At 40.7% G+C, this 55,693-nt stretch overlaps 2 protein-coding genes and 1 long non-coding RNA gene across 6 annotated transcripts; 1 reads left to right on the top strand and 2 right to left on the bottom strand.

Annotated features, from left to right (window-relative positions):
- The first annotated feature begins 1,340 nt into the window (after positions 1-1,340).
- Positions 1,341-30,049, top strand: LOC105841245 (putative fatty acyl-CoA reductase CG5065). Of its 4 annotated transcripts, none has more exons than XM_062675425.1 (11): positions 1,341-1,621; positions 14,790-14,966; positions 16,953-17,043; positions 18,813-18,935; positions 19,263-19,387; positions 19,573-19,731; positions 19,868-19,977; positions 21,324-21,391; positions 24,112-24,304; positions 26,053-26,251; positions 27,312-30,049. In XM_062675425.1, the coding sequence occupies exons 2-11, from the start codon at positions 14,797-14,799 to the stop codon at positions 27,397-27,399; spliced, it is 1,326 nt and encodes a 441-aa protein (XP_062531409.1). In that variant the 5' UTR covers positions 1,341-1,621; positions 14,790-14,796; the 3' UTR covers positions 27,400-30,049. The 4 variants fall into 4 exon arrangements, with proteins under 4 accessions (XP_062531409.1, XP_062531410.1, XP_062531408.1 ...); XM_062675426.1 differs by lacking the exon at positions 1,341-1,621 and adding an exon at positions 10,153-10,290; XM_062675424.1 differs by lacking the exon at positions 1,341-1,621 and having other exon boundaries at positions 14,285-14,966.
- A 4,518-nt stretch (positions 30,050-34,567) lies between these two features.
- LOC134201154 (uncharacterized) lies at positions 34,568-35,596 on the bottom strand. Its single transcript, XR_009976372.1, has 2 exons — positions 35,091-35,596; positions 34,568-35,006 (listed from the first exon to the last, which is right to left on the bottom strand). It is a non-coding gene; the product is annotated as an uncharacterized LOC134201154 (long non-coding RNA).
- Positions 35,597-38,043: 2,447 nt separating this feature from the next.
- LOC134198690 (fatty acyl-CoA reductase wat-like) lies at positions 38,044-52,187 on the bottom strand. The gene is made up of 10 exons (XM_062675422.1): positions 51,518-52,187; positions 50,348-50,438; positions 48,889-49,011; positions 46,953-47,077; positions 46,314-46,472; positions 46,074-46,183; positions 45,869-45,936; positions 44,603-44,795; positions 40,100-40,298; positions 38,044-39,161 (listed from the first exon to the last, which is right to left on the bottom strand). Exons 1-10 carry the CDS (start codon positions 51,685-51,687, stop codon positions 38,807-38,809), a joined length of 1,593 nt encoding a protein of 530 aa, XP_062531406.1. The 5' UTR covers positions 51,688-52,187; the 3' UTR covers positions 38,044-38,806.
- Between the last annotated feature and the right edge of the window lie 3,506 nt (positions 52,188-55,693).

The following is a 55,693-nucleotide window of genomic DNA, read 5'->3' as shown; positions in this document are numbered from 1 at the left end:
TAAGCATTTCTTTAGCTACATTGAATATAGCATATAGCATAGAATTTAGCTTTGATGCTGACGGCGCCGTGGTTACTGCGATACTGTGGATTTCGCGACACTAATTTTTTGACGAAATTACTTTCGCATATATCGAAACTACTTTCGTGAAACTGAGCTCAACATGCATGACACTAATTTCGTAATGTAAACTCGGCATAAGTGTTCATTTCACATTATTTTGAAATCACTGTGTTTTTGGCGGTAATTTTAATAATGTGTGACATTATTAAAATTACCGCCAAAAACACTTTCACATTGTTTATTTAAGCACAGTTTTCAAATTAGTATTTATAATATGACTGAGTTCCTCACCGGATCTTCTTAGAGGGTCGCGTTTCCGGTCCATTGGTAGATTCTGCGAAGCACTGCTCTAACTAGAGCCAGTGTTAGCAACACCTCTGGCTTGAGCCCCGTGAGCTCACCTACACGTCAAGGAGAAGCTGAAATAGCATCTCAAAACTATCATCATAGGTTGGGGGAAAAAAAGAAGATGGCGTTACAAAGCATAGCAGTATTTAAATGTTAGACGTAGCTCCACACCGTAATGAGGGATAATTTGCGCTCACAAACTAAAAGGAGATATAGGAGAACTTCTTATTGAGAAATTAAAATTATTTGATCTGAAAGGGCATAAAGAGCAAGACGTCCAGTGTACTGTATCGAGCGGTGCGGCTATGCTTTTAGATTCCAGCAGTTTTTCGAATGGAATCTATGATTTGCGTAACTTCTGCTGGAAGAGCGTCTTGGACAGCTGCACGGGTAGTTAACAATATGACCATAGCTGCCGGAAGCAGTTTTGGTTTGAAGGGTGAGACAGTTTTAATTTTTTTTGTATTGTACATTGAATTTGAAACTTAGACCTCGTGTCTATGTTTGGGTGGCGACATTGAAGTTCTGATGATCACACTACAACTATATTCTCTAACGAAACAATATTGTTATTATTATATATTATTATTGCACTGTAAATCATCACCTATAAAGTTACCGTTTTACGATACTGGCCATTTGAAACTTAATTAATATATATATGGCTGGCAATAAATTCCAAATTTAAAAGGAATTATATTAAAAAATATGGAATTTTAAATATTATGTATTTGTTCCGTCCCGTAACAGTTTGTTCTAAAATACATATTTATATTATTATTATTTTTTTATTGTGAATAATTACTTTTCTTTTTTTTATTCTTTGAGTACGTAACGCGACACAATTTGGGTTTATATGTATTATTCATTTCTTGTTTTTTCTTGTACTGGGTCTGCGACCTATTGTGTGTATCGGAATGCACCATTTCCGTGGGAAATGATTCTTCGGCGCGACACTAGCGCCACCACTTGCCTGCCTGTTAGTGCGGCAAAACAACAAAAACAGAGTTTGTCACGCGAAGCCGCTGTAGCCGCATCGGCACGCGCATTATATTTAAATAGTGTGTAAAGTTTCCCCTTTCATATAAAAAACTGGAAAATAGTGACAGTGACCTATGACTTTCTACATGTGAAGGATAGATGAACTGATTCTGTCGGCAATACTCATCCTCGACCAGGACCTTCGGACGTGGTTGCGGGACGATTCACGGTAAGTCGTCAGACCTAGGCCATATCCTAAACATAAATTTGGTTCATTCGAATCGGATACATATTTTCCAGTTTGTGTCGTGTTATTTAGCAGTATTTACGTATTCATTTTCAAATTGTAAAATCACGCGTTCGATTCTTAGCGTCCCCCGCCATCTTTTGTTTCGCAAAATGTCGGAAGGTGAAGAATTATCGCCGTGTGAACAAGATATTTTCGAAAGGGATTTAATTCTTGATGAACTCAAACGTATCATTCTACTCGCGAAGACGAACGAACAACAATTTCGCTCGCGTACTAGCGGCTCACCAAAGAAAGTTTACAAAGGTTCAGACTAAAATTGAAAAGCTGCTCATCAGATCCAAATAATTTAACAAAGATGATAACATAAAGATTCGTAATGATTTTAATGACTTGTACTACGACATTGTCGGTCACTTAAACTCGTTAAAGTCGATGGATGAGCGTCAGCGCCGTTTCAATCGGTCAAGTAATTTTTCTTTTGATGCGATAGGTAACGATAAAAGAAATTTACCTACTTTACCTTTACCTGAATTCAAAGGCGATCCTACGGATTGGCCATCATTTTATGATTTATTCAAATCGTTAGTACATAGCAACAATGCCTACTCTAAAGCAGAGAAACTTAGATATCTTCTACTTGCAGTTAAAAACGAACCGTATAACCTGATCAAATCCATACCTATCACGGAAGATAACTACCAGATCGCGTTAGAAATATTGTTAACCCGCTACGAAAATAAAAGAGTAATTGCGTCGAAACATCTAGATCGAATTTTAGACATAGAATCGTGTTCAGATAGATCTCCGTATAGTGTACGAAAATTGTTAAATGTCTATCAGGAAAACATGAAGGCGTTAGAGGTCATGGACTTTCCGACTCATGAGTGGAGTTTCGTTCTCCTACAAATTTTACTACGTAAAATTCCGAGTAGTATGAGAAAGGGATTCGAACGTTTATTGGCCAAGCCATCCGATATTCCAGAAGTAGACACATTGGTTTCATATTTACAACATGAAATCGCCGCGGAAGAAATTGTATCTCCTAGCTCCTCAAATACCTCCGCACAGCACGCTAACAAACAGATATCGCGGGTAGGTAATCCGCTGCCATTACAGCCGCGTAGCTACAATGTAAGTCCGAACAGTTTTGCGCCGGTAAAGCGATCGTTTGCCGCGAACGTCTTATCAGACCAAACTCGACCTACGGTCAATAGTAATAAGGTTCGAACTTGCTTGAAGTGTAACGGTTCACACATTTTGACAAAATGTGCCGAGTTTTTAAAAATCTTTCCCCGCAGGATAGATATTCCCTTGTACAAAACAAAAGTGTTTGTTATAACTTTGAACGTCGGTCACGACGTAAAAAATTGCATTTCAAATTTTGTGTGTAGAACGTGTCATAAACGACATCATAGTTTATTACATTTTACGAATCAACCGGCTCAAGCGCTATCGTTTGCAAGCGAAACCAAACAACCTATTGTTGTTCCGCTCACTCCTATGCAGGAGAAGCCGACTCCGATCGCGGTACACGGAAATTGCGCATCTTACTTACCTCTCGCTCACACTGGAACAGTGTTGTTATCGACAGCACTAGTGGATATTATCATAGGTAATAACACGGAATAGATAAATAAGGTTGGAATGGTAATGTAGGCGGGGCAAGCGTGACACAGTTATGATTCTACAAACATAACTCGACCGATTCTTTCATTCACCGCGTTTAGTGCGCTTCGGACTACTTTAGCCAACAGATCTGCGCTTTATAGTGCCGTGTTGTGCAATTATAACTTGTAAAACAAAAAATCAGACCTCAAGTATAGAGCGAGGAGGTATATCTTTCGATCGGTAAGTCGAAATTACCATTTAATTACAATATTATTTGTCTAAAACATAAAAATATACTGAGCATTATGAAATTCCAAACATTAACAATATTATTGCAGCAAGTTATAAATAGCATACATTGCGCGATGTGTACTCGCCCAATGAACGCAATGATCAAGTCAGCTTCCAATGTACTACATGCATTGTGTTCTCTACACTTCAATCTTTGAAAGGACAAACCCGAAATCCATACAAACTTGGGCCTGGCGTTACAGTGCTAGAATTTGGGCATAAGTTACAATACCTAAGAAGGTTTCATGAGCCCAATTTTCAGGTCTCCCAGCAATGGCCAAATTGGTAAAATCAGACAATGTTTACATTTTAGGTTATGTTTATTGTTCGAGATAGTTTAATAAAAACGATATTTTTAGGCTGTTTCCTACTAAAGATGAGTAATTTTTTACGAAACCTGTTGCAGCAACAGGTTGCTTTAAAATAAAAATGGAACCTGTTACGAGAAATCGCGCGTTAGGTTGTTTACGAAAACGAACGAAAGCCAAAAATTAAAAACAACGTAATGCGAAACGCGCTGCGCACGAAATGATTTTTTTAAGGGATTTTATGAGCTGGTCCATTTCATTTTATTTCATGCCTTTTTTATTTTTATTTTTTATTGCTTAGATACCCATCGACGAGCTCACAGCCCACCTGATGTTAAGTGGTTACTGGAGCTCATAGACATCTACGACGTAAATGCGCCACCCACCTTGAGATATAAGGTCTCAGTATAGTTACAACGGCTGCCCCGCCCTTCAAACCGAAACGCATTACTGCTTTACGGCAAAAATAGGCGGGCGGGATGCGCGGACTCACAAGAGATCCTACCACCAGTAAAATTATTAACGTAACTACACCATAGAAAACCCAAAGTACCAAATCGACTTTTTCATATTATATTTAGGATTGCCAGTTGAAAATATTTTGAATTGCCGCAGTTGCCGATATGATTTCGTGTCATAACTAAATGGCACAGTTATTTATTTCTTTTAATGATTTTTGTTAGTAGATTTTGGTTCTTTACGTTACGTTATTCAATGAGATTAAGTTTATAGTCTGGCCAGCGAATCATGGCACAACTAAATAGCGGCAATCCAAAATGTCTTCAGTTGGCAACATTATAGATAACATAACACGATTTGATACATTTGTGTTTTTCTATGGCATAGTCACATTAATATAAAAATGCAAAACTACCCTTTCATGCTATATTTAATGTTGTCAGTTGTAGATATTTTGAATTGCCGCCATTGTAAGTAGTTGCGTCACGATTCGATGGCCATACTCTATTTACATTGATTAAAATACCTATAAAAACAGTCATTTTATTTTATCCTAAAGCAAAAGAGTATTAATTATTTTTTACACTCGATTTCCACTAAATCGATCCTATTTTATGGATGCTCTAATTCTAATCCGCACGTTTGTGGAGCTAGTTACGTATATTGAAATAAGTGTTGCAGATGTTTACAAAATATATTGTTTAAAACAAAAAATTTAATTCAACTTATTTTCTACACTTGGCCATTGTCAATGAAGCTAAGATTTCAATAGGTTAATCAAGCAAAATAGACGAATTTTTTGGTACATATCTCATTCGTGTAACGCTTAGGCCCAAAATGGGGTTTCTCCTTTCGGCCTTTGCCCTGATTGGCCGTGGTGCAGTTTGTCGATAGTGAGGTGACCATATGGTGAAATAAAATCATCGACAGAATTCTCGACTATATTTACATTTGACATGGATAATTTTTGCATTATTTTATATTTAATTAATGATACCTAGTATATTCTTAGTGAGACGTATTTTGAGTAAAATAAATATGTATTATTGTTATTGAATTATTATCATTGAATTAATGTGAAGGTATAATATAAAGGGACATGTAGACCTCTCATTTACGGGTATTTACTATATTGTCTAAGACGTATTAAAATCTAAGTGAAATGCTATTTGACTTATGCAGTAAATTAAAAATTTTAGGTTTCCTAAAAAACCTAACGCCAGGGAACAATGGATTGACGTGACAGGTAGAGGAAACTGGAAACAAAGACGAGTACTATTTGCTCTAAACATTTTACTGAAAATGATTTTACCATAAAAAAATCAGAATACACTTAGTTTTGAAAAATTCATTCGCAATTAATAGCAAGCGCCAACTGCTTAACAAATACGTTTTATTCCAGGGACAGCAACTATTTGTAATTAATAAAAGTAAAATAGTTTTCTTTTTCAATATTTATTTCATGTTTCATTTTCTCCATTCATTCATCAGATAATTTATCGATAAAGAATATCGATTTTATCAAGCACTAGCGTGTATGAACATTTTTATTGCCTTTTTGCGCGTGTGTGTGTGTGTATGCCTACGGGTGTTTTGTGCTAGTTTGCGAACGAATATCTGTCCTGAGATTTATGTGTGGGTGTTTTTGTTGTGTGCGAAATACTTGTAATCACAGTATGTGTATGTGTAGAAAATTAAAATAGTGGGGATGAAGCTGCGACACTGGTTCTAATACAAAATTAGAGCAAAGGCCTTTCCAACCTTATTTATCTATTCCGTGGGTAATAATACCAAGATTTCCACTGTTAGATGCATGGTAGACACGGGGAGCCAGGCATCGTTTATTACCGAAGCTTGTATGCAGCGCTTAGGTCTAGCGCGCCGGCATAGCAACGTGCCGGTGTTCGGTATTGGTGACACCGGACCCGTGCATCCAAAAGGTTTAGTTTCGTGTTCCATTGCGCCTAAACGTCAACAACAACCTGTCATTCCGGTAAATGCGTTAATTTTGCCCGAATTAATTCCAAAAATGCCAGGTGTACCTTTACCGCATACCGGGTGGTCACATTTGAAAAATCTGAAGTTAGCTGATCCGGACTTTCATACGCCCCAGCCTGTTGAAATGTTACTAGGAGCGGATATGCTATCCCACGTGTTACTAGGCAACATTATCGTAGGCCCGCCGGGCACGCCGATCGCTATGAATAGTGTGTTCGGTTATTTACTTTTAGGCAAATTAGATTTAGATTCTTCTGTTCCAACTTCATTTCAAGTGTGTTTTAGCTCGTTTGACAACGACAACCTTCAGAGATTTTGGGAGCTGGAATCAATACCAGAGAAACAGAGTTACACTCCAGATGAGGAGTTGTGCGAATCCTTTTTTCAAAAGACGCACACTCGTAATGCGGACGGGCGATACGTGGTCGCCCTCCCGTTTATGCCCGACGCACCGCCTCTCGGCGAGTCGCAGTCCATTGCGCTAGCTCGGTTTCATAAACTAGAATATCGGTTAGAACACAACCTCAAGTTGAAGGCTGATTACCACGCTTGTCTCCAGGAATACGTAGACCTCAACCACATGAAGCTCGTCGATGATCAACCTTCAGTTAGTGAAAGTTATTACATTCCGCACCACTGCGTGGTCAAAGAATCGAGTGAGTCGACGCCTACACGTGTGGTGTACGACGCCGGTTGTCGCTCAACTAGTGGGTATTCGCTCAATGACGTTTTACTAACGGGCCCTAAGCTTCACATGGACATAGTGGACGTCCTTCTTAAATTTCGTGTCCATTCAATCGCGCTTACTGCCGACATAAAAACAAATGTATCGTAATATACTTGTTCGTGAAAGTGACAAAGATTTTCAGTGTATTGTGTGGCGCACATCACCAGAGCAAACTATTCGTGACTACCGTTTGCGTACAGTCACATTCGGTGTGAAATGGTCACCTTACCTCGCTCTGCGTACAATAAAACAACTCGCTCAAGATGAGGCCGAGCGGTTCAAACTCGCGTCGCCCGTTTTACTTAACGATGTTTTCGTCGACGACGTCGTATCTGGCGAGGACTCTGAAGTCAGCGCACTCGCGCTACAACAAGAGCTGATAGGTATTTGTGGGGCGGCTGGGTTTGAATTGCGCAAATGGCACAGCAACTCGCCAGCGTTACTCGCTGCGGTGCTGCCATCAGAGTCTCATGGTGAGCGGCCGGAGAACGTTCTCTTCGCTGAAATGGAGATCGACAAAAAGGTTAAGGTTCTGGGCTTACAGTGGAACCCTAAATCTGATTCATTCAATTTTAAAGTCCAAGTTTCATCGTTTAAGTGTACAAAGCGTGTCATTCTTTCAGAAATAGCAAAAATATACGACCCCCTCGGGCTATTATCACCGGTCACATTGTTTGCCAAACATTTGATTCAACTCTTATGGATAGCCAAAGTCGATTGGGATGAGACGCCGCCTGTTGACATAGTAAATTCGTGGTCTTCTTTCGTTGACGAGCTCCCACTCATCTCACAAATCTCATTTCCGCGTTACTTATATATTTAACAATAACAATTCCGAACCGATACAAATTCACGGTTTTGCTGACGCTTCCGAGAAGGGTTTCGGAGCATGTGTATATATTCGTTACAAAGATCAAGAAGATTTCATTCAAACTCACCTGATTATAGCCAAAACTCGCGTCGCACCGTTGAGTGTGCGTCTCACTATTCCTCGCCTCGAACTAATGGCGGCAGTCCTCTTATCTAAATTAATTGAAAAGGTAATGCTCACTTACAGTGGTCGTGTTCGCTTCGACCAGGTCTACGCTTGGTCCGACGCATCCATCGTGCTAGCATGGCTACACTAATCTCCGCACGAATGGAAAACCTTCGTTTCGAACCGTGTCAGTGAGATTTTGCGCCGCGTACCCGCGGACCGCTGGCGTCACGTCCCGTCGGCCGACAATCCCGCCGACGCTGCGTCTCGTGGCCTTTTGCCCACCGCGCTCGTACAGCATGACTTATGGTACCACGGACCCTCGTGGCTCCATCTTAGTCAGAAGTCCTGGCCGATTCAAAATCCCGTAAGAGACACGTGCGAAGAAAAACGCAACGTATCGGTGTGTTCCAGCGCGTCAACGGCGCCGCCTATACAGGATGTTGATTTTATTACGCGATTTTCGTCGCTCGGGAAACTTGTTCGTGTCACCGCACTCATCTTTCGGTTTTTCGACCATTAATTTTACCTAAAAAACACCCTTTAACTAATCTTATTATTGACGATGCACACTTATGTAATTTACATGCCGTACCGCAGTCCGTTCGCTACGCGCTTTTACAACGCTATTGGATTTTGTCAAGCCGTAACATTGTGCTGCAGCGCATACATCGCTGCGTGCAGTGCTTCCGCGCGCGCCCGACGCACAATCAACCGCGCATGGGACCACTCCCAGCAGTTCGTGTTCGCCCCGCGCGACCGTTTCTAAAGACCGCGGTAGATTTTGCGGGTCCATTTTACGTGCGTGCCAATAAGGTGCGTAATGCAAAAATTATAAAATGTTACGTGTCAGTTTTCGTGTGTATGAGCGTTAAAGCGATACACCTCGAATTAGTTTCAGAGCTTTCCACAGGAGCCTTTATAGCAGCCCTGTGACGTTTCACGTCCCGTCGTGGTTTATGCACCGATATTTATTCAGACTGTGGAAAGAACTTTGTCGGGTGTGACCACTATCTTAAAGACCTTTACGAGTTTTTACGAAGGGAATCTGTGCAAAGCGCACTTAACCAACAAACCCTTCACGGGGAATTACGTGGCACTTTCAACCTCCATACGCGAGCCATTTCGGAGGACTACATGAGTCTAGGGTTCGTAGTTTTAAACACCATCTTCATCGCGTTGTAGGTAATCGCATCAAAACGTACGACGAGAAGCATACGTTCTTGTGTCAGGTCGAAGCGATCTTAAATTCGCGTCCACTTTGCGTTTTAAGTTCAGATGCTTCGGATCCCCTTTCATTAACACCTTCCCATTTTTTAAGAGAGCCCATGACAGCTCTGCCTGACGTATCATTGATAGATGAGTCACCGAATCGTCTCACTCGCTGGCGCTGGATTCAACAATCCATCCAGCACTTTTGGAAGAGATGGAGCAAAGAATACCTCCACGAACTTCAGCAAAGTAACAAGTGGCTTCAGGACAAGGGCGTCGCCCTTCGTGAAGGCACTGTTGGGTGGTATGCGACGACCGCTTGCCGCCGTTGCAATGGAAGTTGGCGCGCATCCACGAACTTCATCCCGGCTCGGACACGAGTTGTAACCATTAAAATGGGAAATTTCCTTTATAAACGACCCATGGTTAAAATATGTCCTCTTCCCTTGGAGTAGTTCAAATCATTAATGATTAGTTTTTTGAATTTATTAGTTTCGAGTAAGTTTTTTAAGCTTTACGTTCTTTCGATATTAGTTTTAACTTTTGAATATTAAAAGCAACTACGTGCTTTTAAGGTGAGCGGCATGTTCCGTCCCGTAACAGTTTGTTCTAAAATACATATTTATATTATTATAATTTTTTTTTTTATATTGTGAATAATTACTTTTCTTTTTTTTATTCTTTGAGTACGTAACGCGACACAATTTGGGTTTATATGTATTATTCATTTCTTGTTTTTTCTTGTACTGGGTCTGCGACATATTGTGTGTATCGGAATGCACCATTTCCGTGGGAAATGATTCTTCGGCGCGACACTAGCGCCACCACTTGCCTGCCTGTTAGTGCGGCAAAGCAACAAAAACAGAGTTTGTCACGCGAAGCCGCTGTAGCCGCATCGGCACGCGCATTATATTTAAATAGTGTATAAAGTTTCCCCTTTCATATAAAAAACTGGAAAATAGTGACAGTGACCTATGACTTTCTACATGTGAAGGATAGATGAACTGATTCTGTCGGCAATACTTATCCTCGACCAGGACCTTCGGACGTGGTTGCGGGACGATTCACGGTAAGTCGTCAGACCTAGGCCATATCCTAAACAGTATTTTAAATATGGATTGGCAAGATTAAAGATTTTATGAGTGGATGCCGCACGAACTGAATATCTCAAAAGACGACCATCAAATACAATCAAGTATTTATATAAATTACTAGCCGCACTCGCCCGCTTCGCTGGGCATTTAAAATTAACATTATTATTTATTGTCATTATTATTATGGAGTCCAACACTCATATAAATATATGATTCCAAGTTTCAAGTCAATCGGATGCATGGTTGAGTAGTTATCCGCTGTTATGTCTTGTCAACCACCACTTGACATGGATTTTGAACAGAACATCCGTAAAACAACTGTAGATTTATATATTAGTATAGATAATATTTGGAGGCATACGATTCTTTTTAAACGATGCTACACCATTGTAGTTGAAGTCGTTCGTATGTTAAGTACGTATTTCATTAAAACAATTGGTCCATGTGCGTTTGAACACCGGCACAGTCGAATCGCTCGAAGTGAATCGACCGACTTATCCAAATTTTTGATGTGAAACATCTATAGTCGCACATAAAACCGATTTATCATTATGACATATTTAGTTCCTATCACAATCTGTTCTTTTCTGCATATTACTTTTAAAAAATAATGTCGATGTTTCACATCTGCCAGGCGACCCGTGACGGCTCACATTTTTTTCTACCTAGGATAGTAGCCGTAAGAGGGCATGCCAGCGTAACTGAGCGAGTAGATGAGCTTAAAGGGCTCTAACCCGAGGGCGTTGGTTGCTTCAAACGAGGATTATCTATCTATCTATATAAAAATGAATTGCTGTTCGTTAGTCTCGCTAAAACTCCAGAACGGCTGGACCGATTTGGCTAATTTTGGTCTTGAATTATTTGTGGAAGTCCAGAGAAGGCTTAAAAGGTAGATAAACATGAAAATGCTCGGAATTAAATAAAAATAACAATTTTATTTTTCCTTTGATGTGTCCCCCGTCGGACGGATTCCTTTTGTTTGTTATAAGTTTATTTTATACAAAAAGTTAGGTCTTTTATTTATCGATTGAGGCACTACGAAGTCTGCCGGGTCAGCTAGTCTATAAATAAAAATTAATTGCTGTTCGTTAGTCTCGCTACAACTCGAGAACGGCTGGACCGATTTGGCTAATTTTGGTCTTGAATTATTTGTGGAAGTCCAGAGAAGGTTTAAAAGGTAGATAAATATGAAAATGCTCGGAATTAAATAAAAATAACAATTTTGTTTTCTCTTTGATGTGTCCCCCGTCGGACGGATTCCTTTTTTTTGTTTTAAGTTTATTTTATTTGCCGATTGAGGCACTACGAAGTCTGCCGGGTCAGCTAGTGGAAAATATTAAACGGTAGGCAGCAGTTTGGCTCTGTCCCTGGCATTACTGTCGTTCATGAGCGACGGTAACCACTCATCATCAGGTGGGCCGTACGCTCTTCTGCCTAAAAAATAAAAACTAGGCCTTAAAAGAGCAGTGCTTCGCAGAATCTACCATCGCATCGGAAACGCGACCCACCGAGAAGATCCAGCGAGAAACTTAATGGGATATGTCTATGGGCTTAATTACCTATCCGTTAGGCCATGACAATTATGCGGTTGTAGACGAAGTTACTTACCCATCCTATTAACAGACACGTACTAAATAACCATCCATGATTTAGGTTAAGCAATCTGTCAAAAAATTCTAGAAACAATTTGTATTAATATTTTATTAAACACTCACTTACATATAGATAAAACAGTATTTACTTAGATACCTAATACGTTTATGTAAGCGACATTTTATTAACAACACTGATGGTGATTGCGGCTTATAACCTTTCACAGGCGCACTGAATTTGGCCCCCCTTTTTTTATAATTATTTATTCTTTGTTTGTTCGTTAATGTCCGAATGTAAAAATTCGTTTGTTCGTCTTTTATTTATTTATAATTAATTAAACAAATGATCACTCTTAAGTTGGCCCCTTACTAGATATCTTTATTTTTATCGCTCAGATTATTTAATTTTGATCAATTATAGTTTGTTCGACGACTATTGGTGATTGTTCGATCATAAAAACAATTAAATTCCCAATTATTAATTATTTTATATCTAATAAGCAAACCATCACCTCACGCCTGCATTGCGCATGCGCCGGTTTTGTCAGTCAGCTGGCAATGGCCGTATTTACTAGCGTTTTGTTAACAAGTGCGTTTATACTGTCTAATTATTTCTTATGTAGATCAAAAAATATTGAAAACTTCAACAAACTTCAACAATACTTCAACAAAAAAATGTCAGTGAAGACGGCCAATTAGTCGTTAAATTGGAACGTACATGTAATGAAATCGCAGCGAAACAAATAGCATACGACAACGTATATCCCATAACGTGGATAATCTTTGTCTATAAGTGTATTATCTGTAGCTGTCGTAAGGGTTGGCTCCAAATGACGTCATACATATTGAAGTCACATCAGATTCCCTAATATGTATTCCATAGTTTTATGACATCGGAAATCTATTCGTATGGTAACATGTGGATACGATTAACGAATTACGTGGCATTTTCGCATAAAAAATTAATTAACAAACCATTCGCCAGTCATCCACAGTAGGCGTATTTGAAAACAATTCGTTTTGCATAACACGGTGCTTAGAATACTTTAATGTTTAACCGAAGCGATGGTCAACAGAATTTATACATATTATTAAGTTATTTCATAGCTTTTATTGCGGGCTTTGAGCGCGGCGACCGAATCAAGAAAATCCGTAACGAAAATAAAACCTAACACCCCCACTCCGCCTACCATGTAGCTCGCGTTCAACACATTCACACGTTGCGCTTGTGTAGTGTTTGTGAATAAGCGCACGGCGTGACGTCGCACTGCATGCGCATCATGAAAAGTCTGCCTATCTCTCTTTCTCTCTCTCTCGCGCGGTCTAGCTTATGAGTGTGAAGGGGACAGTTAATGTGTTGCTTTTGTTAATGCTTATAAATATAGCGTGGTCATTTTATTATTGTTTTAATATTAAATTATGATTGTCTAATTATAATTGCATGATAAAAAATGGTACGCAATAGCTTTATCGCGGCAGTCCCCAAGTGCCACACGTGTTTTTTTAAGGAATCGTTTTTTTTTTTGTTGTATTACAAATCAATTGAAAGCATTGATTGTTTATATCAAAAGAAATAGGTTAGCGTATGATTTTTGGAATTGTCAAGGGTTGTGGCTGGCGTTGTGGCCTTCTGTACAATAGCAGTGGCCACTATACCTGGATCAGATTCAATCTAATTAATTTTACCAGACGCTGTCTAATTTTCACTGCCTAGAAGATCTAAGTGATGATTTTTTTCATAGCTTTTGTAGGCGGATGAGCACACGGCCCACCTGATGGTAAGTGGTTACCGTCGTTCTCTGAAGTACAAGCCTCCACAAGCCTCATTTGAAATTATAATTATAGAAGGAAATTATCTGAACATACAAGTTATGTAAGTCACAGAATTCGCCGATTATTTCTTGAGATAGTGGGCGTATGGTGGGTAATCGCGTAAAGAGTTTGCAGAGCATGACACGATGACAGTTCCGAGATGTCTTCACTGTTTTTAAGTCAGGCAACGAATGTGCCAGGACCCTAAAACTGCGATACTTTAAGACATTTTTTTTTTTTTTGTATGGAAACTATAGACATCTTGTAGCGAATGCCCCTAAACTTATGTTGTTAAAGTATTGTTAAAGGAATAACATCGTGTAATATTACTGGTGGTAGGACCTCTTGTGAGTCCGCGCGGGTAAGCACTACCACCCCGCCTATTTCTGCGGTGCAGCAGTAATGCGTTTCGGTTTGAAGGGTGGGGCAGCCGTTATAACTATACTTGAGACCTTCGAACTTATATCTCAAGGTGGGTGGCGCATTTATGTTGTAGATGTTTATGGGCTCCAGTAACCACTCAACACCAGGTGGGCTGTGAGTTCGTCCACCCATCTAAGCAATAAAAAAAATACCATCATTCAGCAGTCCACTGCTGGGCACGGGTCTCGCCCAATTACACGCCATTGAGCACGACATATGAACAGCATTCATTGCCTAGGGTTGCATGGCGTGGTGTGCCAAGATCTTAAGGTTGGATCTGGAACCCGTACTCCGCTAATTTTCCTCGCACTTAACCGTGACGGATCTTTTCAATGACAAAACTGGTATAATAACTCTTAAAACAAACTATTGTCTGTTTAAATAGTTTATTTTTAAAAGATGATTTGCATGAATTTTTTTTTTTTATTTATTTCCGCGTGTCGTAGGTCACTGCGAATTAAAATACAAATTATTCTATATTAACGAAATGTCGTAAAATTATTTAAAACTGGCTGCTTATTCTATTAGTGATACGTAGTCTAATTACGCCTATTTAAACTTGCGTGCTTGTTGCTAGTTCGCCAGAAATTTGTCAGTAGTCCGTCTGTCGTCGTCATTTTGTTAAATTACAGCCCGTAAATAAGCAGTTTCAGAATGGACAGCGCTTTGGCTTTGGAGATCGAGCAGGTCTCGCGTCAGAAGGCGCTGGAGGAGGAAGCGCTTCGCGGCGAGTCGGCTGTGCGGCAGTTCTACGCGGGAACCACAGCGCTGATCACTGGAGGGACGGGCTTCATCGGGAAACAACTCATAGAGAAGCTTCTAAGGTGATCGGTGTTGCCATAAACAATATACAACTCAAATTAGATTCGTAAAGTTGATATTCCGTGGACAGATAGTTTGTAATACTGAGAGTACAGGCAAACCACCGAGAACTCTTTATAAGCTTTAAAAATGACATATGATAGCGTTGAGGGAATACCAAGGGGCATTGATTCTGGAGTGGGATGGTACGTGGCAGGAACGGTCTCTGGAAGCGTACTGCCTTTAATATAATATAATATAAGCCTTTATTAACAATCTAATTTAAGTTACATTTTTAATACACTTATTATCTAGTTTTATTATTCGACACCGGTTTCTTGATCGTCTTGCTGTACAGCATAGGCCTCCCCAAGGGTTCTCCATAATAATCTATCCTGCGTTTTTCTCATCCAAGTCGTTCCTGCCGCTTTTTTGATGTCATCTTCCCATCTACGTTGTTGTCTTCCTCTATTTCGCTTTTTATATCTAGGACACCATTCTGTCACTCCTTTAGCCCATTTTTCTGTTTTATCTCGAATTAAATGTCCAGCCCATTTCCATTTCAGTTGTTGTATTCGGTATTTTATATCTATGATCTTTGTTTGTTTTCTTATTTTTGTTAACCGTATTTTATCTTTTAATGTCATGTTTAACATACTTCTTTCCATTCGGTGTTGACAAATTTCTAAAGATTTTATGTTCTTATTTGTCAATCCCCATGTTTGGCATCCATAGGTCATACTTGGAAGAATGCATGTATTAAATATTTTCTTCTTTGCCTTAACAGGTATTTCTGAATTCTTCATGACATCTTTTAATGCCCAGTAACTTTTCCATCCTATATTTATTCTGTTACTGATTTCTTTTGCTGTGAGGTCTTTGGGGGATATGATTTGGCCGAGGTATGTATACTCATTTACATATTCTAATTTAGCTGTGTTGTAAGGTTTGATAGGGACTTTTTTGTAGTTTGTCATCAGCTTTGTTTTGTTTGTGTTCAATGATAGTCCAACTTTTTCACTTTCACATACAAGTTGCTCAATCATTTTTTGTAAAGTTTCTGGATTTTCGCTTATAAGTATGAGGTCGTCGGCAAATCTCAGATGATTTAGTAACACTCCATTAATATTAATACCGTAATCGTCCCATTCGAGCTGACGAAGCACATGTTCTAGGGTTGCAGAGAAAAGTTTGGGTGAAAGGGGGTATCCCTGTCTAACTCCTTTTTTGATGTGAAAGTGTTCTCCTAGCTTTTCTGTCCGTACTCTTGCTTTCATGTTTTCGTATATGTTTTTCAATAGACGGATGTACTTATTATGGACTCCTTGTAAAGCAAGCGCTTCCCATATTTTCTGATGTTTTAGCGAGTCAAATGCTTTGTTATAATCTATAAACGATAAATAATAGTTGATGTTATATTCATTACATTTTTGGATTATTTGTTTTATAGTATGTATATGGTCGAAAGTAGAGAAGCCACTTCTAAACCCTGCCTGTTCTTTTGGCTGATTTTCGTCCAGAGTCCTTGTTAATCGTTCTAGTACTATCTTGGAGAAAAGTTTATAAATATTAGACATTAGTGAAATGGGTCTATAGTTCGAAATATCATCTGTTCTGCCTTTCTTATGAATTAAGATAATCGTTGATGTAGTCCATTGTTGAGGTAGGTATATGTTCCGTTGTTAAAATATCGTTAAATACGTACTGCCTATAGTCCCAATGAAATAGCGGCAATGTCTCGTAAGTGGTTACCGGAGCCCATAGACATCTATAACGTAAATGGGCCACACACCTTGAGATATAAGTTCTAAGGTCTCAGTATAGTTACAACGGCTGCCCCACCCTTCGGTGATGGTGGTCCACCGGAAAGTGGATATGTGATAGCGCTGAGGGAATACACTAGGGGCATTGATTCTGTACCGGGGTGGTAGATAGATCATTTTAGATAGACCCACGTTAAATCTTTTTTTTTTAATTTTTTTTTATTTGTTTTACTTTCAATTTTTCAGGTCGTGCGACGTTAAACGAATTTACCTGTTGATTAGGTCGAAGAAAGGGAAATCGATGCAAGAGAGACTAAAGTCACAATTAAATGATCCAGTTAGTACGTTTTTTTTGTTTTTAAACTTATTTAATTGTTATATGTATGTAACCTCTATATGATTTATGGCATAAATCTTAAAAGAAGTTAATCTATCTATTTAATATATAAAATTCTCGTGTCACGGTGTGCGTGATTGAACTCCTCCGGAACGGCTCGACCGATTTTCGCGAATCTTAGCGTGCATATCGGCCAGGGTTGAGAATCGAACATCTATTTTCCTTCCCCCTAAATGTTAAGGGTGGTCCAACCCCAAATTTTTTATTTTATTCTTTAGACATATTTTTTTGTTTTTATTTTTTTATAATACAGCATACAAAAATACATACAACCCTAAATTTTCACCCCTCTACAATCAAGCCTTATTTTTTATTTGCAAATTAAAACTTTAATTTTTTTTGCAAGACTTTTGTTTTTATTTTATTATGACTTAGAATTAAAAAAATCATATTACTTTGAAATTTTCACCCCTCTACGATCAACCTCTATTTTTTATTTGTTAATTATAAACTTTAATTTTTTTGGCAAGACTTTCATTTTTATTTTGTCGTGACTTAAAATAAAAAAGTTCATATCACTCTCAATTTTCACTCTTATACGATCAACCCCTATTTTTCCATCACGATTTTTATTTTTTTTATTCTATGCACAGATCCGCAATGTAAGGTTGCAAAATGGCAATTAAATAATATAATTGTAGTACGATAAATTCTTATTCTGAGTTTATAATTTCAAGTTCCTTTAATTATGTTTTTTTTAATTCAATTTGATCTCCCGCCCTGGCTGAGAGATTAATTTATTTTTTTCAACTGCCATAATTGATAGTAAAAATATGAATAATTATTTTTGATGTTTAGATAGCTATCAAAGATTATAATTTAAAATATATTCGTTACTTCAATAAAGATTTATATATTAACCTAAATAAAACATACTTTTATTCTTTATAACGTTTTCGATTATAAATATGTCCCCGCACACTTAAAATAGATAATTATTTTTATTGAACAAAAAAATGTTTCCTAGAAATAATATACATGGCAAAACAACGTTTGCCGGGTCAGCTAGTCTATATAATAATATATAAAAATGAATTGCTGTTCGTTAGTCTCGCTAAAACTCCAGAACGGCTGGACAGATTTGGCTAATTTTGGTCTTGAATTATTTGTGGAAGTCCAGAGAAGGTTTAAAAGGTAAATAAATATGAAAATTCTCGGAATTAAATAAAAATAACAATTTTGTTTTTCCTTTGATGTGTCTCCCGTCGGACGGATTCCTTTTGTTTGTTTTAAGTTTATTTTATACAAAAGTTTAGGTCTTTTATTTATCGATTGAGGCACTACGAAGTCTGCCGGGTCAGCTAGTTAGTTAAAAATAAAGACTTGCAAATGAAAACTTTCAATATTCTGAAATAAACCTGCAACAATAATACAATGAATCTGAATACATACATAATGAAATCCATTAGTTTTTCGATTTCTTTTTTAATTTATTCCGTTTTAATAAGAACATAATGGGCACAATTTAACAAAAAAAAAATGTTAAGCATAAATAATTATCATCGGTTTTGTGTTGCCAATACAATTTTTCAATTTCCTGTTTTTTATAAAGTTTGGCCGGAATTTAGTCTCAAGCAATAGTAGGTATTTATCCCATTGTGTCATTGTATTTATTTCGATCGATAGGGATTAAACAAATTAACTGTGACGTACACATATAGATTGATCGCAAATTGTATTCGTTGTTCTAAATCTATTTATTGTTTAAGGTATACGACAATTTACGGTCTCAACAACCAGATTTCACTCGGAAAGTTATACCGGTGGAAGGCGACATCTCAGAACTAGGCGTCGGCCTGAACAACGAAGACAGGATGAAGCTTGCGCAAGAGGTATACTTCCCTTACTGACATTACACACCTTGTAAGATCAGCGACAAGCATGAGAAGAAGCAGCTATAGATTTCAGTTTGTACCATGGTCACCAAGCACCAAGGTTAAAATATGCAACCCAAACTGAAAAAAAAGGTCGAAATCCTGATGTTGATGATATTTTACTGTCTTATAGAAACCCAGCTATAAACAGCCGTTTGATCTTTCTGTACAAGTACATCCTAATTACATCCCAGCACTTGTCAAGTGTGTACATGTATATTTCATAGTTTCAAGTCGACATCCAAGATTTACAAAACTGACGTTATCGTTAAGAATGAATTTTAGGTGAATGTGATATTCCATGTGGCTGCCACGACCAGGTTCGAAGAGCCACTGAAGAAGGCCACATTCATCAACGTCAGAGGAACCAGGGAGATCATGGAATTGGCCAAATGCTGCAAAGATCTAAGGTGATTTCTCCCGTGTAACGAACCTTGTGCTGTGAATTGTTTGTATTATTTTGTTTACCACAAGGGACCACATAAAGGGTCTATCTTAAATGTACCACCCGGACTATAACCTTATAAGATGTAATCATAAAAAACAGAACACATCCCGTCAACACTAAACGTCTGGTTTATTTAATTATCTCTAGGTCCTTCGTACACGTGTCAACTGCGTTCTCTAATGCAACCAAGAGCAGAATAAATCACGATTTGGAAGAGAAAATCTATGAAAGCCCTGTCCCTCCGGAAGTCATGATACATCTCGCGGAGACAGTCGAAGAATGCAGACTCAACGCGATCACTGCTGAGTGAGTAGACGAGCCGAAGTGAATACGTGCAGGGCGTCACTTGGGTGGATGAGAGCTCTGGGACCGAGGGTCATGAGGGCACGTCCAGGCAGGAGTAGTTTGAAATCAGTCATGTGTAATGAATTCCTGTTTTCAGTTTGATAAGGGACTGGCCCAACACGTACTGTTTCACGAAGGCCATAGCCGAGGATGTCGTGCGTACAATGGGCAAGGATTTACCTGTGGCCATAGTGAGGCCACCCGTAGGCAAGTATTCTGTCTACATACATAACTAGTCTAATTTACGTAACCATTATGAGCATAAGCTTGAATCCGGAAATGCTCTGATATAAAGAGAAGGCGCCAGGTGTCCTCGCATCGAGTTATGCAACTGTGTCGCATCTCAGGTTTCAGGTATCAGTTTAACGAGCGCTTGTTCACAAACGACAAAATAAATGGTTTTTTTTGTTTTTTTTTATTGCCCTTGTAGGCAGACGAGCATACGGCCCACCTGATGGTGAGTGGTTACCGTCCCCCATGGACCTCAGCAATGCCAGGGGCAGAGCCAAGTCGCTGCCTACCGCTTAATACTCTCCACAAGCCTCTTTTAAAGAAGGACATGTCATCATAGCACTCTGGAAACACCGTGGAGGGGAACTCATTCCATAGCCAGATGGTACGTGTCAAAAATACCTCTGGAAACGCACTGTCGATGAACGCAGCGGTTCCAGATAATATGGATGAGCTCTACTCCGATGGCGGGAGGTGGGATGATAAAAAGGAGATGAGGAGATCAAATCTATCTATCTTCCCTTTCATTCGCACCTTCATTCCTGAAGATCTCTCTCGAACTCTTACGGTGCAGCTGGTTGCCCGTCTCTCGTAGCATTGCTGAGAGGTATTTTTAGAAGCTCATTGTGGTATGAGGGTACTCGAATACCTTAAAGTTAACGTACGTCTAACGATATATCTTGTTACGTTTAGACGAACACTGTAAATGATCATCGAAATAAAATAAAATAAAATAAAAAAGCCTTTTATTTCACCCATAAAAAAAGTACCTATTACATTATACATTTTTTTTTTCTATTATTATTACCATTTCAATTTTTTATTTAACTAACTTTGATTTGTTTTTGGTTAAGATTAGCGTGAACCCCTCTGTTTGAGGGTAAAGGCCTCCTCCAAAGATGCCCAATATTCTCTATCTGTGGCCTTTTCCATCCACAGTTTACCAGCCGTCCCTTCGATATCGGCAGCCCATCTGCTTCTAGGTCTTCTTCTTTTTCTGTTTCCCCTAGGGCCTGGCCATGACGTCAGCCGAGAGGTCCATCTATCGTCACTCATTCTTGCCACATGGCCTGCCCATCGCCATTTTAACCTCACCAGCATAGCTTAGTGCATCTATTACTCCTGTTGTTTCTCTTATAGCGGTGTTTCGAATTTTTTGAATTTTTCTAATTTTCAGTAAACTTCTTTCCATGCTCCGTTGGCATGACCTTATTTTGTTTTTAACATTTCGTGTGAATTTCCACGTTTGGCAAGCGTATGTGAGTGACGGTAGGAGACAGGTGTTCATCGTTCCTTACAATAATCCTATTTTCCGTTTTCAGTTATCTGCACGCTCAATGAACCCACTCCTGGATGGGTGGATATGAGCTCGGTGATCGGTCCTAGTGGGGTAAGTGCAAATCAAAGTTGGGACTTGTTAATAGCGGTTCGCACAGTGTACATAGTTGGGGTTTATTTTAAGATTTTTAAGCACACCCATGGTAACACCTTACTGCCCAATTCTCAAGCGAAGTAACGGAATATGTACTCGTACCGGATTCCAAGCAATACAATATAATTAGCTTTGTCGATAGTTCTAAAATAAATGTATCATGTAAGTTTTTTTTTTATTGCCTTTGTAGGCAGACGGGCATACGGCCCACCTAATGGTGAGTGGCTACCGTCGCCCATGGACTTCAGCAATGCCAGGGGCAGAGCCAAGCCGCTGCCTACCGCTTAATACTCTCCACAGCCTCGTTTGAAGAAGGACATGTCAAAGCGCTCGGGAAGCACCGTGATGGGGTTATCGACAATCCGAACGGCCCTCCTCTGTATGGAGTCAAATGGAAGAAGCTGGTATTTGGGAGCCCCGGCCCAGAGAGGGGAGCAGTACTCCATGCGAGGCCGGAATTGTGCTTTATAAAGCAAAAGTCTTTGTCCAGGCGTGAAGTACCGCTTCGCTCTGTTGAGGACTCCCAGCATTTTGGACGCCAACTTGGCTTTGCCTTCCAAATGACTCCGAAACTGGACATCGCTCGAAATGTCGACCCCAAGTATCCCGATACTCTCGGAAGGTTGCAGGGATACTCCTTGGAATTGCGGCGCCATGACAAAGGGGTCCTTCTTCGCAGTGAACGTGCAAACTTGTGTCTTTATCGATTGAATTGAACCAAGTTCAATTCACCCCATTCGGAGAGTTCTCCACTTCAGACACAAGTTTTGATCGTCTCTCTTGCACCACGCTCCGAGAGAGACTCTGATGGCCGATATATCGCGCATGCCCCGTGCTGTCATCCGCATAGCAATGCATGCCATCAATAGACAACATGCCATTGATATACAGGATGAAAAGCGTGGGGGAGAGCACCGAACCTTGTGGAACGCCAGCGTTAATGGTCATGATATCAGAACAGTCACCGTCTACAACGACCGTGATGCTCCGCCCATCCAAAAAGCTAGCGATCCACTTGCAGAGACCCTCGGGGATTCCGTAAGATGGTAACTTCGATAGAAGTGCCCTATGCCAGACCCTGTCGAAGGCCTTACCGATATCAAGGCTCACAGCAAGAGCCTCGCCCTTGCTCTCCAGGGCTTCAGCCCACGTGTGAGTAAGGTATACAAGAAGATCGCCAGCTGAGCGACCGTGACGGAAACCGCACTGTCGGTCACTGATCAGCTGGTGATCTTCAAGATACTTCAGGAGTTGTGTATTTATTATTCGCTCCATCACCTCGGAAAGCAAGGAAGTTATCGCGATAGCTCGATGGGTCCGACCGGTCACCCTTCTTGGGGATAGGGTGGACGTGGGCGGTCCATGAAGACGGAACCCTGTTAGTGCAATAAGAGAGGCGATACAAATGCGTTAGCGCAGGTGTGAGCTCAGGGGCGCATGTTTTCAGAACCACTGCGGGGATGCCGTCTGGCCCACTCGACTTATGGACGTCCAGGAGTCGGAGCTCCCGCCTGATTGCACACTGTGTGAAGCAGATATCCGGCAGGGAGCTATCACACCGGGGGATGTTCGGCGGTGTGGCACCCCCGTCGTCCACAGAAGAGTTTGACCAGAAGGTCAGCCTTCTCTTTCGCGCTGTGGGCTAGAGTGTCATCGGACTTGCGCAGTGGTGGGAGACTAGACCTGCAAAAGTTTCCTTCTGCAGCTTTGGCGAGCGACCAAAAAGCACGGCTCCCGGAGGAATAGCTCTTTAATGGCTCGCCAACTCTAGCAACGTGCTCTGACTTCGCCTTGGCAATTACCTTCTTGTAGGACCTGGAAGCGGCGTTATATTTCCGTCTTTCCCCTGAGATGTTAGGATCCCGACGTCTCCCGGCATTATCCCATGCCTCGTATGCGGACCGCTTGAGGTGTGCAGCATCCCTGCTGGCATTGTTATACCAGGGTCTGCTGCGACCCCCAACGGGCACTTCAGAGGAGGGAATAAACAATTCCATCCCCTGGAGCACCACGACTTTAAGACGGTCCGCACAGACGTCAGGATCAGCAGAGGAAAAGCAGAACCGCCCCCATGGGTAGGATGCGTAAAATTCACGCAATCCATCCCAATCTGCTGACATATACCGGCAAACTCTTCGATACCCGGTCGTCGTTCGACGACCAGGACGAGAGAGTGGTACGGCAGCACAAATAAGGCAGTGATCAGATGATCCAAGCGGAGCGTCGACCACCACACTGTATCCAGCCGGATCCGTGGTCAGCGAAAGGTCCAACAAAGAAGGCTCGTGCCCCTCGATATCTGAGACACGGGTGGGCTGTGTCACCAGCTGGGAGAAGCCGTAGGCTAAGGCGAAATCGTAGGCAGTCCGACCCGGGAGGTCAGTGGTTCTGGACCTCAACCACTCTTGGTGGTGAGCGTTAAAGTCTCCAAGAACCACCACCTCCGCAGATGGGTACTGCTCAAGCACGCGGTTAGTCCCCTCTTGCACATGCTCAAACAGAGCTGAACCTGCATCACTGCAAAATTGTTTGATCGTGTTCATTTTCACGAACGCCGATCCATATCTTTCGACTCTTGTCTCTTCGTATGTTGGCTATGGTGTGATTATTTCCGTTAAAACAGCTGTCAAACATCCTGTCAAGCACAGATAATGTAACTTGTTTTTTTTGTTTTTCAGATAATTTTGACGATTTTACTAGGCGTGATGCACGTGCTTTTAATGAGTGATATTAACATACCATTAGCGCCCTTGGACTACGTCAACAATGCGGTAATAGCAGCAGCATCGGAAGCCAATAAACGCTACAATAATAATGAAAAAGAAATTAAAGTTTATAATATAAGCTGTTCTGGGTGCAAAATTGAAACATGTAAGTATCAAAATAATTCAGCGCTTCCATTCAAATCCAGGTATGATAGTAAAAGAAACCATTTAAATATATTTATATCAGATGAGACTGATTGACTAGATGAATCGATGTTGGATTAGATCAAAGACGCTCGAAGACAGGTCGCACTGGCCACAGAGAAATAGTACTCCGCTTCGCTGTTGAACGTAGCGTTCTTCAGGAGCTGGTCCTCTAGCCACTTCTGTGGAGCATCGGCTACGACTGGGTCCAAAGGGGCGCCCTTCACGCTCCTTTCCAGGTTGGAGCGTAGTTTGCTACACGGACGACACTTTGGTCATTGCCCAGGTTGTGGTAACTCGGTCTCATACTGGATAGTCGTTGTAGCTTCCGCGCACCCAGACTTGGTCCGAGACTGATGGCCACCTTTTCGTTCGAGGCGTGTGGATGTGATGGCCTATCGTTGGGATACCTCCTTGGGACTTAAAGGAGGCGCTTGCCGTGGATTACGCGTGGCGATACTATCTTCGTTGTAGGCGAGAGCTGCGCCCCGGCGCCAGAAATTGAAGCTCCAATCTTGGCGAGCCGTGCTTGAGGTGTAATCTCGGTGCCTGCTGGACCCACCTACAGGCGACGGACTGTCGGGGTGATCGATCTAGTTCTCTCGAACTGAGTGAATCGCGACCGAGGACTTCTCACCTTCCGGGTGACGCAATTGCTTACGGGACATGGCTGCTTCAGCGGCTACCTGCACCTCGTCGCCGGAGGGAGCTGACACAGGACACCACTGCAGCGGCTGCGACAAGAACACGGCCGAGTACTCGTTCGAGTATTTCATCACCCCTTTCGTGAAGCAGTACCGCGTCCTCGGCGAAAAGATAGGATCGGACCTGTCACTGTCGACCGTTGTACTTACGGCGCACGGCAGCGACGAAACCTGGCAGACGATGCTCGTCTTCTGCAAGTCTATCACCTCGCAGCAGAAGGTTAAGAATGTGCGTATTGTTTTATCCCGAAACTCAGCCCATAGCAGCTTTACTTAGTAGCTTAAAGTGATAGCAAACAAACAATATCATGTCAATACTTTGCGAATAATGTGTGACATACAGACGAACTGAAGGACACTATAAATGTTCTGCTTTTTTACATTGTTACGAAAATATGGAGGATAGAAATAAGGAGCACCATCTCCGTATACTAAAAAGTGTCCGATAAAAGGGAGCCAATTAACATGGCGCCATAGTAGCAACTGGAAAGATTTTATAAACAGTGTCATAAACTACCACACTTCTAAGAAAAGAAAAGACTTAAAAAAATTGAGGAGAGAAACGGCCGCCCCAAAGACCGAACACGAAGAAGGATGAAGAAAAGAAGAAAGAAGAAGTGAAGATGAAGAGAAGATCATCATCAACGTCCCACCCAAAAACGCATCAAACCTGCTCCTCACAAACCTGCAGCTCATCACCCCTGCCTCGATAGGCAGGGAGCTTACAAGCACGGGCAGAGGGGGATCCCAGAGGCCCGTCCCGCGCCCCCATAAAGGCACGCGACGACGACCACACTTCACTTCAATCCAGCACATTTTTGCTTAAAACTACTACATTCATATCTTTTGCACTTCCTACACTAGCGCTATTTCTATGAGTCTTTCAACAACAACTTGCTGTTTACAACGAACACTTTTTCAACTTTTCCCTTATACAAGATGATGCCCTTTACTTCTACGCTCCATACACGAAAACCTTATTCAAATTGTAATCTGATTGTTATAGCTTGTTTGAGTGATCTCATGAATAATCCTAACACACAACAGTACGTTACGCCGAAAGCCGTTTGGTATTGTTACGCTTTTAGCACCGGAAGCGATGTTATATTCTGGTTGTTAACATGGCTGCTGCATTACATACCTGCGTATGTAGCCGACTTCGTGTTTAATGTGACCTCCATGAAGCGACCTGAGGGCATAAAGTCGTAAGTATTTGTGAGTTTATATTCTCAAGGTGTCTAAAACATGTAGGTAAAAGATATTAAGGGACATAGCCGGGAATATAACAGTAAATTCACAATGATACCAAAGTCACGCATAGACATGAAATAATAATGAAACATTTTATAATCTGTAAACAAGTTTTAATGGTATTTTAAGCTACTGCATAGCTTTTATCACGGGCTTTGAGCGCGACGACCGAATCAGACATTCCGTAACGAAAATAAAACCTAACGCCTCCCACTCCGCCTACCGTGTAGCTCGCGTTCAACACATTCACACGTTGCGCTTGTGTGGTGTTTGTGAATAATCGCGCGGCGTGACGTCGCACTGCATGCGTATCATGAAAAGTCTGCCCATCGCGCACGCGGTCTAGCTTATGAGTGTGAAGGGGACAGTTAAAGTTTTGCTTTTTTAATGTTTATAAATATAGCGTGGTCTTATTTTATTATTGTTTTAATAATAAAATATTATTGTCTAATTATAATTGCATAAGTTGTTAAAAAACGCTATGCAATAGCTTTACCGCGGCAGTTCCCGAGTGCCGCACGTGTTTTTTTTTTCTTAGAAATACTGCTTATTGACCTCATTGAAACTTACATGCGTGTAACTCATCTTGTGTCTGACTGTTGAAAATATTTGACTGATTTATGTGTTCGGTTTTGAATTATTTCTGTATGTCACCATCGGTCATTGTGTGTGATCGTGCCAATATCTATAATTGAAACTTCTGCTATAGAATTTATTTTTGTCAGCCTGTATTTTTAGACAGCGGCTTGGCTGTGTCTCTGGCATTGCTGAGCTCCATGAGCGACGGTAACAACTCACCATCAATTGGGCCGCATGGCATGAGTTGATGATAGCTGATTGAGAGATTGATGCTCGTTTGCCTATAAGAGCAACAAAAAAACCTTTACTGTACTTTCTTTAACCTATATCTATTGAAAAATAAACGCAAATACATAGACATTTAATTTTGATCGATTATTATTGGTTTCATCGCATGTTAAATGTCTAACGAACAATATATTTTTTTAATTGCAGATTCGTTAAAATGTATGAAAAGATAAACAACATGTCTTTGTTGTACGCATGGAGTTACTATTCTAACTGGAGTGCTTACTTGGTTTGACATAAAAACTAAAAATATACTTTATCTCTATGGCTTAAAGTTTATTTTTAAATAGCAAAAGATGTTAGGAAAAACGGTCTGAAAAGAGAATGATTATTAAGTGGTGGTGTCCCTCTCGCACATTTTACAAACAAAAAGCAGTGTAGCTAGCTTAGAGGATTTTCCACGAATTCTCGTAATTTGGACCCCTGTCTTAGTTATCAAAAATGGCTTTTAATGGTTAGTGGATTTTTTAGTAGCTTGGGCGTTGTTGAAAATTATCGAAAAGGTTAAAATCAATCTACTTTACAGGATTATAAACATTTTATGACTTAACTAGAAAATTTTGCGACAATTTAGAATTTCCATCAACGTCAAAAATTAAATTGGTTCAAAAGAAACGTACAAAGTTATGGTGAAATTAGTTTCTAATGATGACAATTTATTAAAATAAATTATATAAGAAGTATTGATTATATGATATATGTTGATTTTTAATAGAGCATCATATATTAATAAAGCTCATTAACAAAATAATTATTGTTCTATAATAATAAGAAATCTGTTTAATGGAAAATTTCATGGTAGGTACGTAGATTTCTGATGGTTTACATGTTGAATTTGGTGGGAAGCCAGATTAATTGTTGGCATCACCGAAAAAGAGCTATGAATGGATATAAGAAAAATGGCGTCTATTTACGTTTGTAGTTCGAAGTTAAAAGGGCACTGATCACAGGCACTGATACAGCTTGTGGCTTGTTTTTTTCGAAAATCGTGAAAGTTTCCGTGTAATCATGGTGAACACTTGTATTGTAAGTGGTTGTAAGCGAGAATCATCTCCAGTTTGTGGAATATCCTTCCATATGTCACATTCATTGATAAATTTTTACTAGTGTGAGTATATATTTTTAAAATGTGAGATATTTTTTCTCATTATAATATTTAATACCATTTGTCTTATAAATTGTACTTAATCTATGTCATATACTAAATTTGAAAAAACAATCGTGAAAAACTATAATTTTGCAATGTATTTTTTAAATTACAAGAGCCACCACGTGGTATTTTTTGAACTTTTTTTATTGTATTGAATAACGTCGCACGCAAGCATGTATATCATTTGCCTGACGTTAAGCGAACGAGGAGTATCTTCTAGTAAATATGACGTTGGAATTTCTGGAAAATGTCCTATATAAAGGTCAAACAAGAGGAATCAAGTACTCAAACGCAAGAAATAAAAAATACCCCGAGAAAAGCAAAATTACGACAAGATGTTAAGGTTTTGAAACAAAAACTTAAAAGTCGCGAAATAGTGATTGTAAATATAAAGTCGATTTTAGATTTATTAAAGAAAAATGGCGATTTTTAATTGAATTTAAATTTAAATTGCGAAATTTTAATGATACTCATGGTTCACTTAGATGTTGATTAAAATAAATTATGTATTTCGGTGAAAAAAAAAGAATTAACATAAAATAGAGGAAATATTATATTATAAGACTACAGAAAATTAACTGAACTTAATAATAATAATATAACCAATATTTTGTAAATAGAGATCAAGTACTGTGTGTATTGTGTTATGTGTATTGACTTGTCATTTAAGAGTTATTTAATTGTCTACATATAACAAATAAATGAATTTCAGTTCATTTCATTTTATTACCCATTGTGTTTTATTTCCTAAAATGTAACTAGTAGACTTAATATACACGTGTCATGAAAATAGCACTAAGTAAAAATACAAGCAATTTTAATTCAATTGAAGATGTGAATGTAGGAAAAGAGCATCCGATACGCGCAGACCATGTGTGTTGCAGTGTCAAATATTAATTTGCACGGCCTACTTAGCCAGTACATTAAAGTAGGAATTGCGTAATTAAGTTCAACATAATATTTAAGTCGCGGTTGAGTATTCGGACGTTAAACATGAGTTTGAGGAAGTTTAAGTAATAGAACTGAGGTAATGATGTTTGTAATAAAACTCAGTGCTAGATTTTCGACAACGCAGCAATTTCCAAAAAAAACGTCGAAAAAAAGTCACCATGACGACGAAGCAATGTTTAGAATTAAATTTACATAAATAAACTGTTGCAAGCACGTGTTTTGTATTTACATAGGGCTACACAGAATTACTTAAGGTAAATTCAAAACTGATGCATGTGTATAATTTTGTCCTATAAATAAATTTTATATGGTCACCACATTAGACAAGGACACCGCGACCAAAAAGTATTCTCTTTCGAGACCGATTTCTCGGCATTAGACAGCACTCCAGTTGTAGGTACTTATTAACTCCATGGTTGTACGGCTATTTCCTGAGGAACCAGTGGAATTTTGTCGATGACAACACCGTGGCCATGCTGAACCAAATGTCAAAAACTGACAGGTTATTGTTCAATTTTGACATTTCTACGATTGATTGGTCGCGTTTTATGCTGATCTGGTGCATTGGCTTGAGAAAGTTCATTATTAAAGACGGCCTCAAGGATAGCAAATATGGAATGAAGAAACAGAGCTGGTTAAGGATAGTAAATTTTTGTTATCACGGATTATTTTTTGGGGTCGTCATTTGTTTGCTGTATGTTTCCTGTGCAATATTCATGTACGTATTTGGATGATTGTGTGTAATGTTTTATAAATAAAGTGTACTTTGTAAATTCAAAATATAGAGTATAGTTTTACTTTTCAAAATGATAGTAAATGTGAAAGGGGCTCACTGAATTTGGCCCCCCTTTATTGATTTTCGGATTTTTTTATTATTCATTATTTGTTCATCGTTTGTTCGTTAATGTCCGAATGTAAAAATTTTTTGTTCGTCTTTTATTTGTTTATAATTAATTAAACAAATGGTCACCCTTAAGTTGGCCCCTTACTAGATCTTACTATATCTTTATTTTTATCGCTCAGATTATTTAATTTTGATCAATTATCGTTTGTTCGACGACTATTGCTGATTGTTCGATCATAAAAGCAATTAAATTCCCAATTATTAATTATTTTATATCTAATAAGCAAACCATCACCTCACGCCTACATTGCGCATGCGCCGGTTTTGTCAGTCAGCTGGCAATGGCCGTATTTTTACTAGCGTTTTGTTAACAAGTACGTTTATACTGTCTAATTATTTCATACTAGAGGTCCCGCAGTAGTCGAAATTCGACTATAATTAATTGGAATTGTAAGTCTGTACACTATTATGATTGTATTTTATACTTCTATAATCACAAATATCGCCAAGACTACACTATAAAAATATTAACAAAGACAAACAATATTTAATCTATTCTCAATTTGACAACAGACGTCAAGATCAAAAGTTTGACAATAAATAGTATGCATGCGTGTGTGCGTCAAATACATGGTATGTAGTGTGTGTAATGTGTTCTTTATTGATTTAATGTATCTTTTATGCATTATTTTAAAAAAAAAATTGCATTGTGCACTTCTTCTCTTATATTCTCTATAAGTGTGGAAAATTTCATAGTCCTCCGTCCGCGCAATTTTCGTAAAAAGGGATACAAAGTTTTTGCTTCACGTATTAATATATAGATGTAGATTAAAAAAATATTGAAAACTTCAACAATACTTCAACAAAAAAATGTCAGTGAAGACGGCCAATTAGTCGTTAAAGTACGATTAGCGCGGAATATTTATTTACGTCTATATTATCTTTATTATTATTATCGAGAAGTATCTTGATTGATATAATATATTACAAGGCTTACTTTTTCACAATCTTTTTTTTTTCTTACCTACCGGCAGCTGTATCACGTATTTCGCAGACAATTAGCAGAAGACAAATATTGTGCAAATATTGCTGTCAACTGTCCATTTCGTATTACGGACTTACAACAAAAAAGCAGATCGCAGACCATCACTAGTGCTGCCTCTGCAGAGCGATTTGTGAAACTTTAGTGCATTCTTTTCCATACAACTAACAACAACTGGCCTAAAGTCGGTATTACGGATGCTTTTGTGTGCCACACAACAGCAGATATTTAGCAATTTCGTTTGTCAAATGTGCGACACCTTTTGTATCTGGTGCTGAATTGTTGCTAACTATCTGCAAGTGTAAAATTTGTGAAATTAAATTATTTTAACTTGATTTAGGTAAGTGTAATTGGTTTAGATCTTTATTTGCGTTTGTGTTTTCCATAGTATTAACATTAAATACCACGCTGGGCAATTTAAGTACATTAATAATGTTGAGGTTATAAAGTTTATTTTTTACAAATTAATATTTCTTCTAGGTATGTACTATGGACAGAGCTCAAATAATAAATGGGGCTTTGGAGTCTAAGGAAACTAGGTCGGATACATACGAATTAGTGCGTTTGCGACGCTGTCTTCGTGATCAAGCCTGACCCCTTATCTATCGGAAAGTTTGTTCAGAACACATTACAGAATTTCGAAACATCAATATTTACAATTGTGCTCTGAATTAAAGCCGTTAATAACCTAGATCATCAAGACGAACAAGAATAGAAAGTAAAATGCAAGGTACTTAAATATATTCAATTTAACATTTTAATATGTGTAAATAATTAAGAAAATAAAAGATTCACAAAATCATGTCTTCAAAATTAGCATTGTTTTTTTGATTTCAGATTTATTCTTAACTAAATGTTTTAAATAACTTGTTTATACAGGTGTTAACAGCATTGCAAAATTTCATACCAGAAACCTGTGGGAATGAGCTTTTTGCATTTTGAGTTAAACTGTAGTAAATCCAATGCCATTAGGGAAGTGGCTATGGCATTAAACAATCTTCCAGTTTTATTGAAACATTTAAAGTTTCTGCAAACAGTACAATGGGTCACAAGTTATTATAAATGGGTAAGTTAAATAATTATCTTATAGTATAGAGCACAAGAGTTCCACTGATTTTACAATTTCCACGAGTCAATCATATAGATCAGTTATATTCTTGAAGCTTTATAACTATAGCTATATTTAGCTATATTTTAAACAGAGTTCTGAGAAATGTCAAGTCCTGGTGAAACTGGAAATTACCATTAATCTTTCCTACATAATTTTTTTTTAATTTAAAATTTGTCTTATTTTTATAGTACAGAGATATTTGAACAATAATAATTTTGTGATCGAAAACATAATATAATAGTAAATAAATTTCTTTTCATTATAGGTTTTATAATAAATTTGGCTATCCTGGGGTTTTGGGGTGTATAGATGGCACTCATTTGCACTTATCAGATCTTCCGTATATGAAGAAAGGTTTTAGAACGAAAGCATTATCATTTCAAGAATGTGCAAATACTAAGTATTTTGCTGAAGCCTATCATTCACAATAACAAACATTTGATAGTACTTATCTAAAGAATCAAATTTTTCAGATCTGTGATAGTGATCTTAACATTTTAAGTATTGATGCAACATTTCATGATACATTTGTCTGGCTTATCACAACTGAATATGCCTATGCAGGACCTGCACCATAATAGTGAAAAAGTTTTGTTTTTAGGCAAGTAAAACATCATGAGCTCTGTCTCAGTAACCTGACTACAAAATAATACTCAATCTAAATGTATATTTAAAACTGGGAAGGCCGTTAATATATAGTACTATAGTAATGTTTATTGTCATACAAGGAACACTGTTGACCATTGTGAGTATTGAAGGATTGGAGATGCTTGTTGGTACATAGAGTACTGCATTATGATCATCATATGATGGCCAAGACCATAATTGTTAGCTTGTATTGCATAACATGGCAAACACACATGGGTTTCCAGTGCCCCGACTCTCTGACGAACATGCTGAAATTGATGTTTCTTATCAAATTCATAACATTGTATTTTTTGGGAGAGAAGAGGAAACACAGCACTTAGCACCACGTCAACATTCAAGGGTGGTTCAATTGGATTGTGGAGAACAGACATTAAATTTAGTCCAACCTCTGTATTCTAGTATTTTTATGTAGATATTTTTAAAACTGCTGTTCTTAATTATGTGAACTGAGAGGGCAAGAATAGCCTAATTATTTCTGCCTATAATTTTTTAATTGTGTTTAGTGGAAATATACATATTTCCTTAACATTTTTGTGTTTATAGTAAAGGATGGATTCATAACAATTTGAAAGCAAAATTGTGAGGTTGTTTTATTAAGACAATGTTTTAATCTGTTGTGCTCAATTTGTTCTGTATCATTTTATCTTTATGTTAACCCCGTTTGTATGTTGTGTTGTTATATATATTATTGTATATACTGCTGTTTTAAATAATAGAATAGAATGAATAACAAATCGACTAGTAATTCATAATTCTTCTAGATTTTGTTGGATACTTACATGAATATTACTTACAAAATGAAAAACATAATTCATAATTTAGACAAAATGTGGATCAACCACCACTCATTTTTGTTCATTGTGATAATAATAATAATATAAATATAAATATTTAACTGGTCCCGTGATAAGTTCGTAAAGAACTTGTGTTACAGGTACCAGATAACGGAAATAAATGTAGGATTTTTATTATACACATATATTTAATATACATCCATAACCCTGGGAAAGACATTTATATTTATCATACAAATATCTTCCCTTGGCGGGATTCGAACCCGCGACCCCCTTGTGTAGCGACCATGTCACTTACCACTACACCAGACGGCCGTTAGATAAGTTTGATAATTATTATTTTTGTGTAATTTTGTTTTATTTAAATAAAAATTCTTAAATTAGGAAATCGTAGTTTGTAATACATGTCCAACTTTTTGCCGCATGAAATTGAAGCCACAATTGAAATATAATAGCGACTGCCGATAACTTCAAAGAAACATAACTGAACTTGGGGCCGAGGTAAGTAGGACGATAGCAAGGTGATAGCTCTATAACCCTATAGACTAGAAGCAGAACATGCCGAATACTGTGAGTACAAAATATACAATGAAGCTAAATACTGGTATTCTACTGGTGGTAGGACCACTTGTGAGTCCGCACGAGTAGGTACAACCACTCCGCCTATTTCTACCGTGAAGCAGTAATGCGTTTCGTTTTGAAGGGTAGAGCAGCCGTTGTAACTATACTGAGACCTTAGAACTTATATCTCAAGGTGGGTGGCGCATTTACGTTGTAGATGGCTATGGGCTCCAGTAACCACTTAACACCAGGTGGGCTGTAAGCTCGTCCACCCATCTTAGCAATAAAAAAATAAATAGTCATTTTGAAATGCTAAGTTGAGAGTAGTTTTATTAGCGTAAAATATACTCATTAGTGTCATAAAATTTACTGTAGTACCAGCCTAAAGTAAAACGTATATATTTGGATTTGCTTGACTATAATAGTCAAGGTCAATAGTACATACAATAATTGTAACAAGCGCTATTTAGTTTTTATGGTAATATAAACTATTATGGACTCAGCTAAAATTAAAACAAAATTGAACTTATTATTTTAAACAAGGTTTTTGCCGATATTGGTCAATTCCTTGAATTTTTTTATATATCTCAGCTGGAAGATGCGCGGCCTCTGCCTGCGTACGAGCAGCCTCTGCTGAAATGAAAGCTGCATGAGCCAGTGGTTCGCCTTAGTTTCCATTTTCTCCTCTTTCTACAACTACAGCTCACGATGTGTCCACTCTTATTTGTTGTCCGCTATAGTCTAGATAATATAATGATTGATTAACATTCTTACTGCAGTGAGTGAGTGCAAAGAGTACCTGGTTAATGAATAAAAATAACTTACTAAATATCGGCCTGATATTTGCAATGAAGCTTCTCTTAAGATGGCTTCGTCGACGAAAAACTGGGCTAATTATAAAAATAAATATTTATTTATTGTCTTAAAATATTAGATTCATTTGTTTAAAAATAATATAGAACATTAAGTTAATGTCTGACATGCAGTTTCCTATTCACGTCATATTGCCCATGACCTTGGGTGAACATTATTATGAATAGTCTGCACAGCTTTTATTTCCCTTCAAGCTGTGAAAGACTGCACTATATTTCTGGTATTCAAATCAAAGCCTACTCTTGCCAAGTCAAACAAATCCACTATCTATTACTTGATAAAGAATAGCAGCATCTCGCCTAGAATATCATCGACTGGTTGTTCTAGCGTTGTCGGCCTCATGTCGGCGTAAGATGGATCTGTTGTACACTTTATTATTGATAAAACCATAAAACTAACTCATTTATTCTAGAATTTACTATTTAATTTGAAATCTTACTGAACCAGTGCTAGAATCCCGCAGGCGGATATCAATAAATCCAATGAAACACGTATTTGACATATATACATGGAAGACTTCCATGATTAAGGATTCATTCATCTTTTATTTAAAATCAAATTAGCAAATATTCTGAAATCGTTGGTGGTAGGGCGTTTGATTAACCCGCAAGACCACCATTCCGCCCATTTCTACCGTGAAGCAGTAATGCGTTGCAATTTGAAGAATGGGGCAGCCGTTTTGGTATACAGTTGAACTCGTTTCTAAAAATGGGGGCGGCATTCACGGTGTGAGGTCTATACCACTTAACACTAGATGGGTTGTGAGCTTATGTACTTACTTAATTGATAATGAAATTAATAAATTAGGCTATAATTTTGATCCATTCTTTTTTAAAATAGGTTCGTAACGTAAACAACTATCTGATTACAAATTATCAAACGATTACAAAAAAAAATGTTATCAGTGTTTGACGACACAATTACATTTTTATAGCTATTATTCAAAATAAAGCAAAAATTATTATTAGATCATTTATTTTTAGTAACGCTTCATCGAAAAGAACAGAATTAGCAGCTCTCACTTGTCGTTTCAAACGTGAATTCCACTTAAACATTTTGAAATGTTTATTATATGTAACGCGTTTTTATAAATTCATTTGCCGGTTTGTTCAGCAAAAAAAAAAAAGTAATGTGGCTTTTTAGTGCCAATTATTGCTACCCGATTGCGACTGGCGCTAGTTGTATGACAGAAAACTGCAGTAAGCGGTAAGCGAACAATCGCGGTACGTGATACGAAATAATTTGACGTTTTGCGATCGGTCGCGACGCGTCTGCACAACATCTGCAAAATTGTGGCTGTCGCAAATTTTTACGTGATCAGGGGGCCGGTCGGGACGCGATACACCGTCAACCGGTCGCTCTATTTACTCCACCGCAGCGCGCTAGTGTGCTGGTAGCGCGGGGGGAGGCCGCTGCCTACAGGGGCCGGGACGTGCGGGCGTATTCCCGCCTCCGGCCCCCGGCTCGACGGCGACGGATCGGTGTGGAAAGGGAAGAGCTCTCCCTCTCGCTCCGCCGCCTCCTTCTGCGAGATGGTGGACTCGCAGAAGTCGAGCATCGCCTTCCAGGACGCCTCTCCTATGACCGCGACGAGGGCGGCGCGTTGCTCGAGCAAGGGCAGTGCTTCGCAGAATCTACCACCGGATCGGAAACGCGACCCACTGAGAAGATCCGGCGAGAAACTCAGTGGGCTGTGTCTGTGGGTGGCTTTCACAATCAATTGTATTGTTAAATAACACAAGAACATAACATTTTTTTTCTCGTTAAAAAATCACAATTAAATGACTCATTGTGGTTCGAAAACATAAAAAAACTCCGTGAGGCAGCAATTGAGTGCTAGGTGACACATACTCATGTTTTTATTATATAAATCCTGTTTATAGAGTATATACTTAATATACTAAGTTTATTCTTCCATATTAAATGCATATCTACTAAATGTCCCTGCAATATATTTCTTGAACTTATAAATAATTATCATTTCGACAAAAACAGATTTTGTGTGCATTACATTTTCATTTTTTGAACTACGTAATGAATTTAGGAATTATTAATTTTATTATAAAATACAATTATCATAACTATCTCCTATTGCATGGTAATGAATAGTATCATTAAATTTTAACACGAAAGTTGCACTCCTCAAATATTCTTAGAATAATTAGAAATCACTGAAATTTCTATATGCTTGTTATTATTCAATATCATTTAAAAATAACTGAATTTATTAACACCGCGCTAATCGTGTTTTAATTGTTCTCCAGTTGCACCCACAGACACAGCCCGCTGAATTTTTCGCCGGTTTTTCTCAGTGGGTCGCAATTCCGATCCGATGGTAGATTCAGTTGCAAACGACGTTAGCATTACTGGTGGTAGGACCTCTTGTGAGTCCGCACGGGTATGTACCTCCGCCCCGCCTATTTCTGCCGTGAAGCAGTAATGCGTTTCGGCTTGAAGTGTGGGGCAGCCGTTGTAACTATACTGAGACCTTAGAACTTGTATCTCAAGGTGGGTGGCGCATTTACGTTTTAGATGTCTATGGGCTCCGGTAAACACTTATCATCAGGTGAGCTGTGAGCTCGTCCACCCATCTATGCAATAAACAAACACGGCTAGATAATGCGATAATTATCCAGGAAGGCTGTGTCTACATGTGCGAGCTTAGAATGCAGATCTTTCACTGTTTCACCGACTCTAACAAGATGTAGGTTAATATATATTTTAAGAGCGAGAAGGTCGATTTAGTGATGTAACGTCGAACGCATTACGAAAATACCGGTTTTGGTGTGTGTGTTTTTTTTATTAATTCTCAAAACCGGTTTTTTAATAATACCTGTTCGCATTAAAAGCATTAAAAATTAAATTAAAATCTCAGGCTGAAGCCGGCACAGTTACAAGGTCATAAGGTAGGTAAAAATTACCTAGTCACATCTGTTATATATTTTATTTCAAATGATTGGTTGACTGTTTACGCGTTGTAGGGTAGGTACCACCACCCTGCCTATTTCTGCCGTGAAGCAGTAATGCGTTTCTGTTTGAAGGTGGGTGGGGCAACCGTTGTACTGTAAAAACTGAGACCTTAGAACTCATGTCTCGAGGTGGGTGGCGGCATTTACGTTGTAGATGTCTATGGGCTCCGCTCCTCTGGCTGACTGGTCGACCGAATTTTGTTCTGAACATCTTTAACATTTTTGTTTTGTTATAGAATAGAGGCGGCTTCATGTATCGAGTAGAGGTGTGGGCGCAGCGGTGTTAGGGGGCACCGCCCTGGGTCCCTTTAATGAACATATTACAATTGTACCTATTTTATTTTAACCGCGCGCTTACTGGAGGGCGCTGGGGTAATTTTTGGCGCTACAAGCCCTAGAGACGCCTTTGTTAAAGAATTATACTAAACTCATATGACGGCGCGTAAATGGTAGCCTCATCAATTTTAGCTAAGGGTGCGAAGCCATTTTGGCGGTTCTCTGGACAGTAATTCGAGAAGATTCGGATATGAAGCAGAGGAAGGAAGCATTGAAAAAAAAATTTTTTAATTGACAATCTTTTATGAGTTTTCTATCACATCGAATTTACAAAGTACATTTTAATGCAAAACATATAAAACCTACAAACCCAAGTACAAGTGCTAATTCGTAAGTGTCTGAGCGGCGCGGCGGCGTTCGTATTCAAATTACAGACATAAAAATTCTACAGGCGAGATATAACAAAGAAAATACGACTCCAAAGAACAGCGTATAAAAACTAATGTGAGCTATCTTCAGCCATCTCTGTTTCTTCATTCCATACTCGCTGTCTTTGAGTCCGTCTTTCACGATGAACTTTCTCAAGCCGATGCACCAGATCAGCATATAGCGCGGCCAATCGATCTTCGAAATGTCAAAATTGAACAATATCCTGTCAGTTTTTGACATTTGGTTCAACATGGCCACGGTGTTGTCATCGACAAAATTCCACTGGTTCCTCAGGAAATAGCCGTACAACAAAGACATTTTGTATATCTTTTCATACATTTTAACGAATCTGTAATAACAAGAGACGTGATACAATAAAAATATGCATGTTTTAAGTGGAATTCACCAGGGCTTTGTTAATACGCCTTAACACTAGTTATTACACATATTTTATAGATTTTGCGTGGGTTTTTTTCATTAAACGCTGACACTATTGAGTCGCTTGTCACGTGAATGTCAGGCTCCATAACCACTAGACTGTGCAATTAGAATTTTTTTAGATTGTTAAATGTTGACAAATTGGTAGACCAAATTACGTCCCAACTCCAGCTGACGATTTTTTTTTTTGTTTTTTTTTTCCTACCTATTCACTGGTAGCCTAAGAGACTATTTACAGCTACGCTCGGACGGGTGCGTGAGCTCACGGGCTCAACCTAATAGAATTTACTAAGACTGGCTCTAGCAAGAGCAGTGCTTCGCTGAATCTACCACTGGATTGGAATTGCGACCTGCTGAGAAGATCCGGTGAGAAACTCAGTGGGCTGTGCAGGTTTAGTTCACTTGTCAAATCTTCGTCGTAGTCGACGAGTTCGACGAGGACGGTGACCGGTGCTTGAGAGGCCTAAAATCACCGAGAGTGAATCCGTGAGACATGTTTCGGGCGACGGCGGCTTTCCGTTGCCCCATCGCAGTCGGATAAGTAATTAGCGGCGGCCACGATAAGAGGATTTTCGGTGTCGCGCCGCTTTGTCGAAGTAGACTTGACGGATACTTTTCGTGAAGACGAATACTTATAAAATACTTGTATCTTGAGGCACGAAATAGACTCAGATAATAGTAAATCATTAAACAATTTCCAGCATAGCGCGCGCGAGACGACGTATTTGAATCTAATAAAAATGACACTTTTTTTATCCAATATCAAAACTTTTGTTTGTTCTATTCTTTGGTTATTTTACCCCAGCATTTAACTTTTAGTGTTTTATGTCTATACAAGCTAATACATACGACTTTATGCCTTCAGGTCGCTTCATGGAGGTCACATTAAACACGAAGTCGGCTACATACGCAGGTATGTAATGCAGCAGCCACGTTGACAACCAGAATACAACATCGCTTCCGGTCTCAAAACCATAACAGTACCAAACGGCTTTCGGCGTAGCGTACTGTTTTGTGTTAGGATGATGCAGGACATCGCACAAAAGATCTAAAAAAAGATAGCTTTATTGTTTTATTTAGTTATTGCTTTGCTGGTGGACGAGCTCACTGTCCACCTGGTGTGGTTGCCGGAACCCATAGACGTTCTACCACGTAAATGCCGCCACCCACCTGATATGAGTTCTATGGTCTCAGTTTTTTACAGTACAACGCCTGCGCCACCCTTGAGACCGAAACGCATTACTGCTTCACAGCAGAAATAGGCAGGGTGGTGGTACCTACCCGTGCGGACTCACAATGTAATTTTTATTTTTTATTACACAATTATGAGGAAGTCAATCGTGAACATTTGTTAAGTACGTATTTCATTAGAAAAATTGGTACCTGCCAGCGGGATTTAAACACAGATGCATCGTTAGATACGAATGCATCGGACGTCTTATCCTTTAGGCCACGAAGACTTCAAAATGTCAGTCAGAGGCGGCTTTTAGTTAGAAAGACCCCATCCATCTTCCGTCCATGGTACAACTAAGATATCACCTATCGTATCCCTCTATATCTATCTCCTATATCTTTTTTTATGTATGGGGGATCACTGATGGCCCGGAGGCCTTTCCGGTTTCACCAGAACAGGTGGGCAAGCAAGGGTTCAGCCAGGAGGGGTGGAATTTACTAACAGCTGCTTTGGCGCCTTCAAAGGAAACCTAACAACTCAAGAGCAGCTGCTTCGCGAATGAATCTACTACCGGATCGGAACCGGGACCCGCTGAGAAGATCCGGCGAGAAACTCAGCGGGCTGATGCATGGGTTAGGTTGCACGTCGAACTCTTTGCCGAGTTCAACGGTACGGTTACCGGGATCCCTAGATTACCTGCTCCTAGTGCTATAGCTGAAGGCGTCTAATGCAAGAGTTATTGAATCTGATAGATCCGTAAGGACGTGTCTAGGGCGTCGACGGTAACCTCGTACCTTGAATACCCCGGCTACGTATTGGAGCACAACTTCTTACGTAAGGCCAGTGTGTGCGTATTCGTCCGGGCTGATGTCTGTTGTCGCCGTCTTCGCGGCCTCGAACAACGGGACCTGTCCCTCTTGTGGCTGCGCGTAGATGATGGGGGTTGTACCCGAGTCTACGCGTGCCTGTACAGGTCCCACAGCAGTGCTGCAGGGTCAGCTCTGATAGAGCATGTGCAAGAGGGGACTAACCGCATGCTTGAGCAGTACCCATCTGCGGAGGTGGTGGTCCTTGGAGACTTTAACGCTCATCACCAAGAGTGGTTGGGGTCCAGGACCACTGACCTCCCGGGTCGGGCTGCCTACGATTTCGCCTTGTCTTACGGCCTCACTCAGCTGGTGACACAGCCCACCCGTGTCCCAGATATTGAGGGGCACGAGCCCTCTCTGTTGGGCCTTCTGCTGACCCCCGATCCGGCCGGATACAGTGTGGTGGTTGACGCTCCACTTGGATCGTCTGATCACTGCCTTATCCGTGCTGCGATACCAATCTCTCATCCTGGTTGTCGAACGACGACCGGGTTTCGAAGAGTTTGGCGGTAAACGTCAGCAGGATTGGGATGGATTGCCTGAATTTTACGCATCCTACCCATGGGGGCGGCTCTGCTTTTCCTCTGATGATCCTGACGTCTGTGCGGACCGACTTAAAAACGTGGTGCTTCGGGGGATGGAATTGTTCATTCCTTCTTCCAAGGTACCCGTCGGGGGTCACAGTGGACCCTGGTATAATAATGCCAGTCGGGACGCTGCACGCCTCAAGCGGTCCGCATATGCGGCATGGAATGCTGCCAGGAGACGTCGGGATCCTCATACCTCAGAGGAAAGGCGGAAATTTAACGCCGCTTCTAGGTCCTATAAAAGGGCTATTGCCAAGGCGAAGTCGGAGCACGTTGCCAGAATTGGCGAGTGACTGAAGAGCTATCCCGCTGGGAGCCGTGCTTTCTGGTCACTCGCTAAGGCTGCAGAAGGTCGCTTCTGCAGGTCTAGTCTCCCACCACTACGCAAGTCCAATGACAGTCGGGCCCATAGTGCAAAAGAGAAGGCTGACCTTCTGGTTAAACTCTTCGCCTCGAACTCGACTATGGATGACGGGGGTGCCACACCACCGAACATACTCCAGTGTGATAGCTTTTTGCCGGAGATCTGCTTTACACAGTGTGCAGTCAGGCGGGAGCTCCGGGCCCTGGACGTCCATAAGTCGAGTGGGCCAGACGGCATCCCTGCAGTGGTTCTGAAAACGTGCGCCCCTGACCTGACGCCTGCGCTAACGCGTCTGTATCGCCTCTCTTATTGCGCTAACAGGGTTCCGTCTTCATGGAAGACCGCTCACGTCCACCCTATCCCCAAGAAGGGTGACCGGTCGGACCCATCGAGCTATAGGCCTATCGCGATAACTTCCTTGCTTTCCGAGGTGATGGAGCGAATAATCAACATAAAACTCCTGAAGTATCTAGAGGATCGCCAGCTGATCAGCGACCGACAGTACGGCTTCCGTCACGGTCGCTCAGCTGGCGATCTTCTTGTATACCTTACTCACAGGTGGGCTGAAGCCTTGGAGAGCAAGGGCGAGGCTCTCGCTGTGAGCCTTGATATTGCGAAGGCCTTTGACAGGGTCTGGCATAGGGCACTTCTGTCGAAGCTACCAGCTTACGGAATCCCCGAGGGGCTCTGCAAGTGGATCGCTAGCTTTTTGGATGGGCGGAGCATCACGGTCACTCTAGACGGTGAATGCTCTGATACCATGACCATTAACGCTGGCGTTCCACAAGGTTCGGTGCTCTCCCCTACGCTTTTCATCTTGTATATCAATGACATGCTATTGATGGCATGCATTGCTGTGCGGATGACAGCACGGGGGATGCGCGATATATCGGCCATCAGAGTCTCTCACGGAGCGTAGTGCAAGAGAGACGATAAAAACTTGTGTCTGAAGTGGAGAACTCTCTGGGGCGAGCCTCCGAGTGGGAAGCCTCCGCCGTTGAAGACACAGGTTTGCGCGTTCACTGCGAAGAAGGACCCCTTTGTCATGGCGCCGCAATTCCAAGGAGTATCCCTACAACCTTCCAAGAGTATTGGGATACTTGGGGTCGACATTTCGAGCGATGTCCAATTTCGGAGTCATTTGGAAGGTAAAGCAAAGTTGACGTCAAAAATGCTGGGAGTCCTCAATAGAGCGAAGCGGTACTTCATGCCTGGACAAAGACTTTTGCTTTACAAAGCACAGGTCCGGCCTCGCGTGGAGTACTGCTCCCACCTCTGGGCTGGGGCTCCCAAATACCAGCTACTTCCATTTGACTCCATACAGAAAAGAGCCGCTCGCATTGTCGATGATCCCATTCTTACGGATCGTTTGGAACCTCTGGGTCTGCGGAGGGACATCGATTCCCTCTATGTTCTGTACCGTACGTTCCATGGGGAGTGCTCTGAGGTGTTTTTTTTATTGCTTAGATGTGTGGACGAGCTCACAGCCCACCTGGTGTTAAGTGGTTACTGGAGCCCATAGACATCCACAACGTAAATGCGCTACCCATATTGAGATATAAGTTCTAAGGTCTCAAGTATAGTTACAACGGCTACCCTACCCTTCAAACCAAAACGCATTACTGCTTCACGGCAGAAATAGGCGGGGTGGTGGTACCCACCCGCGCGGACTCGCAAGAGGTCCTACCACCACTAATCAAGATGTTGTCATTGTTCGAGATGATACCGACATCTCGCTTTTACCATCGCACCGCCCGCCACCGGAGTAGAGTTCATGCATACTACCTGGAGCCACTACGTTCATCCACAGTGCGTTTCCAGAGATCTTTTTTGCCACGCACCATCCGGCTATGGAATGAGCTCCTCTCCACGGTGTTTCCCGAGCGCTATGACATGTCCTTCTTCAAACGAGGCTTATGGAGAGTATTAAACGGTAGGCAGCGGCTTGGCTCTGCCCCTGGCATTGCTGACGTCCATGAGCGACGGTAACCACTCACCATCAGGTGGGCCGTATGTTTGTCTGCCTTACGGCAATAAAGATAAAAAAATTAATAAAAACTGGCTTATGCGTGATCGGCAATAACAATTTTTACAATTTATGTCTGTTTATTCAGCCTAATCATTAGAAAGGCTTTACCGATTTTGACGGGACTTTTACTGGCAGATAGCTTATGTAATAAGGAGTAACTTAAGCTACTTATATTTTAGAAACAATATGAAATTATTAAATGTCATTTTATTGCAAGAGGACAGATCGCAGTCTCGAAATTTCCGATTTAGTCCGTAATTTTCAGGATAGCAAACAAAAGTTCGATTGATGATTTGAGTCACGAAATAAAAAAAAAAGTGTAAACCTACTTTTCTCAAGTGTGCATCTGGAGTTGCTTATATTGTAAATCTTAGACTCTTTTTCATTAGTTTTAAAACGTTTGTCGGTTTCCCACGCTGTCGCCAATACAGTGTTGTTGACGTAGTCCACAGGAGCTAGCGCTATCGTTATGTCACCTATTAAAACCACATGCGTCACGCCAAGGCCTGCGGTTAAAAGAATCTGAGAAAAAAAACGCTGCATTAATGACTGTGGAGAGACTTTTTGGCGGGAACGCGAGGAGTGAAGTTGTGTGATTTGTTTTTCTTTGGGTTTAAATGTGTAATAACGGTGGTTTATTAACTGTTTAGTATCTGTGAGAGTGCACAAATGTGGGAAAATCATCATCTCCTTTCATTTCATTTCATTTCATGCCACGTTTCACATTAATCAACTTCATTTCATTTCATAATGTAATATTCCATATTAAAAAAAAATCATTAAAATTACAATAAGACTTGACTTAAAGGTCTTAGTTACCAGGTCATAAAATCACTTAAAAAACTGTCATCGGGAGGAGACTGCCTCCTCATAGGGGCCGGAGCTGGACAAACGCGGACAAGAGCCGTGCTTCGCAGAATCTACCACCGGATCGGAAACGCGACCCACTGAGAAGATCCGGCGACAAACTCAGTGGGCTGTGTCTGAGGGTTAATTTACTCGTCGAGCCCTTCGTCGCAAGCGACGGGTTCGTCGAGGACGGTGACCGGTGCTTGAGGTACCTAAAAGCACCGTTAGTGGATCGGGAGGATCCGAAATGACGTGTTTGGGGCGACGTCGACTGCTTTCCATTCTTTCCGCAGGATCGGGAATGACAGTCAAACAATACTGTTCCTGCCTTGAGAGCAATTAAAGTTGGAATTCAAGATTCAAAATAGCTCTCGTGGTTTTAACTACTTTGTTTGGTCAGCGAGACTCGTCTCTCCAGTGTGATAGGTTGATGCTATAATAAATTAAGGTCCAATCAAGGAACAAGTTGTTAATGTTCTCTAGGTTAATCTATCGAAGAGCCGTTGGGGTAGACGAATTCCGGAGAGGAGACCGTGGACCCGTAAATAGTGCCATAATGTAGGACGCCTAGTCACAAGGTAAAGCGATGATACACGCAGTATAGTTCGCGTGGCGTGCTTTGGAAGAGGCTTTTAATGATTATGACGAAATAGTTTCCAAGTTTAGACACGTCGGATATAGAGAATATATGACAATCGTCCATCCACATCAACCTGCAACAGCTAATTTAGGCAGTCACAACTTACCCCGCTGGGACCGATCACCGAGCTCATATCCAGCCATCCAGGTGTGGGTTCATTGAGCGTGCAGGCAACTGAAAACGGAAAATATAATGGATTGCTTCGATCGGCACATAGAGGTCCGGTGTTAAACTACACATGTGGCCAGTTACTACATATTTATATGTCTCGACTTTAGCTATTTCGGAAAGAAGAGCCCTTGAATACTTGCCTACGGGTGGCCTCACTATGGCCACAGGTAAAGCCTTGCCCATTGTACGCACGACATCCTCCGCTATGGCCTTCGTGAAGCAGTACGTGTTGGGCCAGTCCCTTATCAAACTGAAAACAGGAATTCATTACACATGGCCGATTTCAAACTACTGCTGTCTGCACGGCCCTCATGACCCTCGGTCCCAGAGCTCACATCCACCCAAGTGACGCGCGTGTTCACTTCGGGTCGTCTACTCACTCAGCAGTGATCGCGTTGAGTCTGCATTCTTCAACTGTCTCCGCGAGTTGTATCATGACTTCCGGAGGGACAGGGCTTTCATAGAATTTCTCCTCGATGGTGTGATTTATTCTGCTCTTAGTTGCATTGAAGAACGCAGTTGACACGTGTACGAAGGATCTAGAAGAAAAATGAAACAGATATTTAGTGTGCCTCGATTTCAAAGACGTCGTGGCTTAAAGAATAAGACGCCCGGTGGAATCCTGCAACCTCGAACCGATTTTATAATACGTAGGTACGGGCAGCCGTTGTAACTATACTGAGACCTTAGAACTCATATCTCAAGGTGGGTGGCCGCATTTACGTTGTAGAAGTCTATGGGCTCCGGTTACCACTTAACACCAGGTGGGCTTTGAGCTCGTCCACCAATCTATGAAATTAACAGACATTCAAGAATGGCGTCCGCGTTGAAGGAGTAATATTGTGTAGCAAACAAAAGCCACAAAAGTTGAGGTGTAACCACTTAACACCAGATGGATCGTGAGCTTTTCACCCATCAAATCACAAAATTTGGAATTTACATTCGATACAAACTTTTGTTTTAGAACAGAAGCAAATTAAGCCTTAATTTACGAGGCCAGATTCGTTAAACAGAAACACCTTAGATTTTTGCAGCATTTGGCCAATTCCATGATCTCCCTGGTTCCTCTGACGTTAATGAATGTGGCCTTCTTTAGTGGCTCTTCGAACCTGGTCGTGGCGGCCACGTGGAATATCACATTCGCCTGTAACGCACAATTAAAATTCATCTTTGTAGTTGATTTAACTTTTTTCCTACCTATTCTGGTAACCTCGATGGTCATACTAGATTCACCGGGCGAGTAAGTGAGCTCACGGGGCTCGGTGGACGTTGCTAACACTGGCCCTAGCAAGAGCAGTGCTTCGCAGAATCTACCACCGGATCGGAAGCGCGACCTACTGAGAAGATCCGGCGAAAAACTTAGTGGGCTGTGTCAGACTGTGTCTTTATGTTAGTTCGCTCGACGAATTCTTCGTCGTGATCGACGAGTTCGACGAAGACGGTGACCGGTGGTTAAGAGTATGTGGGTTTAGTTGCACGTGGAGGAAGTGTGCTTTAAAGGCACCAAGTCTGGATCAGGAGAAGTGTTGCGAGCGCCAAGCTTCAAGGGTAGGTTAACTTTACGATGTTTTTATGACCTGGTAACTAAGACCTTTAAGTCATGTCTTATTTTAATTTATATATTTATTTTTATGAAAAATTATAAAATGGAGTGAAATGAAACAAATTGAAATGAAAATGATTAATTTGAGATCAACTGGGATGAAATTAAATAAAATGAGATGAGATGATTTGGGATGAAATATAATCGCAGTAAAATAGTGGTCATTTAGGTACTAAGATTTTTTTCACTGGAATTTTTAGAGAATACGTTAGACGTAATTAGGACGTAATTCGAAATTACCTCCAACGGCTTTGTTTCATTTTCCCACGTTTTTGCACTTTCACAGATATTAAACAGTTAATAATACCCTTATTACGCGATTAAACCTGAAGAAACACTAAATAGACAAAATAAAACAAATTATCACACAACCTCACTCCTCGCATTCCCGCCAATAAGTCACTTTACGATGTTTATAGTCGGATTTTTTATTAGACGAAGTCAACTGACGTTTAACTAACTGTGTTGTCAGTTTTTGATGAAATAAAAATAGTGCTGTGACAAAGTGAATGATTGAAAAAACTCCTGAATTAATGAAATTGCCTCGAACACCGAGTGTTTTAAACATTAAGGAAAACATTGCGAGGAAGCTTGTAAGACTGTTCTATTTTCATTACATCATATAGTTGAAACTATAGATGTATAAAATATAACAATTATAGGTAGGTAATGAAAATAAAAAACTGATTCTAGTTACATACTACTAGTAACATATATTGGAGCACTTTAATACAGTTTTATTGTAAAATAGAAATAATATTCTTTTATAGTTTGAAATGATTAACTCTGCACACTCATTGTTCATTCATGTGATTCAACGAGAACTGAACGCATCACTATTACTTTAAATATAGCAACATTATTTTACAAAGTGACATTAGCTACTGTCAGCTGGCTTCGTCTAATTAAAAATACGACTATAGCAGAAAAATCTGTCTACCCACTTTCTAATTCGGTTTTTGCTGTTACCACTGGAACTCCATCACTAGCCCCGACTAATGTAAAAACTAGTACGTTTATTTATTTATTTATGTTGCACCAACAAAGTGATCATCAATTAAAACTTTGACAAATAGACAATAAGTACATGACAGATGCCATCTCAATTATAGGTACAATCCACGTGCAATCTATAGTGCAATAGTTGACAACATCTTGAAATTAGAAAAGTAATATTATTTGAATGAAAATACAATGAATAATTTAAAAAAATATGAAATCTAGGGTAACACATTTTCACTAGTGTTCTGAAAATACTGTTTATACCGTACCCAAGCGAAAATTGTAGTAAGAATCCGTTAATTAATAGTGTGTGTAGTGTAGCTTTGGAAGTTTAGGCCAATTCAAAATACCTCTTGCGCAAGCTTCATCCTGTCTTCATCGTTCAGGCCGACGCCTAGTTCTGAGATGTCGCCTTCGACCGGTATCACTTTCCGAGCAAAATCTGGTTGTTGAGACCGTAAATTGTCGTATACCTTAAACAATAAATAAATGCTCAAGAACGGCTTCCAAGATGAAGGAAATGTATAGTGTAGGTAATAAAATATAGAAAATAAATTTATAGAACTAATTCGATAGGAGTTTTGTTGGTTTATTTTATTTATATATCTGGGAAAATGGGCATCCATGCAACGCTTGTTTTCTTTTTTCCTACCGAAGCTGATAGCCTTGAGAGGCTATTTCAGCGTAACCTTAACTATTACGTGAACTCACGGGGCTCAAACCTGACGACGTTGCTAACACAAACCCTAGCAAGTGTCGTGCTTCGCAGAATCTACCACCGGATCGAAAACGCGTACCACTGAGAAGATCTAGCGAGAAACTCAGTGGGCTGTGTCTGAGGGTTTATTTACTCGTCGAGCCCTTCGTCGCAAGCGACGGGTTCAACGAGAACGATGGCCGGTTAGTTTGGTACAAAAGCCCAGAGTCGCGATGATATGGTATTTACCGCCACCCACCTTAAGACACGAGAAAGAATTCTAGTATTACATTTACTGTCTTATCCATCAAACATCGAATTGCGCGGGAAAAGAAGTGAACAGATATTGCTACTACGAAGGAATGGAAAGCAAACTGTATCGTTGGAGTCGCCATCCTAATGCTGGGCAGGGTTAGATAATTGGTGTAATGCTGGAAAAATTAAGAGAATTAAAAGTATTCCATTTTAATCCAGATTAAATAAGTCGAAGCGCGAAAATTATATACGTTTAGCTGCCGTGGAACGTTAAAACTGTAACTTGGGCGTATTGTAAAATGGAGGCTGACAACACTATCGGGTTGCTTATGTCAGTTGAGTAAGTTGAGTTTGAATGGGAATTTAATAGTGACATTAAGCGATTTAGCCCATAGATAATACACATAATTTAACTCACTTTAGGACTAATGAATGACAGTCCAGTACGCAGAGCTATTACACTTAATATTTGGTATAGACGTGATGCCAACGTTGCTCTCTTGCAGTACTATTCTATTCCCATCCGATCGATGCGTGAGATTTTAATAAGGTTTTTTGTTTAATCATTCTAAATATACTTGAAGATTGCAGAGACAGAGCTATTTCCGTGAATAACCACGGACAACGACCGGTTTGGTAATGAGAGCGCACACTACCAGCTAATATATTAAAATAAGTATTGAGATTATAGAATTTTTGTCTTAGTTTAATCCTGATTGTGGGTTAATGTGTTACAACGACATCTAGTTTGGTAACAGTGGGCCATTGACAGTTTTCAAGTGTTCAGTTTTTACAATACACTATAGATGGCGCTGTAACAAAAATAATTCTTTGATTCATTAAAAAAACGTACTAACAGGATCTTTAAATTGTAACTGGAGTCTTTCTTCCATAGACAGTCCCTTTTTCGATCGTATCAATATGTAAATCCGCTTAACATCGCACGATCTGAAATAGGCAACGTGTTGAGCTAGTTTCTGAAGAGGCTGACAGTGGAAGAATTAGATCTGATGAATCTTTGAGGAGATCTTGAGAAACTCTACAGAGTTTTTAGCTATTCGCGCTGGATATCAGGTTGGTCAATAACCGCGAACCGTCGATGTCGAATAAGTCGTCGTGGCCTAAGGGATAAGACGTCCGGTGCATTCGTATGCAGCGATGCACCGGTGTTCGAATCTCAGGTGGATACCAATTTTCCTAATGAAATACGTACTCAACAAATGTTCACTATTGACTTCCACTGTGAACGAATAGCATTGTGTATTAAAAATCAAACCCGCAAAATTATAATTTGCGTAATTACTGATGGTAGGTCCTCTTGTGAGTCCGCGCGGTTAGGTACCACCACCCTGTGTATTTTTGCCGTGAAGCAGTGGCGAGTGGCGCATTTAAGTCGTAAATTTCTATGGACTCCAGTAACCACTTAACACCAGATGGGCTATGATCTCGTCCATCCATCTAAGCAATAAACAAAAAAAAATCAAAATCGAATCGACAGATCGAATAAAGAAACAAAAAAACTAGAAATCTGTGGACTAAAAGACTTTTGTGTTCTTAAAAACATATCCGATTGTTTCCATTACCTTGCTTCGGCCTTAGAGCACACGAGACGCGTACTCAGTGGCACCGAACACTAAATGCTTTAATTAAAGTTCTGGCTTCATCGAGAATCAGAACAGAAACTCGTGCCGAAGCGAGAAAGGCACTGAAGTGAACGATGGTTCGCGGGATTTACAATATCCAGGGAACCCGCGACACGTCTGAGACCCGCCATCACGAGACATTGCCGCTATTACATTGGGGCTATAGGCAGTACACTTCCAGAGACCGTTTCTGCAACGTACCATCCCACTCCAGAATCAATGCCCCTTGGTATTCCCTCAACGCTATCATATGCACTTTTTAAAGCTTAGAAAGAGCTCTCAGTGTCTTGCCTGTACTCTCAGTATTACAAACTATTTGTCAACGGAATATCAACTTTACGAATCTAATTTGAGATGTAAGTTGTTTGTGGCACCACCGATCACCTTAGAAGTTTCTCTATGAGTTGTTTCCCGATGAAGCCCGTGCCTCCAGTGATCAGCGCTGTGGTTCCCGCGTAGAACTGCCGCACAGCCGACTCGCCGCGAAGCGCTTCCTCCTCCAGCGCCTTCTGACGCGAGACCTGCTCGATTTCCAAAGCCAAAGCGCTGTCCATTCTGAAACTACTTATTTACGGGCTGTAATTTAACAAAATGACGATGACAGACGGACTACTGACAAATTTCTGGCGAACTAGCAACAAGCATGCAAGTTTAAATACGCGTAATTAGACAACGTATCACTAATAGAATAAGCGGCCAGTTTTAAATAATAATACGACATTTCATTAATATAGAATAATTTGTATTTCAATTCGCCGTGACCTACGACTCGCGGAAATAAATAAATTAAAAAATTGCGCAAATCATCTTTTGAAAATAAACTATTTAAATATCAGACAATAGTTTGCTTTAAGCGCTATTAAACCAGTTTTGACATTGAAAAGACCCGTCACGGCTAAGTGCGAGGAAAATTAGCGGAGTACGGGTACCAGATCCAACCTTAAGATCTTGGCACACCACGCTATGCAACCCTAGGCAATGAATGCTGTTCATATGTCGTGCTCAATGGCGTGCAATTAGGCAAGACCTGTGACAAGCACTGAACTGCTAAATGATGGTGATTATGTTTTTATTTTTATTGCTTAGATGTGTTGACGAGCTCACAGCCCACCTGATGTTAAGTGGTTACTGGAGCCCATAGACATCTACAACGTAGATGCTACACACACCTTGAGATATAAGTTCTAAGGTCTCAGTATAGTCACAACGGCTGCCCCATCCTCCAAACCGAAACGCATTACTGCTTCACGGCAGAAATAGGCGGGGCGGTGGTACCTACCCGTGCGGACTCACAAGAGGCCCTACCACCAGTAATTACGCAAATTATAATTTTGCGGGTTTCATTTTTATTACACGATGTTATTCCTTCACCGTGGAAGTCAATCGTGAACATTTGTTGAGTACGTATTTCATTAGAAAAATTGGTACCCGCCTGCGGGATTCGAACACCGGTGCATCGCTTCAACACGAATGCACCGGACGTCTTATCCGTTAGGCCACGACGACTTCATATAAGTATCGCAGATTCAGGGTCCTGGCACATTCGTTGCCTGACTTAGAAAGAGTGAAGATATCTCGGAACTTTTTTTTTTATGATTGAAGGATTACTTTTGGCCCGGAGGCCTTTCGAGTTTCACCAGGACAGGTGGGCGAGCAAAGGCTCAGCCAGGAGGGGTGGGATTTACTAACAGCTACCCGAGCGCCTCCGAAGGAGACCTAACAGCTCAAGAGCAGCTGCTTCGCGAATGAATCTACTACCGGATCGGAATCGCGACCCGCTGAGAAGATCCGGCGAGAAACTCGGCGAGCTGATTCATGGGTTAGGTTGCACGGCGAACTCTTTGTCGAGTTCGACGAGTACGGTTACCGGGGTCCCTAAGCCTGCTCCTAGTGTTAGAGCTGAAGGCGTCTAATCCAAAGGTTATTGGATCTGATGGATCCGTAAGGACGTGTCTAGGGCGTCGACGGTGACTGGCTCCTGCGTGATCAGGGTTCGGGGAGTAGTCAGCAGCGGCAACGATAAGGCGATTATCATGACGTATCGAAGTACCGTTCTGACGCTGACTTCATGTATTTCTGGATAGATTCGAGGCCCAGGTCATCGTGTTGCCACGCCCATGTTGAATAGTTTGAAAATCAATCCGTTGTGCCAGACTTTGTCGAACGCTTTTGCGACGTCGAAGAAGAGAGCTCCCGTGTATAACGGTTTTGGTCGATTAAGCCTCACAAGAATGTGCTCCGTGAGGCGGTGCACCTGTTGAACGCATGAGTGATTTGTACGGAATCCGAATTGTTCATCGATGAGAATGCCCTTGGATGAGACGAAGTCTCTGAGGCGTTTGTAGAGCAGACGCTCATACAGTTTGCCTAGAGACATGAGGAGGCTAGCTCGGCGGACGGTAGTTTTTTTTTTTTTTTTTTTTTTTTTTTAATAATAACTCGTTTTTCCCCTGACATTGTCAGAGCTCTTATTTAGGTTTTTGTAGATTTGTTACCATATTTATTAAGTTTATTTAGTTTTTTGATTTTAAAATTTTTCTTACAAAATTACATACTTTCCAAATAAAACGAAATTTATTAAGTTAAACAATTATTTAATACAACAGTTCCCCATGCTTACCAGGCCATATTATTCTTAATAAGGTGGAAGCATGGGTCAGGCTTCTTTATTCCGTTTTATTGTTCGTTCTGCTATTTTTGTTGCGTACTCCAGTAGGATGCCCCTTTCCTGTTTTTCTCGCATAATGTGGCTTATGCTATTAAGGCTCAGCCCCGTCTGTAGCTCCTGCTCCAACTCGCACCTCTCGGCCGCAAAAACAGGGCATTCCAGAAGTATGTGAGGGACAGACTCAATCGCGCTGGGCTCGCAGATGCACGATGGGCTCTGCTTACACTTAAATCGGTGCAAGTATTCGGAGAACCCACCGTGCCCTGTCAATACTTGTGTTAGCACCCCCCGTGGTTTTATTTTGCGCACGATTTGGTATGCATCTCCAGCGTATGGGAAAAACATTTTTGTGACCCCCGCGGTTTCTCCGCTTTCATACCTCCGGTTCCACTCAGCCAGCGACTCCAAACGGATCGTCGCCTTACGAATGAAACCGGGCAGAAGTCATAATCCGGCTTCGTTTTCCTTTTTAGAGCCGCTTCTTTGGCCAGGTGATCGGCGCGCTCATTCCCTTCCAGTCCAGCGTGTGCCTTTATCCAGAACAAGGATATATCTTTGCCCTGGGATAAAGCCATGTCGAGGTTCGCTCTGGCTTCCACTGCTAAGGCATGGAGGGCACTCTGGTTCGTGACTGTCTGTAGTGCGGCCTTTGAGTCACTATAGATGCCAAAAGTTCCCTCCCTGCGCCGCAGTATCTGCCTGGTGGCTACGCATATTGCCAGGAGTTCCGCCTGGTAGACAGTACAGCAAGATGGCAGACTAAGTTTCGAGGACTTGATCTCGGCCTCCCTATCCCAAAGGGAGAGTGCCGCTCCGACTTTGCCCTCGATTCTGCTGCCGTCTGTAAAGAATCGTACATCTTGGCTGTTGTGGGTTTCCACATGTGACTGGTCCACCAAGCTCACGAACTCCATGGTTATATGTTTCGCCGGGTACGGCGTGTCTGCGAACGCCACCACCCGTTCCACCTCACGGCCGGCCAGCGATGTCACCCCCTTCTTCATCTCGTACAGTGCGGCTGCTTCTTGTATCCGGAGATCGAGTGGGAGTATCCCCGCCAGCACAAGTGCCGAACGCAGTGAAACGGTGCGGTAGGACCCGCATAGCTTTTGAGCGAACCCTCGCTGGACCGAGTTCAAGTGCTTCTGCACTCCGACCTTCCTAGCTGCCGGCGCCCAGGCGCTGGCTGCATACAAAATCACCGGCTCCACCACCGCCGTGTAAATACTGCGAATCACCTCGGGGTGTAGGCCCCAGCTCACTCTTGCCGCTCTAGACAATTGTTTGTAGATGTTTATAGCCTTCTTACAAACATTCGCGACGTGGGTGTTAAAAGTGAGCTTGTGATTCACAGTAAGCCCCAGTATTTTTATTTCCTCAGACATGCCAATGGCGACCCCGCCCATACTCAGGAATGGGACATTGTACTTTAGCTTCCTCGTTACAACCATAGCACGTGTTTTGTGTGGTGCAAATTTCAGCTTGTTTCGGATGCCCCACATCCGAACACATTCGAGGGCAGCATTGGCATGTCTCTGGACGGCGGGCGGTAGTAGAGGGTGGTAGCTCGTCGGATGATTTTTTGGTTTACCGGGTTTATGTATGCCGATAGCGTCCGCTTCTTTCCACACCTCGGGAAAGATACAGTTCGCCATAGCGGCATTGAAAATAGATGCCAACATCACGATGAGTTGGACGTGTAGAAGTTTAATGACGCGGTGGATATACCGTCGGAACCGGGAGCCTTGCGAGGACGTAGGTCTTTGATCAAATCTTTAACTTCCATCGGGGTGACGGGTGGTAACGCATCCGAGGGTGGCAAGGAGGCTCTGCGTTCTACCTCACTGTCTACTAATTCTACATGAACAAGGTCCACGGATTGAGTGCTGGCG

This window comes from Bombyx mori, chromosome 23 (assembly GCF_030269925.1).
Source record: "Bombyx mori chromosome 23, ASM3026992v2".
NCBI lineage: Eukaryota > Metazoa > Arthropoda > Insecta > Lepidoptera > Bombycidae > Bombyx > Bombyx mori.
Note: the sequence above shows the minus strand (reverse complement) of the source record. Positions and strands in the feature narration are given on the sequence as shown.

Bases quoted from the DNA above. Each gene is read 5' to 3' on its own strand.
- LOC105841245 (XM_062675425.1), top strand. From the start codon at position 14,797: ATGGACAGCGCTTTGGCTTTGGAGATCGAGCAGGTCTCGCGTCAGAAG. The intron at 19,732-19,867 runs GTGAGTAGACGA...TCCTGTTTTCAG, and splicing joins CTCAACGCGATCACTGCTGA to TTTGATAAGGGACTGGCCCA. The intron at 19,978-21,323 runs GCAAGTATTCTG...TTCCGTTTTCAG, and splicing joins CATAGTGAGGCCACCCGTAG to TTATCTGCACGCTCAATGAA.
- LOC134198690 (XM_062675422.1), bottom strand. From the start codon at position 51,687: ATGGACAGCGCTTTGGCTTTGGAAATCGAGCAGGTCTCGCGTCAGAAG. The intron at 49,012-50,347 runs GTTAGTACGTTT...TTATTGTTTAAG, and splicing joins AGTTACAATTTAAAGATCCT to GTATACGACAATTTACGGTC. The intron at 46,184-46,313 runs GTGAGTAGACGA...TCCTGTTTTCAG, and splicing joins CTCAACGCGATCACTGCTGA to TTTGATAAGGGACTGGCCCA.